General features: G+C 34.6%; 1 protein-coding gene and 4 non-coding genes across 5 annotated transcripts; 4 read left to right on the top strand and 1 right to left on the bottom strand.

Moving 5' to 3' along the window:
- Positions 1-15,275: 15,275 nt before the first annotated feature.
- On the top strand, positions 15,276-15,369 carry TRNAY-GUA (transfer RNA tyrosine (anticodon GUA)). Its single transcript has 2 exons — positions 15,276-15,312; positions 15,334-15,369. It is a non-coding gene; the product is annotated as a tRNA-Tyr (tRNA).
- Positions 15,370-19,627: 4,258 nt separating this feature from the next.
- Positions 19,628-19,722, top strand: TRNAY-GUA (transfer RNA tyrosine (anticodon GUA)). Its single transcript has 2 exons — positions 19,628-19,664; positions 19,687-19,722. It is a non-coding gene; the product is annotated as a tRNA-Tyr (tRNA).
- Positions 19,723-27,609: 7,887 nt separating this feature from the next.
- TRNAY-GUA (transfer RNA tyrosine (anticodon GUA)) lies at positions 27,610-27,704 on the top strand. Its single transcript has 2 exons — positions 27,610-27,646; positions 27,669-27,704. It is a non-coding gene; the product is annotated as a tRNA-Tyr (tRNA).
- A 77-nt stretch (positions 27,705-27,781) lies between these two features.
- TRNAS-UGA (transfer RNA serine (anticodon UGA)) lies at positions 27,782-27,863 on the top strand. The gene has a single exon. It is a non-coding gene; the product is annotated as a tRNA-Ser (tRNA).
- A 19,345-nt stretch (positions 27,864-47,208) lies between these two features.
- Positions 47,209-51,672, bottom strand: LOC131030641 (uncharacterized). The gene is made up of 5 exons (XM_057961544.2): positions 51,132-51,672; positions 49,312-49,836; positions 48,444-48,816; positions 47,992-48,069; positions 47,209-47,813 (listed from the first exon to the last, which is right to left on the bottom strand). Exons 1-5 carry the CDS (start codon positions 51,134-51,136, stop codon positions 47,763-47,765), a joined length of 1,032 nt encoding a protein of 343 aa, XP_057817527.1. The 5' UTR covers positions 51,137-51,672; the 3' UTR covers positions 47,209-47,762.
- Between the last annotated feature and the right edge of the window lie 20,417 nt (positions 51,673-72,089).

Here is a 72,089-nt window from a genome sequence, read left to right as displayed (position 1 = left end):
GCCTCTAGATTAAATTATTTCTAGAATCTCTCCTTTTAAGCATTGGATTGCATAGGAAGTCCTTATTGGAGAGAAATGGAGTTTGAAAGTAGCTTCAAGAGTTGTTGAAGCAAGAATTAATTCACAGAAGCACCTCAACATGTAGGTCATCTATTGTGATGGTAAGAAGAAAAAATGGTTATTAGAGACAATGTATAGATTATCATTCCTCAATATTATAGCCACTAAAAACCACATGCAAAATATTTCACAAAATTAGATTTAAAATTGGGTTACCATCAAATATGAATGGAGAACACATAGAAAACTATTTTCTAATCCAAGCAAGGTCTTTGTGATATACCAATGGAGATAGTGTATCTAGATGATATTCTAATTTCTAGTGCCACGTGGAAGAAACCCCTTATCCATTTAAGACAAGTTTTGACTCTTTTTTTATAGATAAACACATCTTGTGTGACATGAAGAAGTGTGGGTTTCAAAAAAATCATTGGAATATTTGGGGGAGGAAATAAGCTGAGAGTGGATACCACAAAGGTGGGTTCTATAAAAAATCATCCAACACCACCAAAGATTTTTATAGGTGATGTTCAACATATGCATAAGTTTACTTTTGATTTCTCATTTCTATCTTCTGCCTTATATTTAGTTGTAGCCATGGATGATAACTTTCAATTATGCACAAACTCTGTCTTTGTCCTAGTCCCCTGTAGACTCACTGGATTGCAAGAAGTCTTCTAAGAAATGAGGAAAGAAATCTAAAGAAAATTAATTACAGCAGGAGATAGATGCAGGTCTACAAACTACTTTGGATGGTAAATTCTCAATCCAGAAAAGGTCGAGGAGAGTATGTTGCTCTCCTCAAATATAAATGAAAGTGCTTTCCTGGAATGTTAGAGGCATTAATGCCCCTGACAAAAGAGCCCAAATCAAGTGTCAAATAGATTCTTGTGGGGCAGATATTATTTTGTTGTAGGAGACTAAAACTTCACAAGAATATTTTGAGGCAACTATTCACAAATGGTCTAAATTGAAATCCCTTCATGTTCCAACTCAAGGTGCATCTGGGGGGTTAGTAACACTTTGGAATCCAAAGTCGGTCTTAATTGAAATAATCGGGTGGAGTATGAATTGGAAATTACTAAACGTGCAGAACTTTGATCTCAAGTTTAAGTTGTTCAATATCCATGGCCCTACTTCTTCAAATGACAAGAGGAGATTATGGGACACTCTTATCGCTTCTATTCAGAGGTATACTAATGACAAAATCATCCTTGCGGGAGACTTCAATGCAATTGTTTCATTACAAGAAAAGAAAGGAGGCATATGCCTTCCTCACAAAACTGTGGATGATTTCAATTCTTTTATATTAGATAATGCATTAGAAGACATTCGGCCAGAACAGGGTTAGTTAACATGGAATAATAGGAGAAAAGATTTTTTATAGATTGCTAAAAGATTGGATAGATTCCTGGTTTCTCAGAACTGGTTCCGGGCAACCTTTGTATTGACTTCACAAATCTTGCCTCTTCTATTCTCTAATCACTATGAAATTTCTATTGACATATCAAAAAACTTTTCTCCCCCATGTCATAAGCTTTATTTCAAGTTTGAAAGAATGTGGTTCAGACACCCCCATTTTTACCTCTTCTTCACCAATGGTGGGTAAGTGCTCCTTTTCAAAGAGGTACTAAAATGTCAATTTTTCAAAAAAAAAATTGTTTCTCAAGAGCCAAATCAAAATATGGAATGCTCAAGTCTTGAAAAATATATTTTCCCAAAAGGAATAGGTAGCAAAGGAATTAGCATAAATTCATGAACACATCATTCAACATGGTCTTGACTCAAACACTTTTGAGAAATAGAAAAAGTTGCAGTCACATTGGGAAGAGTTAGTCAAAGAGAGGAATTTTATTGGAGACAAAAATCAAGGGAGTTATGGTTGAAAGAGGGAGATCGCAACACAAAATTCTTTCATTCTTCAACCCAAGCAAGAAGAGCATCACAAACCATTTTTTCAATTCAGGATGTTTGTTCAAGGGTCCAACTTACAAATCCTAAAGACATTCAAGCTGAGGGGGTTAATTTTTTTAAGAAATTATTAGCCTCAGATGGTGCCACTATAAAGCAATTCAAAATAAGGAAACTCAAATGCAATCTCAAAGGGCCTTCTCATTTTGTTGGTCTAATGCTTTACTGCCTAAATCAAGGAGTTTTGCTTGGCTTGTACTTTGTAATAGAGTTCTAACAAGTGACAGATTAGCTAAACTTCAAATTGTAGAGCCTTTCAAATGTGTCTTATGTGATGAAGATTTTGAAACAATCGATCATCTATTCATCCAATGTGAATTTGCTCAACATTGTTGGAAACACATGATGTCCAAATTGGGTTTCTTTTCACCTCTCCCCAATAATGTTTGGGACTTGTTCCAATCTTGGTCGGTATTATACAAACCCTCTTTCTTTGCAAGCATTTGGTGCATCATTCTTGCAACGGTTCTTTGGTCTATTTGGTGGGAACGTAACAAGATAATTTTTAGGAAAGTCATTAACTCCATCCAGCAGACTCAAATGATTATTGAGAGGTTCGTGTCAGAAACAGTAAATGCTTATGTTTTGCAGCTCTTTATTTACAGGATGGGATGTCTCTATTTTGAAAGCTTGGGAAAACATACTTATGCCCTTCAAAGGCAACATCCATCTTTTAGTTAAGGTGAAAACAAACAAAAATAATGTTAAATGGTTACCCCCATCTCATGGATTTTTTGAATTAAAATTTGACGGTGCTTCTAGAGGTAATTTGGGCATCTCTGGAGTAGGTATATGCATTAGGGATCATACAGGGAAGCTAAAAATAGAGAAGTCCATCTCTTTACCCCTAGACACAAATAACATGGCAGAATCATTGGCTCTCTTCCACGGCCTTCTTCAAGTCACACATTTGGTATAAATAATATTCATATAGAAGGGGACTCACTTCTAATCATTAATGCCTGCAGGGAACGAAAGTGTCTCAATTGGCATATAAAATATATTCTGCAAAAAGTTTGGAACTTGTTGGATAAATTTGAATCATTTCAACTATCCCATACTTATAGACAGGGTAATTACTTAGCAGATAAACTAGCAAACTTGGGTTGACAAAAAGTGGAAATTAAAATATTAGAAGGGGATCCGTCCATAAACAACTTCCCATATATTGCTAGTTTAGTGATCCGTGAAAGCAAGTGTGACTAAAAACCAAGGCCAGTTCATCCTCCCAGCAAGAGTTTGTACATGGAAATCTTCTCGAGCAGTAGGGAGAGATTGTTTGCCACATACAGGTAAACGGTTAAATGCAGAAAGTAAATGCACAGAACATAATGGAAATATATTAAATAACCAGTCTCTGTATTAATTCAACAGTCCATGTACATCAAGTGCTTATAACATTACATCTGACATGACTATCATCATGCTACTTCGAAGGAAAGGTACGCAATATATAATACTCGAAGGGGTGCAACCAACCGTCACATCCAACTGCCCTTCGGGACGACTAACTAACTGATTGTCGTAACTCATTATTACCAACGACAACATAAACATAATATGACAACATAACATAATGATTATTCCTAGCAACATCATCCCCCCCAAGAAAAGAAGTCCTCTCCGGATGATGTAATACAAAATAGAGATAACATTAAACAAAACCAAGGTAGAGAACTGCAAACACTAGTCGAACCTGGAACCCATACACATGTTGCGTCCTCACCTGAAAACCCTTGTTTGCTACCATCCAATGCTTAAGTGCCTCTTTGACATCACAGTTCTCTTGTGCCTAAACCAAGCTTGTCTACAAAACATGCTTTTTGGTCTCAGCCTCCACCAACTACTACTCAAATGATACTGTCTCCCTAGCCAATTTGTCCTCGATAGCCACCCACACTGCCCTCTCGGCATCCAACTCCTGGGTACGCTAGGCTACGTCTCATGCTAGTACGGCCTCCAACCTGGTGGTCAACTCCTCCCGAGCCCTCTCTGCATCCACCAAGGCAACCTCTCATCCAGCCAAGACATACTCCAAGTTCCTCAAGCGTACCATTCCTACCTAGAGGTGGCCACAACCCTCAAGCACAAAGGCTAGGAGGCACCTCAAATCCTCCATCACACTCCCCAAAGGCTGCTAACTGAACTGAATAACTCTCTGGTGTCTTACAATTGCGCGGATCCGCAACGCCTTCCCTCACCAATGCTTAGCTTCAAGCTTCCTTCTCACAGTATGGACAATCACAACACTTACCGTGACATCTCTAATGCCCTTTGCCCAACTCCAACAAGTGTATTGTAGCTCAAAAATAAACTGGGGGTTTGGGGGCAGTGCCCCCAGCAGAGTCAAGGGGCAGCACCCCCGCGGGGTCTGGGGCAGTGCCCCAGCGGGGTCGAGGGGTAGCGCCTCAGGTGCACTCCCTGTCGTAGTACAGGGTGGGGTCGAGGGGCAGCACCCCCGCTGCCAACACCAATTTACAACCTTCAGAACCATACAAAAGTCCATGGCGCACATCATTTCTGTGATATTATAAGATGCAAACATCCTTCTTCTCCACTCTAAATTTTCAGTGTCCTGGATCCAGACTCCATCAAATGATTTTTCAATCTGGTCGTCGTCATTTTTATTTTATTTTTGTTTCCTCTGTAATGTCCCCGATGGCACCCCAGCCATACAACCTCCTTACCGTACGGACAACTTCCCATGCGGTCAATATCCCTCCACCATACGATTGTGTTTGTTTGTGCGGTGTACTTGGCGTGCGGGTGTGTGCAATCTCCTTCCCTTGCGTTGTTTCCCTTCTTTATTTATTTTCCTCTGTTCGCCTCTTCGATTGTGCGGGTTAAAATAGCCACCACACGGTGACCCCGCGGTGCCACCGCGCGGTGGACACATGGTGCCACCGTACGGTGGGCACATGATACCACCGCACGGTGGACCCGTGGTGCCACCGCACGGTGACCCCATGGTGCCACCACACGGTGACCCCATGGTGCCACCGCACAGTGGGCCCGCGGTGCCACCGTACGGTGACCACGCGATGCCACCGCACGGTGGATGCATGGCCCCACCGTATGGTGCACTTTGCCTTTTCTTTTTTTGCAAGTCGTACGGTCACCTGGCGTACGAGTTTTTTTTTTTCAATTGTCCAGATTCGACTCGGGTTTCGTGCCTCCGAGATCGCCTTTTCTCGGTTTACCTCACTCGAGGGTCTCCCATTGTGGTCCTGTGCCTCTCAAGTCACCTGCCTGGCCTCTCGAGTCCCCTTCCATCCTCTCGAGTCCCCCTCGAGGCTCTCGGGTGGCCTTCCGGCCTCTCGGGTCCCCTGCGTGCTTCGCGTGGTAGGGTTTCAATTTGGACCCGTTGGTGGCAAGTCTATTTTCAATGGCCATCCAAAGACCTGGAACCACAAATTCTACAGGTACCACGACCTCCTTCCCGTACATAAGAAGAAGAAGAATAATAAAGATTTTGAAAGATGCGGCCTTCCACACAGGGTTCCAATCGTTGCCGACACAATTGATCTTCGGATTATCTACGTCACCGAGGTTTGGGGTGTCTCCCTTCCAATATTCTATGTATTCTAGCAGGTACACCTCCTCTGTTACTTGCCCTGGTTCCTCTACTTCGAGCCTGTAGCTCTGGAACATTTCATAATCCTCCATCTGCCAATGGAAGAGCTCATTCAATGACCCTGTCTCATCCTCGGAGCACTCTCCTAGTTTGAGAATCCCTTCGTCGTTGGGCTCCCTCCAGCCTCGTCCTTTGTTCCTCAGGTTGCCTTCTCCTTCACCCTCCGATTCTAAAGATGATGCCAGTTCCTCACTAACTAACTGTGTCCTGAGGTCTATAATAAACTTCCTTCCTCCATTCTTCATAGACAGAGTGTTCTTCTTCCAGTTGTGGGTGGCCTTGGCTGCCACTAGCCACCCTCTCCCTAAGATCACATCATACCCTTTTTTCTTTAGTGGGATTACCACGAAGTCCAATATGAAGGGTTGTGTCCCGATGGTAACTTGTTGGCCCATCAGTGTCCCAATGGGTTTGATTCCATGCTAATCTGCTTCGAGCAGATTGAATGTAGATGGCCACAGCGTTGGCTTCCACCAGGTTTCTTCTAGAAGAACATTCACTCCTGATCCACCATCGACGATGGTATCGGTTAGAATGGTGCCAAGGATACCCATCTCCACAATGGTCGGGTTCCTTCCAGTGTTAACTGCCAGCAGCATAGTGTCTATTGCAGACCCCCCAGGAACATTTGTGCGGTGGTTGGTATTGGTGCGTGGTTGGGAGAGATTATTCAACAACGCCGTTCGTAATTGAGGCATCGTCTGGAGGAGGTCGTGTACCTTCACAAGCACCTCCAGTTTTAATTTTAAAATTTGATTTAGTATAGCATCCTCCACCTCCGGTTGGCTGGAAGTACTCGTCGTACCCTTCACCTTCGCCCTTTCTCGTATCTCTTTCTCAATTTCTTCCCATGCTTCCCGTGCCCTTCGCTTCTCCATCTCCGGGTCTGGGCACATTGCGTGTCTAGCTTGGGTGCGGGTTACAGCCAGCACTTCCTCTTCTTTGGTTTCCTCAACATTGAGCAAGTTCACACCAAACTTCGGGCAGGTGGCATCTTCGTGGTCTCCCGGTCTGCACCATTTGCACAAATATTGTGTGGCCTCTCCCTTCAGGCAGTCTCGAGCGAAGTGGCCCCACTGGCTGCACACTCTACATTGTACCATCGATCGACCTTTGGAGTCGTATTGGATCCAGCTCCTTGTGTTGTTATTGTTGTTATTGTTGTTATTGTTGTTTCATCCTCCCCACCAGTTATCTCGGTAGCCTCCCGAGGTTGCATTGTTGTTCGCTTGTTGGCCCATACCCGCTGGTGTGGACGTTGTGGCCTGCTTTGTGAACAGTACCTGGTTCATTTGCATATTCTAGGTTTTCATGTTGTATGGGCACTCCTTGGTGGAGTGTCCCATCACTTGGCAAATCTCACAAAATGCCTTCTTCGAACAAGTACCCTTTGTGTGCCCCTCCTCTTTGCACTTAGTGCACCATATGTCCCCTTCGGTCCGACCGGTGCTTCTCATTGTTTTGAATTCCCTCCTCATTCACTCCATGTCTTTCTGGAGCGATTGCACCCGTTTGCCAGCCTCGTTGTCGCTGCTACTTTCCTGTGATGAGTCATCCTCCTCGGATGAGCTATCCTTCTTCTTTTTCTTTGATGTCTTGGTCTCGCTCTTGAGATCCATCGCTCTATTGTATTCATCTTCGTACGATGTAGGTGGAACGATTTTCATCTTCTTTCGGAGGGAATGCTTTAGTCCCTCCACGAACCATCACTTTTTCAACCCATTTGCTGGTTGACTCTCCAATTTTCCCAATTGTTCCTTCAGTCGCCGACTATAGGCTTGGACAGTCTCGTTCTTGTTCTGCTTCGTTCCATAGATCTCGGCGACTATTTTATTGTCATCTCTCAGGAGGCAGAACTGTATCCCAAACTCCTTCAGGTCGGGCCATGTGCCGACTTTGGCCTTGTCCATATCCGAGTACCATTCTATGGCCACTCCTCTCAAGGTTGCTGGGAATTGTGTTACCCATTCGTCTTGGTCGGTAACACCGTTCGCTAACCATATGGTTTCACACGTTCAACAATGGCGGATGGGATCTTCCTTCCCGTCGCCATTGAACTTCGGCAGTTTCTGTTTACTCCCCATCAAAGGGGGTCGTCTTCCTAGAGGTGGTTGTGGTTGTGTATGTGCCCCTGCGCTGCTCCCTTCGGTGTCGATGGTGTGTCCTGCGTGGGTGACTGGAGGTACGATGTTTTGCCTGCTAAGTGTGGCACCTATCATACGGTTATCCTCCCCTTCGTTGTCACCGACACCCACTCCTGGCTCCCTTTGGTGATCCTCACTTTGTGGTGTAAGGGATAAGTTTCTGAATCGATCCAGGGTCTCTTCGACTAGATCTCTCCTTAACCTTGTTTCCTCCATTAACTCTTCGTGGCTCTGCACCCTACAGTGTTCTGGCGACACGTAGAAATTTATGTCAGCTTTTGCACCCTCCGTGACACCTCCTCGGTTCCCCTCGGGCCACCCTTCGGCAAGTCGTCCTTTGGCAAGTTGCCTCAGCCTCCGTCTACATTCTACTTGTTGCTCCAGAATCAAGGCCCTCTGCACGACCTCCCACTCGTCCGTTTTTGCTTTTTTTTTTTTCTCTTTTTATTTAATACATTGGGCATAAATCACTTCCGTACATAGCAAGCACACGCCATGTACACAAAAAAAAAACTTTTATTATTTTTCCTTTCGGCCACAATTTATCTCAACATTGTGTCGGGATTATTACGGGGTTCAATTTCCCCTTCGCCGATTGTTCCGTGGGCGTGTCGTCGGCCTCTGGGTTCATCTCACCGACGAGTAGGCCCATCATGTCTGTACACCATCCGCTCTTTCCTTTCCCGAGTATGTCTAGGCAATGGCACCAAATGTTTGCCACATACGAGGAAATGGTTAAATGCAGAAAGTAAATGCACAGAACATAATGGAAATATATTAAATAACCAGTCTCTGTATTAATTCAACAATCCATGTACATCAAGTGCTTATAACATTACATCTGACACGACTATCAAGATGCCACTTCGAAGGAAAGGTACGCAATATATAATACCCGAAGGGGTGCGACCAACTGTCGCGTCCAATTGGCCTCAGGACGACTAACTAACTGACTGTCATAACTCATTATTACCGACGACAACATAAACATAATATGACAACATAACATAATGATTATTCCCGGCAACAGAGACTGAAGTTCAGGAGGGTGCTAGGAAGCATACTATGCTTGCAGGTAGATTTTGCATCCATTTTGTATTTATGGGTTATATTTCAGTTGTTTTATTATACTTGGTCTTATATAAATCAGCTTCATTTCAAGGCATGTTGTGACAAATATATCATTTGGTGGTCAAGATTCTTATTTGTATTCTATATAATCCTTTTATATATATATATATATATATATATATATACCAGGCTTGTAGCCTTTCGCAAAAAAAAAAAAAAAAACTTTCAATGGGATAAATTACATTGTTGGTGCATTTTTTAAAAATAAAAGATGTCGAACACATATAATTTTATTACATTGAAAAATCGTAGATGGAACACATACCATATTGATTAGAACAACATTTGCTAGAAACCATTCAAAAATATTAAAAATAAAAAAGCACAAAAAAATTGTAAAATAACAATAATCCTTAAATGCTTGCAGATGAGCTATCGCCTCTGTCATCTACCATTATATCAATAAGAAAATTAAGTAAAAGACAATGCAACACATAACACCAAAATAACTTGATTACATTAAAGACCTCTTTTGCTTCTCAAATTAATACACGGATTCTTCAATACCAAACTATATAATCATTGTGAAGGTTGAATTGCATGGCATGACAATAACATGCTACAATGAGAACTTTTAGATGTTGTAGAAGAAAATGTCACCAATCAATGTTGAACCCTCAAATATATCATATTATACTATTTCTTATCAAAAAATTTACTCAAAAGAGGATACTCTTGAACATACACATACAAACTCACTCTAAAAAAACTAGAATCTTGAACCAAATCCATACTATTAGACATGAAGATAGAAACTATAGTAGAGTATAGGAGAAAACTTGGAATTGAGGGTTCCAAATAAATCCTTTTATTCTTACATTTCTCCATCATCATCCTACCAAAATCAAGACTACAATGATATGGCTAAGCTAAGAAAAGACGAAAAAAAAGGATTTTTCGTTACTTTCTTAACCAAGATTGATGGTCAATGAATGCCCATTTAAAAGCCCAGTTGTTAAGAATGATCTCAAAATGCTAAAAAAACATAGATATGTTGCAGTAAATAATGAACATAGATGTTGTAATGTGTCATCGAAGATCTCTATCCTTTCTAAATAAATATTACATACTCTTTTGAAAGCAAGGATTAATCAATGGAAGCGAGGCAATGAAAATATGAAAACAATCCTCATAATTAGAAGGCAATCTAAAAATTTGTACCAAAGTGGCAACTTGCAATCATTGAACCAAATTATTTAGAAAAAAACTATTTCAATTTGGGTAAGAAAATATGTTTTCTTGATCCGTGTAGTCTTGTAGGATTTTTTTAGGGTGGGGTCCCATGGAAAGGGGCTTCCTAAAGAATAGAGCGGGTGTTGTAGAGATTTTTTAGGAATTTTAAAAATGGGTAGTCCCATGAAATTTGTAGTGCACTTGTGCTTAAAAATGTAAGCTCCTAAATTGAAGGAAGTTGGTGGTCCCATGAACAGTGTAATTCAGCTTAAAAATATAAAAATATAAACATAAATTCCTATTTCCCTCTAATTTTTTTGTTGGCGGTATTCGATAATTTTTTTGGTGGAAATTCAAATTATAATTGGCAAGTGGCATAAATTATCCCTAAGCTGTAGGGGCTAATTCTAGCCCCACCCCGTTTGCACTCACTCAAAAATGAAAATCTAAAAAGTAGGAGCTTCATTTTTTTAGGGGAAGATTCCAAATGATCTTGTAGCCAAAAAAAAAATACATGGGACCGCTTTTCCATAAAAATAAAACCCAAGCCCCCCCCCCCACGGGACCCCAACATTAGTGAAAAAATCTCATTAGCAGAAATAAAAAGAAATCATTGTGTCTCATCATTTTGATCAATAATCAAATTTTCCATATAGTTGTGGTTTTGTTTGCTTCCATGAAATAGTGATCGCATTTGAAGTAGTCAAAGCTATCTATTAATCGTCAAATACCAAAGTTTCTAATTATTCACTTTTCTATTTTTGATTCATTATTGTTATCTATAGGTATTATATTAAAAAAATATATCATTGCAAAATCAGTAAGATATAAGCTTTGATTTAGTGTTGTTATTTATAGATATTTTTTTAGTCAATAGAAATTTACCAACACTAGGCTTAGTCATATCTTTCTCCTAAAAAGACTATATTTCTCTTAAGGGCTCTTTCACAATTTCACTTAACCATTATAGAAAAAGGAGGAATTCATATTACAACAACTCTATCAATTTTGGGTTTATCAGAACTAATAAAGCCTCAAATTAGAAAAGGTTTTAGATGATACAATTATTTTAAGAAATTTGTGTTGCTTGTTGCAAGCTTAAGAACATTGGACATGACTACTTTTGATGGACCCCTCTCAATCTTGTAAATTACCTCTTCATATTTGGAGGTGGATTTTCTAAATTAAAATTGTGCCCTAACCAAAGATGCTAGATAACAAGGGAAGGGCTTAGCTGCTAAATACAAGCATAAGTGGGTTTACAATATCAAGAAGGTCAGCTATAAAATGATGAAAAATTGAATGGGAAGGTCCTTTCCAACCAAGTTTGTTGCAAAGCCATTTCTAGCATCTATTACTAAAATCCTAATTAAATAATAATTGATTTGAATCATCCTCCTCTTTCCCACGAAGAACACAATTAAAAGATAGGGAAATACTCATTTTTTCAATATCTACTTAGTTAATATTTTGTAATGGAGGGTAAGCAAAGAATAGGCTCTTTTTTTGAGAGAGATGTGCATTATTTTACCATAGGTTATAAGGCCAATTATTTGATGAAGAAACATAGAATATAGCCAGGTATACTTGTCTTTATAACTTATAGTTTATGAACTTTGAATCCATCTAGGAAAGCTCATCCTTCTTATTGGAAAAGAAAATGATTTTATGTGCCAAAGTATTGGAAAGTAAATCCTTTTGATATGAAGAAATAGAGAAATCATCAAAACTTTTCCATTTAGCTCTTGGCATTAAGTCACCATGTCTGAAACTCTAAATAATCTTTAACTTTTACCGTATCCTACTTTAAGAGCAAATTTTCTTTTAGTAAGTTTTGTCTTTGGTCTAAGAGATAATTTTCACTCCATGAGTCTTCTCAAAAGAGAGATTTCTCACCATTTTGGATAATCCATGATAGATGGGGAAGAGTTACTTGCAATTAGAGATAAATTTCCACATCTTAGAACTTCTTGGAGGATATACATTTTTAAAAATTATTTCCTTATCATGTGTATCTAGGTACTTCGCTTAATTATTCTACACCATTTTTAATATGATTTTGCATACATATTCTAGGCTAGTTGATTTCCAATGCCAATTTTTGGGCCTCAAATTGTGAATACTAGCTCCATTTGAAAATTTGGATTTACAAACCTTACCCCAAGATATTAGAGATTTTTTTTCTTAAGAGGGTTTTATTTCCACAAAAATACTTTAACCAACTTTTATAGGTCTAACATGATGCCTAAAGGAATTGTTTGAATTGACATCATATAGATTGGAATAACTTAAAGAATGAACTTAGTCATTGTAATTGTACTTCCTAAAGTTAGCCATTTTCCTTTCCAAGAGAATATTTTGTTTTTAATTGAAGAAATGACATTACTACACTTATAAAAATATAATGGGATCTTGAAATACTTCAAATATATTTTTTATTTGAAGCCCAAAATATTATATAAATCCACCTTTGAATGTTAGGAAGTGAATTTAGAAAGAAAGCTTTGATTTTGAAGAGTTTATCTTTTGACTTGATCCGATATATAATAAGTAGCGATTACTTTTTTAACATGATTTTAGCTCTAGAGTAGGTGGATTTTAAAAAATAGAATGATTTGATTAACAAACTTGAAGTACAATTTATTAGTTTTGCGACTCTTGGGATGTGCACTTCTACCCTTTTCTTTTTTCTATTTTCTACTTGAACTGATCTACTAATCGATTCCATCATTATTATAAATAAAAATAGGGATATCGCATCCCCTTGTCTTAATCCTTGATAGGATGTAAAGAACCTAGTTAGGTCCTATCATTAATTATTATTGAGAATTCAAGACTAGTTATAGAAGAATAGACCCATTTACACCAATCGTTTGGGAAGCCAAAGTTATTTAGAACAAGCAACAAGAAGTACTAACTAATTTTGGTGTATGCTTTCTTCATTTATAATTTAATAATTATTGTGGATAATTTTTATTTTTGGATAGAATTTAGTACTTCGTGTGCTACCAAAACACTTTTAATGGATTCTCTACTTAGCACAAACCCTCATTGCTTCTCAAATATAATAGAATACATAATATTTCTCAACCCAGTTGTTATGGCTTTAAAGAAAATTTTGTACAGATAATACTACTTAAAGATATTGTCAAAATCTATGGGATCAAGCCAATGAGTTAATTCTCCAATTTGAAATGCCTTATTTTACCTTTCTTTAGAAATAGATTCTTCAATGTAGTTCAAATCTCATTTGGTGTTTTGAAAGATTCAAGATGAAAATGAAGATCAAGAGAAACTAATAGCTCCATATTCCATAGGCTTTGTCTTTCTTCTCAAGCCATTTTCTCTTGTCTACAACACTTGTGGGTTCATGACCTATGCCAAAGTGATCGTCTATAACTTCAATTTGAATAATACAAACTTTGTTTGTAACTTCCACTCATAGTAATTATATAGAGTAAGGGGAGCAATTTTGGGCATATCAATGATGAAAATAAAAAAATAGGATAAAGGAACAACAATGAACCCATCACAATATAAGAAATTAACCCTTTTTGTTCAAGGAAATAAACCATTTTTATATACATTTTTAAAAGGATAAACTATAGTATAAGATTTGACTTCAAACTAAATACTATGTACTTGATAAGATATATAGAAAAAATGTATATATAGATCTAAGGAGCTCCTCAATAACTTTTTAGTGCTACAAGAATCATGAAAATCAAAGATCTAGGAGAAAAGTTGTGAGCTTAAAAGAAAAAAAATGATTATTTGACTTCAATAGTCGATAAAATGTACTAGCAACAAAATTTGAGAATGATACATGCACCATTGGAAAGTACACAAAATCAAATTTCTCACGATGTCGTATTTTCAACAATATGAGAGTTGATGAAATTTTATGGCTCCCCCTAGCATTGTTGGGATGGTGTAGTCAACCTAGGTGGCAATTATGTAGTAGATCTAGGTCGTCCCACTCCTAGGAGTGTTAAAACTGACTTGGTTGCTTGAATGGTGTTTGGCCTAGGAAACCAATGGTTGGTGGTGATAATGTGAGAAAAAGTGGTCACACTAGTCACCAAGCTTATCCCTTGTGGGCTAGTGAGAACTAGTGGCCAAGAAAAATTGTGATCAAGCACCAAAATTCTATGTTGAAATAACCTTCAAACATTTTAGTAAAAAAATTGTAGATTCAACCTCTGATTATTCTAAAATGACATCAACTGATGTCAATGATGCAAACATGTATGCAAACCATTGTAAAAGGCCTTGAAAAGATATTCACAATATTCCAAAATCTCTTAGTTAGAATTCTCTTTTACATTGTATTATTATTTCAAATATATATATATATATATATATATATATAATTTTGAATTATTTTATGTAACGTAAATATTATAATCCAATAGTTTTATCCCAAATTGAATTCACCAAACATAAAAAAGCTTTCTAACAAGAAGAATGTTAAGCGTGAGACAAAGAAAAAAAAAATCATATATTTCAATCTATTCTCTTCTATTTCCAAAACATCAATCATATCTTCATTAGATGGCAAGGGTAGAAATATTCTTAATCTTGCAAGTCATATGCTTTGTCCCTGCCTTGAAGAGCCCTCCATCTCAAAAGACAAATGCAACACCTTCACTAGAAATTATGGCCTTAAACAATTTAATATTATTATTATTATGAAATACGTGATCTACATCTTCATCAATTAATATCCATTAATCACATTCCTGCAAAAACCATCACATCCAATCTAATGAAGAGAAAAAAAGCTCAAAGACGAGAAAAAATCAAAACACTAAACAAAAGAAAAATGAACATCACAAAAAAGACTCAAAACAAAAGATAAAAACACACAACACTAAAATAGAAAAAATAAAAATAAATTTAAAAAAGAACTTTAAAAGCTTAAAAAACACATCACCAAACCAAAAGAAGAAAATGAACATCACAAAAAATTAAGACAAAAAATATAAGTGTCAAAAAAAAACATTTTTGACTTTGAGATGAGAGCTCTACACTCCCTCTCCTTATCGACAGTCTAACTAGGTAGATGACAGCCCTACATTTTTCTTGAGTTAGATATTATATTTCCATAGGCCTGTCAAAAACAATTTTAAAATTGATGACCAAGCAACACTCAGCAGATTCCGATCTTAGCTCAGTTGGTAGAGCGGAGGACTGTAGTGGGAAATAAAATCCTTAGAAATCCTTAGGTCGCTGGTTCGATTCCGGCAGATCGGATACATTTTACTTTTTTAAATTCGTTGTTTCCATATTATATATTATCATGTAAAGTATGCCACCATAATACCAACTGGGTTTATGTGGAGTTGGCTAAGAAGACAGATATGAAATCTGTTGAACTTGGTCGACCAGTGTTCAAATTTCAGTTTTAAACTTTTGAAGCAAATTGATTTTATAATTCAGTATTTTAAATTGGGGTTACAATATTTGACAAATGGTCATTCCATGTAAGGCAATCTGGACTGTGCTGTTACATCTCAATTATGTAACTTGTATTGAAAAAAGTGAGAATGGAAAACTTTTGAGCCCCACACGCAATTTGCAAATGATGAAAACAAATCCTCCCCACCTTTCAAATCACTCGTAAAATTTACTGTTATTGTCTTCCTTTTCTTATTTTCCATGTTTTTTTTTTCAACAAGAGTATTAATATATGAAAAGTCTCATCTTTGCAGGTGTAAGGTGTCATCAGTCGTTTTCTTTCTTGATTATTTGAACCTTCTCCAATATATGATATTCTCACAATCTTTTGGAGTTTTTATTCAAATTGTATTTGTGAATCTTATCTTCTTCTTTATTAAATAATTTTCACAATTATTGGACTCTTCTTAATCAATGTATTTTCGCAATTCTTTTGTTTTTCTTAGAGTCAAATTATTTATAAAAAAGAAGAAAGATGGTAGAAAGATATTTCAACGTTATTTAATTCAAATTCAAATTCAAATTAGAGAAATCAACTTTAACATCTTATTTATCAAAATAAAATCTAGATTGTTCAAACTTTAATTGTATACTCAATATATGTTTAGCCTTCAAATGCTCTTTATTTAAGATTTTATGAACCAAGCCATATTAAAGATATGAATATAAACATGTATATAAAGGGCATGCTAAGGAAATGTAGGGTTCTTTCAAGAGTTAAATATTATTTTTGTTAGGGATGTTTTCAAGAGTATTTATCTATGAATTTTTCTATGTAATTCATATAAATTAATTTCTACCATCATTAATTTCTTTAAGAAGTTGAAAAATTTAAATGGTTATCATAAATTTTCAAGTTTGAGAATGATGGTAACTTTATAATAAGATTGTTTGTTTAATCTGTGTAATTTGCATTCTTCTAAAGGTTTTCAAATAATTCATTTTTACTTTTTGAATGTTAGCTCTATATTGCATAAGATGAATCATTTCATCAAATGCACTACAAATATTTACCTATATATTTTAACTATATACTCTCAAATTAATGTAGAATTTCACATGACAAATTTTGCATATAATATTCTACTTGTTCTAATAAATGAGTATTAAAGAGGCATGCATGTTTTTGACAAACTAGAAAATAACATGCTTAAAGTCCAATGGGTGGCTTCTTGATTCAAGAGCCCATCATCATATGAGATCGTTTATGGGTGCGTTCTCTTCATATGAGCCTTGCATTTTTGCACACGTTTTGATGGGTAATAACACTCGCATGTGTGTTACTAGGAGTGGTCCTATTGAGGTTGGTGATGTCACAATCAATGATGTTCTTTGTGTCATTTTCTTATCTTCCAACCTCCTTTCCATCTACCAGATTAATCACAATGGGATATGCAAGATAGTTGAGTTCACCCTAATTAAGTGCTCATCAAACATTTGCATAGTAGAGAGATTATAGCAGTTGACAGTGTTGTGCATGCATCTCAATTATATGAGTTCTCAATTTTTTCTCCCATCGAGCCTGTTGTTCCATTGACTAATCCTAACTCTCATAAATCTAGAGTGGATTAGGTATCTTAGTAGAGATTTGGTCACTTGCACTTATGTGTGCTTCAATCATCCACAATGGTTCTTGATGCTTGTGATGAGCCTCCTCCTCTACCTCCTACTTCTTCAAAGATCTATTCATTTCAATAGGTTGATATTTCCCTTCCAGTTTCTGCTTTGTGGGGTAAGTAATTGCCAAACAATGTAGAGTTGTTTAATACATCACACACTCTAGACATTGGGGACATTCTTGAGGATCTCCACTTCCTCTTTGATGGCAACTTCAACATTCTTTTCATCTTATCTTCAGTGCCTTTAGAGGTTGTCCATCAGGTATCTTCATAGTTGATTGGACTTGCTTCAATTAATTTGGCATATTTTAATTCAGACATGTGGATAATTAAGCAATTTTAGATGGCACACATCATGAGGATTTTCCTCCCATCTCCTTTCATGGAGTTTCTTATGCCTTGGTCATTGTATTTATTTCTTCCCAAGGGAAGGAACATGGTTTGCCGCTCTTGGATCTTCATCAACTTTTATCCTTGAGCCTTCATCTTTGGCATTGGAGCTTCTCTTTTATGAGGGGGATACATTGTCTCTTCCTTTCTCTCATGTAGGAAAAATATTGATTGTACTTATGTGACTGATTTAGTACTTGGGGAGACATCTTGAGTCCTACATGCTTAGTCACATGTACAAATTTTCATTTCATTTTCTCTTTTGGAGAGGAGTTTTTTCCCATGTGGTTTTCTCGTTTTATCTAGTTGTGAGAGTTTGCGTTGGTTTTATACATGGGTACCTAATCAGGCCTTTGATGTTGGGACCCATTCATGCTTTCATCTTTGCATTCATTAGTAGCTCTTTAACTTATTCTAAAATTAATTTCATATTACTTTATTCACTTAATCTAAACTTATGTGTGTTTTTTTAATTAGATTAGGCCAATAATAGCTTAAGTTGCATATCATTTATTATGATTGTGACACTTGGTACTAGCTGATTTAATCTTTCTTTAGGGTTTGCATTTAGGATTTCATTCATCCTTTCTATAAATATTTATTCATTTTTTATTTTAATCTATCCAATTTTACTATAAGTTAATCTCAATATTAGATTATGTGTTGGATCAATCTATCTCAAGATTATATAGCATTAATCATGGCTTTTTTCTCTTTAGATGTGATAGTTGTTTTTTCTTGCAAGTGATTCATCGAGTTGTAGGGTTGAACAAACCAACTTCATCAAATGGATCATCATAAAATGCATGAGGGGTAATGACCACATATGAAGGTGAATAAGATGTATGACTAGTGATATGACAATTGCAATAACAAAAAATCTCATTGTTGATGCTAGGATAATCATCATAGATATATAATCTAAAATCAATATGTATGTTACTAAGATTAGGAGAAGGTTGTCATCATCATATATGTAGGTGCAACTAATCAATTCAAAGCACGCAAATCTATAAAAATAGGGGCTATAATGACATATAACAGATTTAGCAAAAAATATTGTAATTTTGTCTTGCACAAGGGAAGGAGGTCAAACTATATTATTTATGTCCATCCTACAAGGCGTATTACAATGAATATCCTTACTAAGTGTGTACTCATCACTACCACAATCCATATACCATCAATAGGATCACAGATAAAGGACATATGAGTATCAAATAGGCATGGAGAGAACTTATCAAATTTATGATGAAAGAGAAAGATTCCAAATAAAACTTTTCCCTAAACATAATTGAGACTAATCTAAATAAAATACAAATTTGTATAAGCATTAATTTTAGGTTAATTGATGAGAGTTGTAGATGTGATAATTTAGAATTAAAAATTATATTAAGAAAGTAAATGTGAAGTGGACGAGAATACTTAGTCCTAGACTCAAAAAAGAAGAATTGTGATAGTGCGTTGAAATATGGATATCTCAAGACTAAAAATGTTGAGTCTCTACTTGTACTTTACCTTAAATTTGTAACAATCTATTACTCTATCTGGAGAGGTCTAGGTCAGTTTCATGGACCTAAAATTTGAATTTTGTCTACACATTTGATTTGGTATCTAGTGTTTACTTTTGTTTACTAATTTCTCTTACTAGATAGTTTGTGCTACTCTAAAGACTAGTGATATTTTGAAATACTTTTCAAAAGTTATCAAATAACCATAATACTTATTCTCTTTAATCAATCACCAAAAATACTAATTTTCTAATCATACAAATGAATAAAGATAACAAGCTTCAAACTTACATATACTTAGATTTTTATTTTTTCTAAACCCATTAAAACTTATTATAAGAATAGAGAGAAAGTTATATATGAGAACATGGACAATCAAAAATTTCAACGGTTAGCATGGAAGATGTTGAGAGAGATAACAGCAATTATTTCCTAAGCAAGAACTCAACACATGGCGAAGTAGGCCCTTATAGATATTAGGTTTCCATAGACCTTTTAATTTAAATAAAATAACAAAGCAGCTACAATCAAGATCCGATCTTAGCTCAGTTGGTAGAGCGGAGGACTGTAGTGGGAATAAAAATCCCTAAGAAATCCTTAGGTCGCTGGTTCGATTCCGGCAGATCGGATACGTTTTACTTTTGGGTTGTTATCCATTCCCTTCTTTTTGTGGTTTCCTTATATCCCTTTTTCATTTGTAATTTAATAGATTATGCAGCACAATTGGCAACCGGATATTTTTTCTTAATAAGATAGATATTATAACTAAATAAAGTATGCAGCACAACTGGTAACCGGATTATTTTTTGATTAAATGGCTAATAAGATAGCTTGCCTATTTTTAATTGTGACCACAATCTTTGACAAATTGAAAATAAAATTTAGATGATTGAAATTTTATTTATTTGTATACTAGGTTTTATTCAAGATGATCATATTAAAGAGATATGCATGTTGAAAAACTAGAAAATAACATATTCAAAAAAAAGATTTGAGAAAAAAAATGAGCTTAGTACAACAATTATATATTACTTTCGTAAAATCAATTAAAAGAAAAAATATTGAAATTAGATAGAGCAATGATGTTATTTGTAGAGCAAACACTATGGGCATTATCCTACAAGTAATTATGCATGTAATAGGATACTATTTGTGTATCATGGCAAGGGCATACAAGTTAGCTACAGTAAAAAGTTAAAATTGGAAGAGCCTACAAATGTTATGCATTTCAAACAATTTTATACTTGGAGCATAAATGATTAGAGTTTATAAAATTAATTAAAATAGTAAAGAAAAAATGCATTCTCTATCGAAAACCATTTCTATGTCACCTTGAGCAAGTGCCATGACAAAAACTCACTTGTGGGCATAATGTGTAGCACTTAATATATCCATTATCTATAGGTAACCTCTACACTTGGAAGCATGTTCGATCCATTCATCCCATCCATTACATTTTGTTTCTTGTTCATATCATGATCATATTGCTTAATAATTAAATTAGAAGAAAAAAGATATAAAGTAGATACATCAATGATGGTAAAACACATGGGGTGTGATCCTACAAAGTAATTATGTATAATAGGATACTACTTATGTATGATGGCAAGGGCATGCAAGTTGGCTATAATGAAAGGTCAAAATTTGGAAGAGCCCATATATATTATTATGCATCTCAAGCACTTTCATAGTTGAAGCAAGAATGTTCACAAGATATCAAAAAATGTTAAAAAAAATATGAAAAAAATCAAATAGTAAAGACAAAAATCTTCCTTTGTACATGTGCAACAAGATGAGGATTCAAAAAGAGGCCACAACCACTTTTTGGTCTGTCTAAGACATAATACAAGCATATTATAATGGTTTCATGATATGGCTTGATGGTGACACGTAATTATACATAATAGGATACTACTCATGAATGTACAATGGAAAGGGAATAGAAGTTAGCCACACCAATAGGTTAGGAATTGGAAGAGTCCATAAATGTTATCATTTAAAGAACTTTCATACTTGAAATAACAAAGATCACAAATTATCATAAAAATTAAAAATTAAAAAAAAAAAATCAAAATCAAAATCAAAATAGTGAAGAGAAAGGTCACTTTCTAGTGAAAATAATTTGTCACCTTAAGCAAGTACCATGATGAAAACTCATTTGTGGGCTTCATGTGTGGCACCCGATATCCATTATCTATAGGTAACCTCTACACTTGGAGGCAAGATTGATCCATTCATCCCATCCATTACATTTTTTTTTCCCTATCATGACTATATTGCTTTACATAAATTAGAAGAAAAAGTATAAAAGGTAGATACAATAATGATGGTATTTATAAAGAAAACACTAGGAATGTGATCCTACAAAGTAATTATGCATAATAGGATACACATGTATCATGACAAGGGAACACAAGTTGGCTACACTAGAAGGTCAAGAATTGGAAAAGCCTGTAAATGCCATGCATCTCAAGAACTTTCATACTTGAATTAGGAATGTTCACAAGATATCAAAAATGCTAGAAAAGATATACATATGGATCCAACCTATGAACCATGATAAGGACTAGAAAAATTAGGGTCATGACCTTAGGGACCATGCAAGTGACCTCAAGACTGATGTAGGAATTTGAATAATAATAGTTGATAATGAATTTATAAACTATAGATCTGATTCTACAACCATGGATTTGACTTCCCCAAACCACACCACCATATTAGAAAAAGTGGTATTATCCTTCACCCATATCCAAATGAAATTTTTAAACATTTATTCTACATCATCATGGTCCCCCTAATGGTTGTGGAATCTTGATTTGATTTACCTATATTGATATTTAAATATAATATTTTTAGGTCTGGAGAAAGAAAAATATTTGTTTATACATAGGAGTCTACCTTAGTCAATCTCTTTGGGTGGTGTATCTCAATCTCAATAGCATATTACAAAGTTTAGGAGAGTGTGTATTCCATAAGGCACAATGTTTGAAGTTATGGGTAGTGGGAAAGTTTAGAAAGTTCCTATAGATAAATTTGTATAGTGTATGTTTTGTTTTAAGAAGTGACTCGGAGTATATAGGATGTAATTTTAGTAAGATTTCATGGAAAGGGGTAGGGAATGATCTACAATATTTTTGTCTATGAAAGAAAAGGGTGTAAACATATTGGTAATGGAAGAATAATAAGAGTGTTGTGGGAAATTATAAGAAATATAAAATATAGTCGATGATTTTAGGAACATTAATCTTCCAATAATTTAAAATGATCAAGACGGTACTCAAAATAGAGAAAGAGATAGAAATCAATAGAAGTTCAAATGAGGCAAAAATATATTTTTATAAAATTGAAATCAACTTAAAATTTTAAAAATATAAAAAGATCAAGAGAATTTATTTTGTATCTTTTAAAACTAGATCAAGTGCATGTAGACACTACTTCTATTGTACTAATGACCATGGTCATTATCATATTCACTCTAGTGTCTTGGTGGGCACTGATTTTTAGTGTTATGAAATGGAAATAAATTGATATAGAATTAGGATTGGGTAAGTATAAGCAAGAATGGAAGGGTTCTGAACTCAAAAATATGGTCAAATTTGTTTCCTCAAAAAAATCTAAGGAAATGGATGCTAAAATGATTGTGTAAACATATTGGACTGAGAATTCTGAATTATACAATTTTAGACTTTACAATAACACTCGTGTTTATTAGATGTGTCATGTTTTTGAATAATTGGCTTGTGAAATGCATAACATTTGGCTTGGTTATTTGACTAATTTTATATTTATCAATTATAAGATTATTTGTCCTAATTAGAATAATGGAGTCATCGTGGCCTTATAGGTGGTAGAATATTACTATTTGGATGTTATCTAATAGTTCTACTCTCATTGTAAAATGTTAAAAATATTAGCCTAATTGGTTTATATTTAACATAATTTTATTATATATAGTCTTCTAATTTTACATACTAATGTTATTGCATATGGTATCAGAACAATAACTTGAGAAGTTAGAGAAGTTTTGTGGATATTTTAGGAGATTTTTTAAGAATGCTTTTTAAAAATCATATTTATAGAGGTTCATTCTCTTATCAAAAATTTATAATTGATGTACATTCTTTACATCATTACAAATTATGTTTTGAGACTATTATGAAAAGTAGTCATAGTAAAGATCTTTTGTAATGTTCAATGAGATTTGTTTGCATAAAAATGACCCAACAAATATGTTTTTTAACACTTATTTCACCATAGAATTAGTTTAAAAATTCAAATCTATTTAAGTCACATTTTCCTTACTATATTTATTGATTCAAGTGATTCCTACATAATAGGACATAATTTTAAGGAAATTTCAAAAAAAAATGTGTGCATTCAATATTCACCCTTAGATCTACAAATCTATCACTTTTTAAGGTTCAACCTTACTTTTCGACCTCAAAGGAAATTATTGCCACAATGGATGGTGTTTTCAGTAGAGGAAAGGATAAGTATTGTATAACGATAATGAAGAATTCTTCCATGGATGATGAAGTTTAGGAGGGTGAATGTATTTCCTAATTCAAAATATCATACAAGATATTTAGATAAAAAAATTCAAGATTTGAGTAAAGATAAATTGCATAGAAATCAAGGAGGAGATACATCATATGGAAAAAATGTTTGGTCTAGATAATGTGTGTGTTTGTATTAAAATAACTCAAATAAATATATTGTTATCTAAGTTTAAAACATGACCAACTTTTATCAAAGAGATCCACAACTTTGGAGACACCTCTACATAAATTTTATCTCCTATAAGTAATATGAAGAAATTCTAGTTTTAATTTATGAAACTTTGTTTGCAAAATCAACATGTAAAAACTCAAAAGTAATGACCTAAAATGAATAGGTTTTTATTCATAAAACTACCATCTTATAATAAATGTGTTATTATGTCACATTATATGGATCCAAATCAATTAGCATTATTGGATTCAAGTGAAAGAAATTATTATAACATTGGTTGGCCAATTTTGTGAAGGATATTTTAGCACATTATGGTGCTATGACTTATTTAATAATTCTCCAAGATCTAAAAGGTGTGGAAAATCAAGGAGCATATTTTAAAAATAGATAAAACCAAACCTTGCATTTGAGGGTGAAATTTTTTTTTAAAGATTTTATAACACATTGATAATATTCTTATGAGGGTTAAAAGGACTACATTTAGCATGAGTTTTAATTATTTTAACCTTTCATTTATGTCTAATTATTTCATCATGACAAAAAGAGTAAATAATGTGTATTTACATATTGTAAGCATATAATCCATCAATTTTAAGGACCAAAGAACTTCAATACATTCTCTTACACATCCAAACATATTGATTCCTTAAAATGTATAAAAGAAAAAGGGAAAAATGGTTACACTTTATGTATGACAATGATTATAGTAAGGTATAAATGACTTAAAAAATTATAGTATCCTAAAGGAACACTCAAGGAGCAAGAGTGGTTCAATCTAGCAGATGTTTAAGATAATGTACTTATTGATATTTTTTCTGACCATTTTGTGTCACGGTTTTTCTATTATTAGAATTTCATAAACCATCGTAGTATAAACTTATTGTTATGTAACACTAAATGGATGCAAATCATTTGATATATTGCTGGTTTCAAGTGATAAAAAAAAATGTATATCATTAGTTAGTCAATTTTTGTGGAGGACATATTTGTGCATTATGATAAAAAATATTTTGTATAACCTATTTAGTAAATACTCCAAGCTCCAAAAAGAAGGAAAATTCAAGGTGCATATTCAAAAAATTAAATGTTGTGTTTAAGGGTGAGTAATGTTTTAGAGCATTTAATAACATGTGGGGCATTTTTTCGAGGAGGAGGCATTTTTCTAGGAGGATTAAAGGACAACATTTAACATGAGTTTTAAGAATATTTATCCTCCATGTATATTTAATTCTTTCATTAAGACAAAAAGAATAAAGAATGCATATTTAGTTGTTGTAAGCTTAGAAAGCACCAATTCCAAGGATTAAACCACTTCAATACAATACATTATCTTATACACCCAAACATATCAATGTCTTGGTAAAATTAAAAAAGGGAAAGGGGATTATACATTAATTATGGTAATTAAAATAGTAATGGGTATAAATGTGTAGCAAATAAAGTATTATATGCTAAAGGAATATTAGATGAGAAGTAGTTCAAACTAGAAGATGTTCAAGATGATGTACTTGTTGATATTATTATGAACACTTTTTATCATGAATACTGTATTATTATAATTCTTTAAACACTCCAAGTCATGAATCTTGTAAAGGAATAAAGTATAACAAAGACAACTAATTCAAGAAAGACATAAATTTCTTAACAAGTTGGTAGCATGTCTAAACTATTTTGTGTGACCAACATTGGAGTTTGCAGTCATGAATGTAGATGGAGCTTCACTTAGTTGTTTGATAAAATATCATTACATGATAATTGCAAGAAGTAATTGTTTGTTGTGTAACCCTCTATTTTTCATTCATGTGGGCATAATAGTTGGCATTTTAGGGTTCTAGTAACTTTATTTAGGCTTAAGAACCACATAATTGAATTTTTAGGATATTTTCATGTGATTATATTGAGGAAATAAATTTATATTTTTGTACTTACAAGAGAAGTATCCACACATAACTAGTGTGTACCAAATTCCAAAAAAACTAAAGGGTTGTTAAGAAATTGTAATACAATTCTTTCTCTATGATATCAATAGTTTCATACATTACAATAGTCATATCTAGGATCTCATGGAAAAATAGGATTTTGCATTATGCTTGATGAATATGCTCGGAACTAAATACTAATGCATATAGAGTTACAAATATTGGATTATGAAGTAATTCTTCAAACAAGGATTAAGAGGTTGATGACTAGGGGGGTTATGATTATGTCATCGAGTGGATGCTTTTTGTTAAAGGAAGATACTAATTGAGAAGATGAATGATCCTTTTAGAAAAATCCAAAGTTGGTTAGTATTGATGGTGATACTTGTTTGAATTGGGGCATGTTATTTCCTAATTCTATTAGGAACATCAAGTTATGTTGTGGTTGGATTTTAGAACACATAACCTTTACCTTGGTCATCTAATCATTTTTAGATTTAATAATTATAAAAATAGTTTACCTAAAAGGGATTACAAAGTCAACATAAACTAATTATGCTATTAATAAGAGGTAGCATTTGATTATTTGGTATCATGTTGAAGAAGCATGTTCTTATTGTAAAGGAGGTTTTCTTGTCAAAGTGGTGAAGTTCAATATTCAACATGTTGCTATTAATTTTACTTATATTACATGGACTTTTTTACTTGTTTTTCTTGTTTGCAAATATTTGATATTTAGTTCATGCATTGTATTTAATGTGAATTGGTTTTGTTCATTATTGATTTGATTTAATAATTTTATTACAAGTAAAATGGAACAAAAAAATTATCACTCTAAGCTCCATACCATATGTTTATACTCCAAAGCAAATAAAATCTATAGAAAAAAACTAAAGAATAACATATAACGTATAGCATAGAACCTTATTGTTATTCCCTACACCTCTAAAAAAATATCCATTTTTGTATTCAAACCATTATTCCAAGCCTTAAAACCTTGATATAACAAGTCTAATATAGTATGACTAGAATTTTCCATTAGATCCTTTATTTAGGTCTTAAGATCTTAGAATCATCAAGAATACACCATGACCTTTGTACCATTATATCACATGATAAACCTTAAACTAAGATCATTAGCAATATAATTCATGTCAAAATCTTAGGTCATGGTTAATAATAGGATAATTCGCAAAATAATGTATCTCATGACCACAATCACTATGATCAACACATGAAAAATGTTAATATAAGTGAAACTATAATTAGTAGAGGTGGGAAGATCAACATTATATTATGCAACGGGAGAGAAGCATTAACACAATGTTGTTTAGTGTATTCTACTTCCTTAACTTCGTAAAAATTATAATCCTTATATTTATTTCCTTCAACTTGTTAATGCCTTTACTAGAATGCATAGTATCATACTTAAACATCTTATTTAATTTCTAAAATTTATCTCTTTGAGATATCCTTTCATTTTTTTAGAAAGAAATGAAATTTAATTAAAATATAACCAACAAAATTATTGTAACCAAATCCTTTCCACAACCATACACATCTTTGTATCTTCAATATAACATTTTTTTTTAATTTCATCTACAATCTACCAAAATTCCTTTGTCTATGCTAGCATTAACAAATAAAATGGAAAAGGAGAAAAAGGAAAAAAAAAATCTACTTGATTTATGGCTTCATATATAGTAAGTCATCTTCAAAGGGAAAGTCTAGTTAGATATAGAACAATATTTGGTGAGAGACGAGGGTAGCAAGTCTTTTTAACGAATATATTGAAGTGATTGGACTTTGTTATAATCAAATAATACAAATTAGCTATAAATAAGTTATTTCAATTATGATTACAACCCGATCTTAGCTCAGTTGGTAGAGCGGAGGACTGTAGTAGGGCACAAAATCCTCTAGAAATCCTTAGGTCGCTGGTTCGATTCCGGCAGATCGGAATAAACAGTTTTATGTTTTTGAAGTTTTGTTAAACAAATGTATTGATTAATTTTAATTACCTATGTCTTTATCAGAAGTCGATATGTCCGAGTGGTTAAGGAGACAGACTTGAAATCTGTTGGGCTTCGCCCGCGCAGGTTCGAACCCTGCTGTCGACGCTTACTTGCTTTACTTAAAATTTTTTAAAACGTAAAGAAATAATAAATATTGTTTTCGTCCTTAAACGCACCTACTAGAGAAGATTTGAAGTCTCTAACCATCTACATAAGAGCTGCTTTATTGCTTTGTCTATCAATTAAATATGTATTTTTTTATCTTGATTTATGGACATCTTTGCAAACCCTGAGTTGTTAACCTTATATTTTGATATATTATTTTCTTCTATATTTTTTAAAATCTCTATTTATTATTTTCTTGTAATTAAAACTAACGTAATGGGTACGACGATAGTAATTTATATAATTATAAATGCGGTATAATGTTTATAATTGAATTTATGAATATTTTATCAAAATTAGGTTACATCGACCATGAAAAGTATGAAATGATTTAAAAGCATATACTGATACCAATGTTGTGCAACATTACAATAAAAGTAAAGGTATGTTTGTTCTTCTAGAGTATAAAAATCCTTGAAGAGTCAATGGTGAAAGAGATTAGGTTTGGAATTATGTACCTTATTTTGTTATAGATAGAGTTGTCTAATCGAACTTCTTTTTTCAAGGATATTGGATTTCAAGATGAGTTTTCATGATTACATTGTGTGTAAGTTTTTTACATAAATGTTTTGGATCATGCTCAATGATCCATCATCGGGATGATAGAGAGCTGGGAGTAAAATGACCAGTTGTAGATGAGACCTGGGTTAAGAAGAAGAGGGGGGAGAAGAGTTGACATGAGGTTCAAAGTACAAGAGAGACCCAATAAACAAAGGGAAAGAGATAAAAGAAAAGGTGAAAAAGAAGAACAAGTACTCAAAAGAAACATCAATATATTAAGATAAAAATAGAAAAAAACTTGCCAAAATTAATGAAATAAAATAAAATAAAAATATAAAGAAAGGAATTAAGTACAAGAGGTCTAGGTCTCAAGAAGAAAGACACTAAATGATAGGGAGGCTACCTAGTTTACCATCAATTAGGATTCTTCGATGGTTGCTTCTATCCCATTCTGGGTTCAAGTCTACCCCTCTAGACTTCTAAGGGCTTCCCTACCTTTTGTTTGCTTAACTCACCTTCCTCAAGCTCACAAAGTAAGTTTGCTCATTATATCCTTGCAGGGGTGAAGGACATGCTCATTCTTTCTCTCCTTGCTAAACCACCCATCTTGTTTGGTTAAGCAAACTTTTCTCTATTGGATTCACAATGTCACGGTTTCAGGCTTGTAGCCTTCTAGAACTTCTCCCAGTTCTCAGCAGATTCCTTCCCTGCAAGTTATCTTCATTACATTACTGAAACCTAGCCAAACAACTTCCAAGCTCGCCAAGGCTCAGTATGCAGAAATGGCGATTGCCATTTCCTGGTTTCCTCCTACTGTTATTTTACTCATACTATACATTTTTGGCTCTGCCTAAAGTGCTCCAATGGTTGCGTGGATCCCACGGTGGAGTTTCAAGATTGAGCCATATTTACAATATGGATTCAAAATAAAGAACAAACAACAACAAGGAAATTCGAGTTACATAACTGTAATGAAAAACTTAGCAAAACAATACAAAACAGTACTTCAGTGATCGAAACCAGAAAACAGACTTTGTATTTCTTTTTGTTTATCCAAATGATCCAACCCTTTACAAATGCTCATAGGGTCTTTTATACATTTTCCCTTCTGTTATGAACTTCTCCTATTGGACGAGATAAATCTTGTTAACAATGGTTTCCATTTGCAACTGTCTCATCAGTTCCATCAGATCATCAGTGTGACAACAAATCTCGGCTTCTGATGGTCGATGGCGACTTTCCACGTTCCGCACTTCCCTTCGGGTTGTCGGCATAACATTAAATCCTAGTTTTCGATGGCCGATGGTGACTTTCCGCGCTTCGCACTTCCTATCAGGTTTCGGCGTAACCTCAACATGGAGCCACCGATGTCCGATGACTATGTCCACCACTTGCACTTTTTCTATCGGGCGTCGGGATAACAAGAAATCCCTTCGTCCGATAGCCGATGCTTGTCTCTGCTCTCTGAGCGTTTCCATCGGGTCATTGGGGACCCGCCAAACGGGTTAACCCGATGGCCGATGCTCCACTTTGTGAAGTTCCATCGAGTGTCGGAATAACAAGAAATCCCTTCGTTTGATGCTCCTCCGCTTGTGCTTTGTCATCGAGTCGTCGGCGTAACATGGAAGCATTCCTCTCGATGACCGATGAACCTCCTCCGGTTCATCTACTTCTCTATCGGGCGTTGGCGTAGGTGAGAACCCTGCCAGTCGATACCCGATACAACCCGGTTCGTGCTTATGCTTTCCCATCAGGTCATTGGGGTAGCGTAAAACTACTCCGTCCGATACCCGATGACTATCTCTAAGGCGCTCTGCTCCGAATGCTAACTCATCGGGTCATCGGGGTAGTGCAAACCCGCTCCTTCCGATACCCGATAACTCCACTCCAACCACTGGTGACCGCATCAAGACAAGTCCTACCGATCGGGGTAGGTCTTAACGATAGGCAAAATTTCAAAAACTGCAAACAAAAAGGACTTAAAGCCAGTCCACAATATGTACATGCCAAAATTGGTTAAGGGCATTTCAACCCTTAGGTGCTCCTACACCACTAAATAAGTAATTGAAAATAAGAAAAGACATCTAACCAACTAATAAAGAAATGCAAGTAAAAAAGGAGAAGAAAAATAAATAAAAAGGCAAAGACAAAATAAGAAAACACAAAAACACTAAAATACAAAATACAACCAAAGTATAAATAAAGAAAAAAGAAAAAAGAAAAAGCAAAGAAACATGAAAAGTAGAAAGGAAAATAAGTGCCCAAATGAGTAAAGAAACAAATTTCTTATGAGCGTGTATGGATTGTGTTGCATCACTAATCATAATCATAATTAATGAGTGATCCTAGTTCAAATGTAAAGCTAAATGAAGTCGAAGCCTAATTCTTACCTAAAAGGTTTAATTGTCTAAACTTGGGAAGACAAATTAGCAAGGTTTTTTAGGAATCCATTCAATAAATACAAAACTTTTGAAACATATATTTTAATATACATATATATATGGTAAAATTGAGAGAATTAGAAATAGAAAGAACGGGATAAATATTTTCCAAAAGTGAAAAGCTTTAGAAATAATCTTAAATTATCTAACAATTGAATTTATCTTAATTTAATTAGGGACTTTGGCTTTACTATTGAGTTGGGTAATGTGGAGTCTCAAGCCTTGAAGAACTTGGAGGAATGGGAGCTTCGTGAGGAGATCTTCTGGAAACAGAAGGCTTGAGTTAACTGGCTTCAAGAGGGTGATCGTAATACTGCCTACTTTCACAAGTATGTCCAAGCTCGTCAACAGAAGAGTGTTATTTCTTCCTTGGTTAATTATGACAAAATTCAGCTGACCTCTTTTCAGGCAATGTCTCGTGAAGCTTCTCAGTATTATTCTAGCTTTTTTGGATGATGTGCCTCATGCTCATGTGGAACAAAATCAGATTCTCACCTATATCCCTCCCCTAGTTACCAATATGATGAATAAGTCTCTCAACCGTCTGGTGTCTTTGTTAGAATTAGAGGAAGTTGTTTTTGGAATGGCTAAAGGTAAAGCTCCTGGCCTTGATGGCTTTCCTATTGAATTTTTTTAAGAGTTTTGGAATATCATCAAATTGGATTTGCTTGTGGTTGTTCAAGAGTCTCATAGCAGCAAACAGATGCTTCAAGCCTTGAATTCTACCTTCTTGGTTCTTATCCCCAAAAAGGAGGGTACTACTCAGCTTGATTCATTTCATCCCATAGCTCTTTGCAATGTGGTATATAATATTATCACTAAATTGATTGCGGAAAGGCTTAAGATTTGGCTATCTTCTTTAATCTCTAATGAGCAGAGAGGTTTTGTAGCAGGCAGACAAATTTTGGATGGGGTTTTTATTGCTTCTGAGGCCCTTCATTCTATGGCAAAATCTAAGAAGAGATCTATGTTTATCAAACTTGATATAGCCAAAGCTTATGATAGGGTGAAGTGCCCTTTTTTGCATAATATTCTCCTGGCCTTTGGCTTTAACTTGGAGTGGGTCAGTTGGATTATGAGTTGTGTTACCTTTGCTTCTTTCTCAATTCTTATCAATGGAGAGTTGTCACAGTTATTTGGAGCTTCTAGAGGAGTAAGGCAGGGAGACCCTCTTTCGCCTTACTTATTTATCATTAAGGCTGAGGGCCTTGGCCATTTCATAAAGTCTTGGGTTTCTCAAGATTTGATCTGAAGTTGGGATTGGGGTGTTGGAATTCCTAAGCTTTCGCACCTTCAGTTTGTGGACAATACTTCTCTTATTGTCTTGCATGCATTCAAGAGGCGGAGTCTATCAGAAATTTGTTGGATGTTTATTTAGCTGTGTCAGGACAGCAGGTTAATGAGAACAAGTTGGGAATCTTCTTTTTCAATACCCCTGCTCCTATTCAAAGAAGAATTGCCAATATTCTTAGCTTCCAAATTGGTCGGCTTAGACCTTTTTGGCGGGATTTGTTGGATAAGTTGCGTCGGAAGGTCAATCATTAGACTCATTGGTGGCTTTCTACTGCTGCCTGTGTTACTCTCCTTCAATTTGTGATTCAATCTCTTCCAGATTATCGAGGTTTTGTGCAGGCTACTCCTAGGTATTTTCTCATGGAATTTGATGCCTTATCTCATCAATTCCTTTGGAGTGGTAACTTGCATACTTTGAAGTGGAGCTTGGTGAAGTGGGAATATGTCTGTCGGTCAAAGAGTGAGGGTGGTCTTGGCCTCTTATCTGCAATCTTGCATAGTCAGGTTCTTACAGCTAAGTTATATTGGAGGTGGTGTACTACTCAGCATTATGTGTGGGCTCGTATCCTTACACATAAATATTTAGGTTCAATTAATAGTTGGAATGTTCCTTGATGCCAAATGGAGGGTAGGGATTCTATGATTTGGCATACCTTGAAAACTGGGGCTTAACTTATTAAAAATGGATTTTTTTTAATTTGTAATAAAGGCTATGAGGCTCTTTTCTGGCTAGATTCTTGGGATGGTCACCCCCTCATGATTCTTGGGATGGTCACCCCCTCATTCTTTCATTTTATCCTCATTTGTAACCTCTTTATGATATCTTCGTGGTTGTTGGTTGGACTACGGTTGGACATTACAAAACTATTTATAATTTTGGGTCAACTATCGGTTATAGATGGAAGAATATCAGTGAGTGGCCGCTTGGAGGTCTCGAGGATTCTCGTCAGGAATTGGCTCATATTCTGGCCTCCTATGAGTGCAATTCCTTGACCGGTCCAAATATTTTAGCTTGGGGTAAATATTCTTTTGGGAAGTATTTTGTTGCCAGGGGATATTTGCAGTTGGTCCATCAAATCTATGGGGGTGAAGAGGTGCCTTGGTGGAAGCATGTGTGGAATAGATTTTCTTGGCCAAAATGCAACTTCTTTTTATGGTTGGTGGTTCAGAACCGATGCCTTACTTGGGATAATTTGTGTAAGAGGAGTTTTTGTGGGCCTTCTATGTGTGTTCTTTGTTGTAATAGTGAAGAAATTGTCTCTCATCTTTTCTTTCAGTACTCTTTCTCTCAGCGGCTTTGGAACTTTTGGTGGGATTGCTGGAAGCGCCCTTGTTGGCATGTTTCTTCCCTTGCTGAATTTTGGGCTCATTAGGGTCAGACTTCTTTCCAAACCCCGTTTCTGTAGGTTTCCTAGTCTTTAGGGCCCTCCTTTATTATCTGGCACATTTGGTTGGAGAGAAATTGTCAGATTTTCCAAGATGTTAGGTTAGTTGTTCAGCATGTGTGGTGGAAAATTCTTCATTCTCTTCGGGAGACTGTTTTGGCTAAGTGCGACCTGGTTGGAGGCTTGGCTCCTAGGGAGGTTGATATTTGTAACCATTTTAGTTTTCCTCTTTAGGAGAATTTCCCTACTTCTAATATGTCGAGGGCTAGACAGCTTTTTAGAAATAGGTGTCGTCACCCTTTGCGGAAGATTTCTAGAGAGGGACATTGGAACCCTCATCCGTTGGGCATTTTCAAAATCAATATGGATGGTTCTTCAAGAGGTAACCTAGGGCATGCTGGTATTTGTGGTGTGGGACCTAACAGTTCTGGTCAGGTTCAGTTCCTTTTTCTATCTAAAAGGGTTTTAATATGAACAATTATATGGAGGCCCTGACCATTTTGATGGCGGTGGAGCGTTGTTGTTCTCTTCAGTGGCAGCAGATTGTTATTGAATCTGACTCCCAGATTGTGGTGACTTTATTGAACCAGCAGAACCTTGATGGTGTTAGTTGGCAGCTTCATATGATTATTCGTTAGATTCTTTTATTTTGTGATTTCTTTGAATCAATTACTTTCTCTTATATTCCCCGAGAATGGAAGGGTGTGGCTGACTGTCTTGCCAAATGGGGGCTTCTAAATTTATGGAGGATTGGTCTATAGAAGATAGGAGACAACTCTCTCTAGAGTTATCTTAGATATTGGATCAACTTGTTGAACATGATAAGTCTTTTTAGTTTCTCTTTTTTGAGCGGTTAGCCTTCTTTTATTGTAATTCTTGTCTGTTTTGAATAAATTTACCCCCTTGTTATTGGTAATTTATCATAATTTAATAAGACTTTATTGTAGTTACATTATTACTATCAGTCAACAGTTAAATTTCATTCTCAATTTTCCATCAACCAGTTCAAATAGATAAGCTTCTCCAACTCATTGAAAAAAGAAAAGCATAAATTAAGAAACAATATAATTAATTAATTAATTAATCAAGCAATGTTGTATTTTAGAAGAAGAAAAAACAGAAATTTATGTGTATATCAAATCTTTGTTCAAATTTACACTATTTAAAATTATTAGCTAGAAGCATTTCCAAATCAACTTGAAATACACAAATTTGTGAACCTCTTTGATGAAAAGAAAAACAATGATAACATAATAATTCCATCCAAAATCAAATTCATGTTTATAAATAAAATCTTGCCTCACACTTCAATAAAAAATCTAAAATGATTATAAATGAATATTTCCTCATATTGCAATAAAAAAATTGAAATTGTTTAAATAAATACCTTTCATAATCAAACTAAAATTTAAAATATAAAAAAATGAAATTATTATTCAAAAATGGATTTAAAATATGTAAATCTTAACCACAAATTATTCAAATATCCTTGGTTGTGTTGGAAAAATTATTTACGACTTGGGATTAAGCAATAAACATTTTCTAATAGAAATGGTGAAATAATATAAATGTTGATCATAATGTACTTCAAGATTTGGCAGGAAATGAGGCTTATGGAGGTGCAAGTGGTCCAACATCCTCTCTTTTTATGTATTGTGGTTTGTATTTTTAAATCCACCATCAGTATGCACATGAATTATTGTCTAGAATTGGCCTTTACAAACATATGGTATGCATAGGATGCAGTGGCTCAACTTAGTTAGCCAGAATGAATATTTATTAACTAATCTTCCTAGAGAATATAAACATCAAACTACATGAAGAACCTTTTCCGATAACCTAATTTTTTGATAATCAATGAAAATGAAGAGTGCAAAATTTCTGGCAAACTACATACAATTTATACGACGTGAGATTACACAGTCTAATTCTGAAAGTGTGAGATTACAAGCTATGGATTGTGGAAATCTAATATAGTTAATTTATATGTCGTGAGACAACATTCTGACGAAGGTACCCCCACCAAAGATAGCTTATTGACTAATAATTTGGATCAATAATTTATTGTGTTTATAAATGAAATTAATAAGTTTATTTTATGGATTTTAAGGTTAAATATGTTTATTATATTTATAAAATTTAGATGTGCTTTTATAATTGTAGTTATTGTATCTATTCACTTTGTTAACTTTTTTAGATTAATTAATGTATTTAGAATTGCATTGCAATATCATAAAATTATTTAAAGAGGGAATTTGCTTAAACAAATAAAGATTCAAAGTCGTCTCTAATCCACTCAAAGATCTCTTTAATTCATTTCTTAATTTCTCAAAGCTTGTAATTAATTCATCACATACATACATACAAATATTTTTTCACAAATGACCACAATATCTTAAAGAGATACATGATCATAAAATAAACTTATTAGGAACTTCCTAAAAGAGTTGTGCTATGTTTTTTAATTGTGCTAGTAGATCTTAGATTCAAGCATCAATATGAACTAGTTGGCATAAGTTTTCCACATTTCATGATATATTTATAATACGCTTCTGGAAAAAACTGTGTGTTTTATGTGTTAATGTTTGCACTCCATCATCAGGAAGAGGAAAAGTGAAAAGAAGGATTGCAAACTTAGACTAAAAAGAGCATGAGAGAGTGGACCGGAGAACAAGGTGAAAGGGTAAGTAGGGTGGTTGAAGGGAGCTCAAGGAGTCAAGAACAAAATTGAAACAAAGAAGGGAGTTAATAAAAGTATAAAAATAAGAAGGCAAAAAGCAAATAGACAATCAACAAAAAAAGACTACGAAAGAAGCAAAATAAGAAAATGAAAGAGTGAAAAAACAAAAAGAAAGAGAAATTAAAATTGAACTACAAAATAATAAACAAATTAAAGCAAACATAAAAGAAAAAATTAAAAAAATTAAAAACTACAAAATAAAAAGAGAAAGAAATAAAGACAAAAAAGAGGTACCCAAAAATACAACAAACATATATATACATATACATATGTGTGTGTACACACACATATATATTTGGTTTTGTAGTTTCATTTATAAATTTTATTATTTGTTTAACACACACACATTTGTTTGTTGTGTTTTTGGGTGCCCCTTTTTTCTCTCTTTTTATCATGTAGTTTTTAAGTTTTTCCTATTTTTTCTTCTATTTTTGCTTTCGTTTATTTATTATTTTTTGGTTCAATTTTTTATTTTCTATATTTATTTCTCTTTTTTTTCTTTTTTCACTCTTTCGTTTTCTTATTTTGTTTCTTTGATATTCTTTTTTGTTGATTGTCGGTTTGCTTTTTGCCTTCTTATTTTTATACTTTTATTAACTCCCTTCTTTGTTTCAATTGTATTCTTGTCTCCCCTCTCCCTTCAACCACCCTACTCACCAGATTTGACCTCATTCTCTGGTCCACTCCCTCATACTCTCTTTAGTCGAAGTTTGTAATCCCTCTTTTCACCTTTCCTTTTCCTGGTGATGGATTGTTGAGTGCAATCCAAAACGTTTACACATAAAACACATTTTTTTCTAGCAGCATATTGTAAATAAATCAATATGAACTATTAAATTATCAAATAATTTAAGAAGAAACAAGTTTGATTTTTCTTTAATAGATTTATTGTGAAGAACATAAAAAAAATTCTCATGATTATAATTGATAAATATAATGAAAAAGCTAAAACTTACATGTTTACATATTTCAATGGTATTATAAAGGATCATGGTCTAAATACACTATAGGTCAAGATAGGTGATATAGATTAACTATAGTGTGAAGCTAGAAAAAGCTCAATTTTATAACAATGTAATTGATGGGTGAAATGAAGTAGTTCATGGGTTGCCTATAATTTCTCTATCTAGATGTTTGTGCTAAGGATGTCTTCTAAAAAAATATTGCTATAAGGCTTTAAAAAGGGAAAGGCATGGTGGCAAGGATATTCCAATAGTTTATTTTGGTTTGTGCATTATAAATCAATCATATCTTACAAGATCGAGGTACAAGTTGACCTTGTTTATATATACTTGTTTTTATTCTTAAAAAAGGAATATGTATTTTCATTTATTGAGTAAGGGTTATGGTGAAAAACAAACTTAGGTATAGAGTCAAATTCTTGATATTAAGTCATGGAGTTGAGTGTATAGAACATGCTTTGAAAGAGTATTGTTCTAAAAATGTGATGTGTGACAATGTTTATTTTTCTATATTAACCAACATTTCATTAAATCTAGATTTATTTTACTCCATTATGCATTACAAAATAGTTGGTATTTGAATTTAAGCTACTTAATATTTGATTCCAATATGTTGATTAGGTCTCAATAATGATATTATCATATTCTAATAAAGATATTGTTAGATTCTAACAATGTTATTATTAGAATCTAAGAATGTTAGTTGTGGAATTTAGTAATATTATTATTGAATTTTTTACATTTAGTAATATAATTTAGTAACACTTTTATTCTATATTCAAATGTTCAAGAAAATAGAATTTATTCATAGATACATTACATCATCTCAATTAGTATAATTTTGCATTAAAATATCCTATATATAACTACATTTGTCTCAATGTCTCTTGAAATAAGTGACCTAATCTGAAAGGAAATATTGACAAATACATGTCAACAAGTTAAAATATGTCAATAATAATTATTTTGAGTGATCTAAAATGGGGTATTAAAAATTTTCCCACAAGATGACCTCATTCCTATATCTATTACTCTAATTTGATATCCTTCATCTTGGAAATAAAATTGCTCAAGATTCTTCCCCCTTCTAAACTAGACTACAAAAGTGGTTTTTTCCCTTGGAAAAAAACTACACTTGAGGCCTTGTTTCGCAACTTAAAATCTATTTTATCACTTCTTAAAGTTGACAATTTTAAATAGTTATCCATTAGTCAACTTACATGCTAAATTTCTAAAATCAGGCACCTAGGGTTGTTTATCTAAAGACAAACCCTATGACATCAATGATCATCAAAAGTCATCAAAAAATTATTCAAAGATCAAGAATCAATTTGGATCACAAAGCATTAGCAAATAACACCAATTACATTTTTATGTCACAAAGACTATGCTTGGCATGTGCATTGTGTGTCTTATGTGCCTTTGATCATTGTAAAACTAGTATTTAAGGGTTTGAATCACCATCACAAATGTTTCATACTTTCCTAAACTTAGCAAAATTCCTAAGGTGCTTCTTAACACCACATTTATCTCAAATATAAATAGAAATGAAGGCAAGCAACACTAAGAACATTTCTTCAAAGGATGAAATTATTTGTAGACAAGGCATCCATACACTATATCATGAACACCACCTAATCCAAGCCCAAATCTACATCTGTAGTCTAATAAACATAAATCTACTTGTAAAATTCAAATTTTAATCATCACACAATATAAACTAAAATTATATCATCAATATTTATAAACTTTTAAAATAAAATAAAAATACAACTAAACTCCTTCCAACTACTTTTATTTATCATATATATTATTAATTTAAAGTCCAACTCATCATTTATTAAAAAGATTGTATAATTCTACATTTTATAATGGCTTTTTGAAACATTGAAGTTGTAATGTTTATATATAAAAAGACAATATTAATGTGTCAAAAGAGTTTATCATTTGTGTTTAGACTTAAATTTAAATTTTAAAAGTGAGATTTATTTTGTTTTTTATATTAAAAGCAGCCAAAAAACAAGGAGGCTGACCCACTGGAACAACAAGGAAAACAGTGGCAGAACCACTGTTTGCATAATAACAGCAGAGTTACAACCCTTTACCTCTATCAAAAACTATGTTCATTCTATGTAAGTTTAGCAGATATAAAGCAATTTTAAACAAAGTTTTAGACATATACCACGCAGGGCAATAAACATAAAAGTTCAAATAAAAACATAGGCTAATGCTATCCACCCGCAGGCTGCTAAGAGTAGACAAAAAACTAGCCTTCCACAGCATAGAGACAAATCATTTCTTTTTCCCGTGGCTCCTCTTGGGGAGGAGTTTTCTTGCCCATTCCTTGGTGAGGAATTTGAACAAGGCCTTGTAGTCCTCGTCGTCCTTGTCTTTACCTTTGGAATCACTTTCCTGCATAAGACACGGAGTGGTAGTCGAACAGCGCATCACATTCAATGCGAATTTAAACACTTCATGCATTTTAGTTTCCACCGCCTCTAGTCTGTTGGTGATATCCTCCACATTATCAGATAGGGCCTCCACTTTTTTCCCTAGTTCCGCCAGGTTGTTGTCGTCCTCCTCTTTTATGCTACTCGCCTCCTCCACAACCATCAAATTTTCAAGCCTGAGAGTCAGGGAGGGGGAATTTGCAGGCTCCAGACTCTTAGAAATTATGGGGCTTTCGGAGGCATGGGTGGAACTGACAGAGTGGGGGGTCAGGTTAGGGTGGAACAAAACCACATTGTTAGTTGGGCTTGAGTTCCCAGTGTCATGCAAGGAGGAGGGGTCTCTCAGAGGTTTTTTCGAGGGTTTAGAGGCCAGTTTGCTTGAGCGGCGAGGGGTGTTGGCCTCTTCAATGATTTCTATGTCAAAATCAATCTCATGGATTCTGACTTTCTTGGGGGTTTTGACCTCTTCAGAGGAGTGCTTTTTATTTTTCTTGCTGCAAGAGCCAATTTTCGGGAGCCGAGGGGGGCTAGCATTATGTTTAGCGGTAGGGTAGGCCGAAGGACTAGTATTAGTCACATTCTGGATGAAGATAGAATGAGGCGGGCAGAGGGCGAGGTGGACGTTGTAAAGGCGAAGGATGAGGCCCTGGTGAAGGATGGGGAAATCTTTACCCTTTTTCTTGGCCTCGGCAATATCTTTGACATTAGCATCCAAAGAATGCAGCAAGAAAAACGAAATGGAAATATAGTCCTTATTTCTCATATGGTTAAGGAAAGGGAGATGGTAGTAATAGAAGATTCCATACCTTCCCTCCAGCGTGAAGTATTTCATCACAATGTAACAAACCTCATCCCATGGAGAAGGGAGCTCCTCCCGATTGAAGTCGCTTGCCCTCTTCACTAGGTTTTCGCCTTCACGGAAGAATTGGTTCAGGCTAGTGGTATCCGCAATACGACTCTTCTTTTTCCATTTTCTCCCCTCCATAGAAAGACCCGTCGCCTGTGCAATAACTTCTTCATTAATTTCGAAAGAGATGCCCCCCATGGTAACTCTTTTGTCTTCCAAGGAATTCACAAATTGCTTGGAGAGTCTTTCATCATTCCCCTTCATGCTTTCCATGAATTTATCAATGTCGCCTTCCGAACAAACGAACCACACCGTCGGCTTGGCTTTAAAATCATCAACTTTATCGGGTTCCAGTCTGAGCCTGTCCCCCCCCCCCCACATTTTTGTTTCTTCCAGTTTAACAGAGTAAATGTGAGACCTGCTAGCAGAATCATAAAGCCGAAACTAAAGAAAAGTTGTCATAAAATATGCACCGAACTTGAGATAAAAGAACGCAATAATCGGTGTGATTATTATCTCTTATGTCCGAGTAGATATCAAAATTAGGAAATCTACTAGAAACGTGCGGACCTGAAATCCAGCCAGTATGATTTGACCTATCCCTTCTATCGCCTTTATCATCGCCACTTGGCTCCGTCCGGGTAATAATTAGGGAAAAATCATTCCCGATATCAGTACTGTCATCATAAACACATCCCTTCTGAGGGTGGTGACAAGGCCCGTCGTGGCTACATGGCAGCCTAGGCCCATGATGGGCAGGATTTCTGTCCCAATTTAAAATTTGAAAATTGGCTCTCTTCATCTGAAAAAGGTTATACAAATTCCTCATTAGACTTGGGTTTTTTCCCTCTCCAAGATCACCTTGGTGGTTACTAGCAGCAAACTGGGGTCCCTCCAACATCGTAAGCCATTCTACAGCCTTCCCACCGCCGCCATGGAGTCAGCAGTTGCATTCCCTTCTCTAAAGACATGTCGGATGGTGAAGCCATCCAGTTTAGCCAGAAGGATCCAGATTAGTGAGATTTATTTTGTTATTTATAGAAGTTATTAAAAAATAATGGAAATGTAAAGAAATCTTCATGATAGGAGTATATAAATAAGTTTTTTTTTTCATATTATTTCTTGATTTATGAAAGCGTAAAAGAAAAATATGTTAGAAGAATATTTTTTAATTTAATATTTCTTCAAATAATCATTTCATCTATCAATTATGCAAAATCTATTATATTTATAAAAGATAAAGTTGATTGTTAATTGTACAGTTTTACTTTACATTTCCAATGACTATAAATTATAACATATTTAAAATTTATTATGCAAACGTATCAAAGATTTGAAAGCATTTAAAGTAAAAAGTGCACTGCAAGAAAAACAAAAGCAAGTCTAATGCAAATTTTTGGAAAGATTTGAAAAGGTTTAAAGCAAAAGTGTAGTACAAAGTTATTTTTCCACATTCTATATGAGACCCCAAAACTGATGGTGTAGACAAATATGTCGTGAAGCAACACCATTACTTGTTGCGTTTATCAAGCTCAAATATGTTGATCAATGCTTATAAGCATTATGTTTTTAAATGTATGTTTTGGAGAGGTGTAGTGTTTTCTTCTCTTATAGCAATATCTCTTTGGCTTATGCCCTTTGTTTCTCATCCAGAGATTTTTGGTTTTTGAATTTCAAGAACATTTTTATTATTTTGCTAATTGTTTGCAAAATAGATTTTTTATTTTATGTTTTATTGGATTTGTTGTACACTTGATCTTCATATTGATTTTTTAAAGAAAAGATTATTTTTTCAACTTCAATTTTTTTTTTAAACAATTATCTATCAATATACTTTACTTGGATTTTTAAAAATATAGATATCTCTTATATTTATTTTTTAAATCATTTGATATTTTGATGTGATCTTATTGAGCAAACAAAATGACACTGTCAAAAGTATCCATCTATAGGCATACGGTTTCATAGAGAGGAAAGCATTGGATTCTATTGCCAATTTCATACAATACCATCATACCTCGTCTTGTCACTTGGCTGATACAAGGAGCTAAAAAGGGACGTATAGATGAGGAACTAAATCTGTCTAGGAAATAGAGTAGAATAGGAAAGGCTTTTCCTTGTCAAAGAATAGCAATTTGTCTCCGTTTGAGGTTGCTTTCTCACCCACTTAAAATGTGCTGTGGGAACTGTGCTTACCTTTTATCATTTCCACTGGGCTATTCATCATAATTGTTTATGTTGTTTTTAATGCTAGCAAGAGTAAAGGCCAAGAGGGCCACACATTTTGGTGTTTGGTGGGTAAGGTGAAACAATGGCTGCCACTTACAATTTTAAGTTGAAATTTCAAATTATAGGGGTTGAAAGTATGGAAAAAGGAATTAAAAATAGTTATTCAGATAATTTAGGAGAATTATTAAATGTAAAATTAGTTGAGACAACATTTAATATGAGTACATTTTTCAAAATAATAAAGTGGGATTCGGATTTAAATTATGTGGGTTAAAGTGAATAAAAAATCTGATAAGTCTTAGTGAACACTTGAATATTTATTGTTCTGTTATTAGTAGAATTTGCCTTGAAATTGATCTCAATCATACACATGACTTCAATTTGTAACTGCAGAAACATCTTGTACACTTTTTTATATTTGGGTTCCACATGTTTCAATTTTGTGGAATCCTCTATTCAATTTTCACATCAAATATCTATTTTAAAGGTAATTATGTGCTCACAGATTTTACAGTAGATAAAGAAAAAATATTTTTATAGATAAAGACTAGTTTATGGAAATGTGTGCAAATAAAATCAGACTGCATTCAAATTGATTGGCAACTTTTGTGCAAAAATATAACACTTATATACCAGTCATTATATTAAAGACAAACCAATCAACAATGATTCCAAAAAAATACAAAAATACAAAATATACACCTTATACCCTTATACCATAATAGATCCTAAATCCACATCCTTAAATATCTTTCATCTACATTACTGGATTATCATGCATACCCGATAAAGAAAGATTATTTAAAATTTAAGTAGAAAACCCTTCTTAATTACATTTGATGATCCTAAATTATCTTTTTATTTTATTGGTAATTTGTTGGGCCCACTCCGCAATCTTCTGACAAAGAAGATTAGTCAGAATGAATCGCCCTAAGAAAAGTAATTTTGTCAGCCCTCACAATATCCACAACCATTAGATATGATGCCCTAAGCAAATATAACTTTGCCATTAACTTAAAAGCGAAGTTTCAAAACTCTGGAGATTTCACAAACTTTGGGAAAACTCGACAAAACTTTATATAAATTAAACAGAAAAAACTGCTGAGTACTGGATGAATTTTGAAACCTTGGGTTGAAGTACCCCACAAGCCAAATCAATTAAAGATCCAAACTTTAAATTGGGTTCGACCATGTATTGACTCTTATGTAAGGTCAAGTTCGGTTCCTTGCAATAATCGATGTTTTATCTATGTTGGCAGTCAAAACCCTTTTCGCGACATGGGACTAGATTTGCAAAAATTAGAGCTGAAATGAAACTTGCTAAATCTTCTGGTGTGGATTCAAATCCACACATAATTAATTCTGGGTTTCAAGCATTTTACCGATCTTCATTCACCTACAGGTAACGCCAGTTCGCACCTCCAGTATTTATTTTCGCCGCTGGATGGGGAAACTTTTTTAATTTATACCCCAGATTACACGTGAACCCGACGACCACAGAAGGATTTGAACTCGGTCAAGCTGATCCTTGTGCTTTTGAAATAGGTAAACTTCTTATCGCTTTAACTTCCTTGGCAAGGGGAGTGCCGAAATCAACTTCTATTCAGGAGAAATTCCTCCCACATATCTTAGTTGACAAATGCCCTAATCCTCGAATGGAATATTCTGCCAAACTTTTGAATACTTCTTAAACGTGCCTACTTGGAGGCATATTCGTAAAAAGAATCGACATCATTTGGGTATCTAATTGCTATAAGGAAAGTGAATAATATGATCGATTTAAAAAAGGCCATTGGTTAAAGCACTGCATGTACAGCATTTGACAATGCTTCACTTGCACGGTTAAGATGTATTCATAAGCAGATCCACATCTCATTATTTGGGAATTCTGGTCTTGTCCTATGTAATACCCAGCAAGAAAAATACCACATCTCATTGTTTACAAATTCTGATATTGTTCTCTGCAACACCCAGCAAGAAAAAAACCGCATCTAAATGTGCTTTGATTCTACCTAAAAGCGTCTCAGTTGTTGAAAGTGAATTTCCACTAATTACTGGTAGTGTCTAGCTCCTCTCATTAAGGCCGTCAGGTTCATATAGAAATATTTGATAAGCCCTAACTGCTTGCAGAACATCAGCTCAGTATTGGCAGGTGCAAGTGTCAAAAAAAAAAAAAAAAATTGTCTACTGCACAGAAATTGTATTACTTTTGAGTACTCTTCCCATTGTTGACTGATGCCTTCATTGAGGGCCATGTGCCTATCTGTTGTGAATCACTCCATTGTTAAGTCCAAAGCTCCTGTCATCCAATATAATGTCTTCATGCTCTCCACATGCTTTAGTGCCTCTCTGTAGTGGACTTGCCATGTAATCTCTATATTGTTGAATGCAAAGCTCCAGTCATCCAACATAAAGTCTTCATGCCCTCATTGTGCTCTCTGACTACCTACAGTTGACTGGCTACCTGGAAACCAATTGAACATGAATATTAGTTCTGAGCCTTCAATAGCACCCAAGAAGTCAACTGCAGATAGCAAAAAAATATTAAAAGAATATGGTGACCTCCATTGCAGCAGTTATTAAACGCATATACTTGGCCAATCAGTTTCACTCCCAAATTTGCACCCCATCTGGTCTTACATGAGCCTCAGTGCAAAGAAATACATATCCAAAAATAGCCAGCTAAAAGAATTTACTCATCCTGATAACAGATCAATGGGCATGATCAAAAAACATTGATGCTAAAAAATTCTATACAGTTGAATCCAGAAGCACTAACCAGTGACCAACCAATAATGACTGCAAGTCAAAAGCAAAAGAGTAGCCAAGATTCAGAGTCACTCTCAGGTAGTTCACCCGTCTCCCCTACTCACTGCTAGCAAACAGAACTTTACACCATAAAGCCACTTGAGTAGTCGATTTGCCCTTGAACCACAAAATAATATTCAGAACCTTCATCCTTGGTTGATAGTGTGACTAAAAACGACAAATTTTATTGCACTTCATACAATAATAAAACTCTAGTAATTAGATTGGTTTACAAAAAATTACCAAGACTGGAATTATCTTTTCTGTATAGCCTCGAAATAATTAACCAATAATTTATAGAATTCCAGAGCTATTGACAGTTAACGACAATGATAAAGTTAGACCTACAGTTTATTCACAAGTTTGCGGCTACATGGTAGATAGTGATTGATTGAACCTGGGACATAGCAGTCAAGATGCACTTGGTATTTCAGCAAGAGACAACATTATGTACTTCCATGGTGCGGTAAAAAATCAAAATAATCAGCTTTCAATTCTCTTTTGAATAAACAGAAAATTGAATATCAGTTATCTGCCTGAATCAAATTCCATACCTGTTAAAAATCACTGCCAGTCACAAACACAAACATGGCAAATAACCAACATTTAGCTACATAGTAGATAGTGACTGATTGAATCTGGGATATAGCAGTCAAGATGCACTTGGTATTTCAGCAAGAGAGAGAACATTATGTACTTCCATGGTGGACTAAAAAAATCAAAATAATCAGCTTTCAATTCTCTGTTTGAATAACCAAAAAATTGAAATCAGTTATCTGCCTGAATCAAATTCCATACTAGTTAAAAATCACTGCCAGTCGCAAACACAAACATCCACAAGCATTTGGGTCTGTTTTAGAAAGGAAACAAAGTTAACAAGGCTTTCATTTCACATGGCAAATAACCAACATTTCGAAAGAGGTATAACATTCGGCAAGTTGCAACCTTATCCATGCATTTGCATGAATAACAAAAAAACACGGTGCTCCCATGTAACATGCAACTTAAACAATTCTTCTTAGCAGGTGCTGCTGAGAAAATAGTTTCATGCAGTTTTTGCAAGTGTTGGATTTCTTGAGATAAACTTCAAATCAATTTGGAGGGAAATTAAAACAGTTTTCACCACATGCAGTATGCCATGTGACAAGAAACAAATTCAGCAGACCCTGGAAAACTTCTTCCTAAGCATTCCTTGCTCCGCAATTGAGAAGAGGATTCTGCTTTTTTATAGGTCACTTGGAACCACCTAGAGCAAAAGCATAGTAGTGTTAGCCACTTCACAGAACCACTGTCTCGGATCAAAAATGCTTGGACAAATTTAATAGAATGGATCTACTAACCCAACCACCTGCAAAATATTTTGCAATTTGTACAATTGAAGTTTTAGTGGTTTGATCAAAAACGTATCTAGATTGTTCTAACCGGGAAACTCAAAAGGAAACTTTTTCAGGAGTTGTAATAGAGTAATTTCAATCTATGGGGAACCAATTGCAATAATTTCTGGACAAATAATAGAGCCTTAGAGAATATCCATTTTGTATCATGCATATGAGACAGAATTTAGGTAACAATAATCCTCATCCAGAACGAATTTCTGTATTAAGATAACAAAGATATAGACAAGTGCCATGCCCCAAAAAGTACAATTTGCTTTAAATCAAAGAATTTTATTCAGAAGCTCTACAGTTTGAGAAGTAAATACAAGAAGCCTTTTCAAATCCCTGAAAGGAATGCTTGATTCTACAGACCCGCCTTTAAAACTGGGGTAGAAAGGCTAATGCCTGCATGGCTAACACTGTTTCTGTTTCTTTCTAATTGGCCAAATTGAGATCTATACAAGAGTGAGTCCATGAATTTAGACCCAACCCTGAATATTGAGTAAAAGGAGAACCAGAACTCTTTTCATCCTAGTTGATACTGACTAATGGGGAGCAGACAGCAACATTCTTTTCCAAGCATTACACAATCAATCTGCCTGCAGTTTGATGGGGTGTGACTAAAAGGCTCTGATGGTCGCTGTATAAAAATCATGCCAAGATGGCTGAGTCATCGAACAATTCATCCAAAGTGTCACCTCATCTGAATCAATGTAGCTCTTAACACCATCATCTGCAATTGTACATCATCTGGACATTCAACAACTCATCCAAAGCAGCAACCATTGGTCTTTATGGACAGAGTCTTCAATCTGAATCACTATCTAAACTTTCCATGGCCTTTAGCCCCCTTGGTTTCTGCAGAAAATACAATAGTACGGTTATTTCCATCCCTTCATTATAATTCAGCAAAATATTGAGGCATAACAAAGAAAGCTTAAAGAATATATTATATATATGAGATGATAATCACTGTGGTTGACAAATAAGCCTACTAAAAGAAACCCTAAAATCAGAAGGATCAAAGAGAAAGTACCTTCTTTACACATTTCTTTTCTCGGACTTCATAGCGTGCTTTGGTTAAATCAGACAACCAATTTCCTGGAAAGCAATACTGTACAGAAAAATGATAGAGAAATTAGGTTGAAATCACACTCCACTTTGTGCATTCCATAGTATAAAATTCATAACTAAATCATTAAAAAGAGCCCTAATACACCTTTGCAAATGGTTATACATTTAGTATTTACAATAAACTGTTCTAGATCCATTCTCTATATTGTTGCAATTCTCTCAAAAACAAGTCGTGGAAATTGTCATAGATTCCTATACTTCTCTTGAACGCCTCAAAAAGGTAACATGCCAATGACATCTATTTCATATTTCCCTAGTTTACCTTAACTTTCCCTTGTTCTGAGCAAATCGTAAAAGAATAGGAAGCAACATGAAATAGAAGTAAACTTTATCAGAGAAGGCCTCCCCATTTACCTGTAATAGCTTCTCAACATTCTTTGCCCTCTTTTTAGGTCTCTGTGGAAGTTTGCTTCCCTTCATAGCAAAAAAATCATCTTCTTTCTCTTTCCGTGAGAGTGAGATATAAATCCTAGGCCATTCAAACATCTCCAGGTTCACCTTCTCTGTATGAGCAAAGGCCTCTGTTTCAGACGGTGTAGACTCGCCAGCCATGCCAACAGCAAGTCCACAGTTCATTTGTAGAGATCCAGGAACAACTTTTTCTATTTTGTCTGGAGATTTTGGGGCATGCATATCAGCCCTCCGGTTGAAGACACGACTGTCACTTGAAAATCCATTGATTCCCAGATTTACACAGTTTCCCGACGGAGATGGGTCTTCTGAATTTCTGTAAATCACCAAACAAAATGACAATTTCAAAATAAATTAGCACTGGATTTAAACGGCCATGATCATCCAGAGGCCTAAATTCAAACAAATGTGCTGACTATGTCCGCAAACAGTTCCATACATGAGAATCCCACCATATGTGAACCTGGACATGAATGGAACTGCATATGGCCACCAGACGGCTGAGACTATCCAAGGTAGAAATTGCAGGTGCAGACTGAGACTATCGGAGGGAGAAGCAAACTAACTGCAACACATGGGATCAACTGGCATGGTGCAATTTTCTACCCCAATAATCACTCCCTGGCCAGATTTGCATACACAGAGCTGTATGCGGCTAGATTCCAGCACATTCATAGCATTTTAGTCTCCTGGATAGTCATTGCCCTAATCAAATAGCTATGTCCACTGCCCTAATTAAGTAGCTTTGAAACAGATTTGAAACCAAACCAAAAACATATAAAAGGCTATATACAAGATCATAACCACTGACCTGTGAATAAAAGCAGAAGTAGAAGGGTCGTGGACAGGAGTACAGGGCCGCAACGGTGTGCTTCGTGAATGAACTGCCGATGGGTTTTGGGCAGATGCAGAGGGCTTTTCATTTCTACCACTTCGCCTATCAATGCGAATCATCTTCCTTTCCTTCACAGACGTTTCGTCGACGACGTTTCTGTTGTAATCAGCTCTATAACCACGGGACCTCTTGTTTTGACCCCATTGTAAGAGCAGATCCCCTGTTCCTTCAAAGACCCGCTTCTTTGAAACCTGAATTTCTTGGCTAGACTTCCCGTCTTCGCTTACTTGGTCTGAAGGGGAATTTAAACATTCTAGCTCTTTGTGGGTATTCCCGTTGTGTCCTGCAGATGAGCCTCCCTTGAGTCTTACTGATTTCCCTTCCAAAAAATCACCGCCATTCAAAATCCTTCCGTTTTCGTGAGTCTCTTCCTTCTTGCAAATCATTTTGGGCTTCTTTCCATTACTCGCCGGCATACAAGCCGGACTAGCTGTTTGATATCTGCAAACGCAAATCCAGAGCATTAGATCATTTCCCATCATATTTTCAATAAACTTCGATAGCATAGAATTAATCACAGTAAACACAAAATTCCACTTAAAATAAAGGCATTTCCACGGCTTTTCTCAAAATAAAAGATCCAACCCTCAGAATCTCTTGCTTCTATTTTCGGATTTTACAGACCAGGTAGTTTCAAAATCAAATACATGCAAACGAAACGTAAAGCGCACTGTACAAACAGTCCCATCACATTTTATCCATGGCAGCCAATTCTCAATGACAAACGTAATAAAAAACTTCAAAGAAAACAAGCATGAGTCTGTTATTCCAAGCCTCTGCGCAAAAACTCGGATAAAACACAGTTCAGAACGATTTTTCTTATTATTTCATTCCGGATTTCAACGAGAAGGCTAAAACATTAAGAACAAGTGAATCGATTCATCCAAGGACAAAAAGAATCGATTTAAACATGTATTTCAAGGATTTAAACAGCTTCGACGCCATGACTAATATTTCCCTAAATAGTAAGCAGAAAAAGCGCAGATCCTAGGCGTCAACTAAAAGCCTATTTACAGATCAGTACATGGTTTTCCGCGGCCCCTATAATCTTCGCTATTAATCACAATACAGCATCTAACGGCAAAAGCTCTCGTTGTCAAACAACAAACAGAACAGTTCCTGCAATTTAAACGTCATTCAATGTTGAAAAATTTAACGGCGAAGATTGCTGATGAAGAATTTGTAGAGTACACGCTTACAAGTCGTCTCAGTTCGAATCTCCTGCAAGTCCTAAACCAGAATACGTTTAAATTACTCAAACTGCAAAAAATATTACGATTTCTCTACAGTTTCACTACAAAATTTGTGAGGCTTTTTCTACAAGCAAGAGAAATCACAGAAGCATACAAAATAAAACAAAAAATAGCGCCTCACAGACGATCGTTAGAAAACAAGTCCTGCTACGAGCTCTGAGCTATGAAATACACGCAATACACCGAATCAGCCAACATAGTAAGCCTAAAACGCAGTAAAATTACGCCATCTACCTCTAAAATTCAGAGAGCCTCAAAAATTGCAGAATATAGCAAGATTAGTCCAGGACGTTTCGCTATCAGAACAATTTAAAAATCACAAAACATATGAAGATTAACAGCACATTTTTTCCACAGCAATCAAAATACGCAGGATTTATTACAATTAATAGCTTTTTTCTGCCCGGATCCCTCCGAAGATCCTTCAAACACACCAATTTAAGGGCATTTGACAGGGAGAAGAAGATGATGATGATTACAGACCTCATGGCCAAAGCTGAAATGATCCAATCATCCAACAACCCACCAAATCCTCTGCGATTTTACCAATCCTTCACAGAAAAAACATAAGCAGAATTCCACAAAAAGAAAACCCAAATGTCGTAAACAAGCAAAATCTCAGAGCAGGCCCTCCAAAAATGTCGATAGCCGCTAGAAGCCACGGTGGTTTTGGGTGCAGTAAAAACCACTTGCAGAGCCAAATTTTGAGCCTTCTCACCTCAAAAGGCCTGCAAATTCAAACATAAAACTGCCTCTACCATTAGGATTCGCAGGCAGAAATGGCTCTATGGCGAAATTTTTCCAGCGAACAGAACACTAGTAGGAGAGAAGAAGATTTAACGAATGAAATGAAATGAAATGGGAGGCTTTGCTTATTGGATTTTAACTGCTGTTTGTTGAACATACTGTTATGTAATTTTACGTTTATGATATAGAAGATGCAAGTGCTTAACTTTAGGGTTATGTGAAAACAAGGATGTTGGGTGAGCCTATTGTTTTTCGGGAATACAATACATCTTCTATGGAGGTCATCCCAATGGGGATTGGGTGGGTTTTACATAGCCCCAGCAACTACGCTATTAAATTTTGTTTGAAAAAATTACCTATAAATGGATAATGTTCACCCTATGAGAATATGATGTCTTATAAGGCCTCCTATTGCTTTAGGGATATGAAAGGGGTTGAAGTAGTGTATTTGTGAAAAATAAAATAAAATTTAATGCATATTTTGTATATAGTTGGGTTTATATGATTAATCTTGTAGGTATATAATAATATGTTTTATCTTTTATTTTTATATTTATATGCATGTAGTTTTAGTTTTGTTGGTGTATCTATTTGATTATGGTCATTATTCCAATCTTGATCCATAATCATATTTTCCAATTGGTGTATCTATTTGATTATTGTCATTATTCCAATTTTGATCTAGAATCCTATCCTCTTGAATGTTAATTCAACCTATTTGTTTGACCTAGTTCATGTCCATAGCTACAAATTTGTCATCGCAATCATGATCTTGATCCACCTAAATGCAAAATCAAAGTGAAATATTTTAGTCAATTCAACTCCTTTTACACTTTGGTCCTAAGATAACTATACACAAATTTTGTTCATGCCTATAAAGACATCAACATGCATTCATTTACGCATAGATAGAATCATCAATTATCACAAGAACAATCATTCATATTTGTACTTGAATTCTGGAATCAAGAAGAAATTTATGCATATCGAATTGCATTCATCTTAGGCCATGTGAATCGCCTAGCACTTAATTCTAGAATTAATGTGCATTTTTCAAGTATGTTATCTATCAAGATATTTTAAAATACTGCTAATGTTATGAGGTAACCCAAAGAGTGCACAAAAGAGGATATCATTGTCTAAGAGTCTCTTTACTCAAGAAACTATAAGGTAGAAACCAAATATTGTCATAGATCAAGATAGCAAGTATAAAAAGAGTTCATAGTGGTGAACTAGATCCATAATAATGAACTCAACCCAACACAAAGTAAAGAAGAAGAATATTATTTTGAACCACATACACATCGACTTAGGTCATTTCTAGATTTTGAGGTATATATATATCCCATTGTCTTCATCATTAACTCTAATTCTTTAGTGATAAATCTAAGCAATATCTCTCCTCATTTATTGCTATTTATGACATGGTTGTACTGTATATTTGATATTTGCCTAATTTGATCCGCTCCACTTGAACGACTCATTAAGTCTAGGTTGATTTGTGTTTAACTGCTTTTTTTTAATTAATTAACCTAGATTATCCCAAAAGGAACATTTTATTTTTCTTTTCCTTTTGTGAGCTTGACAAACTTATCCAACCTAAACTATTATTTAGGTTTTCAAATTTGTCATTTGTTTTTTATTTATCATTTCTATATTTGCTTTGCCTTTTTGTCATTGTGTCTCGTTGATTTATTTCTTCTTTCTAAGGTTGGTGATTGATTTTTGTTGCATGTCATAGTGTCATCTCAAGACATCATTGTCATTACTAAGAGTTTTTATTTTTAGCACACTTTCATTTATAATGTACCTCTAATTTCATTTTTGTCCTTATTTATTTAGGTTTTTAATATGTATTGTATTATCCTTCTATACTTAGGGTTTAAGGTTTCATAGTAAAACCTAGTGTTCTCATAATCCCACCCTAGAGTTATATTATACCACGACACATTATATGGTTTCTTCCTTGGTTGCTTTGCATGCATATGTCTCAAATTTTAATAAATTTTTAGCTTTCAATGCATGATATCCTTCTATATTAGTATAGTTAAGATGATTTTTTGCGAAGATAAGGATGCTTTTTCTAGAGAAAGTGTTATTTTATTGTGCTTCGTTACCATCTTCTTTCATGGAATTAATTAAAGTTTTACTATTTTTTTATAAACATAGATATGATAAGATATATTTAGATGTCCTTCCTTTAGACATATCTCTAAATCCAAATATACCAATTAAAATGGCTTACTTTACTAATAGACCAAATTCATTTATGTTTATAAGACATACACATCAAAGGTTAACTGTACCTAATCCTCTTCCTATGTATCAATCTAAATGTCAAATGAAGGAATGTGGCATCATCCACCAAAAGTAAAACACTCAAGCTAATATTTATTTACAAAATTACACATCACATTTTCATAAAAAAAATAATGAAAAAAGCTTTCAAACAAATTTTCACCTCAATATATCGCAGACGAATGTGGAAAATTTATTATTAAGAGATATCTAGTGAGCAATAGATCTAGTGTAAGCATTTGTGCTAAAGATTGTTTGGGATAATTAAGCATAAACATCTTGAGGATATAGTTCCATCGAATCTTACTATTAGAGCCTTTGACAATAAACCTAGAATATATTTAAGCATTATTATTTTCCCGATACAAGCTAATCCTTGTAATACCTTGTTTTATCTTATGCCTTGTCAATTGAATTATAATATGCTTATTTGGTGCCATATATTACATACTTTGAAAGTGGCACCCTCTACTTGGCATTAATGTGTCAAATTGTGGCGTGAGAGGAAACTTTGTTGTATTGACATAGATCCAAAACCATTTGATGATTGTGATAAAGTTGATACATCTAACAATTTTTTTTATATAAAACAAACCCATGACCAAAATCCATAGACTTTTATAGGATAATGATTGAAAACCACTAGATTTTACTCCTTACGGTTTTGATTGTTAGAAATTTGAAGTTGATGAGTAACCGAGATATTTTTATGAGAGATAAGATATAAAATGACAAATGAAATAACATAACTACAAACCTATGATTCCAAGAGAGGTGCAAATGTCAAGATGAAACGATTGCATTAGGATCTCAAAGAAAAGTTGCATAAGAATAACTGCATGCATCAATGTATATGAATGCTAATCTATGCGAGAGAAACATAATGTATGCAAATGAATAAAAATACAAGCTAGATAGTGAATTTATATAAAACTAGGGAGAGGATGGAGGTGGCAAATCCAACCAATAGAGAGTGACCACCAAGTAGTATAAAATAAGAAAAAAATTATCCTCCCCTTTAGGATGGTGACACCTCAATACTTTATCTCCTAATTATTAATTAATTAAACTCATTTTATTGACCTAATGAAGCTTAATAAAGGTGTACAAAAACCTATGACTAAGGGAAAATAAATATCCCACTAAGAAAATAAAAAACTACACTAACACACCCCTTAAGCATAACTTAGGTGGGTGAAAAGATGATGGGTCCTAGCAAACAAGATCGTGTTAGGTACGCACATACATAGAAAATCCCCCAAAGAAGAAGAAGCCCCATCCTCAGCAAGGAAGTACACCCTCCCCCATAATTGGGAGAGAAATGAAGTGGAAGGACTATAAAGACCCCCCACAATGTAAACCCAATACCAATGGTAGATGCTCAAAACTAGATGTATAATATGGTTCATAATTGTCAAACAACATTCCTCCCCTTGGGAAGAAACAAAACTAAAGATTTATGCATGATATCTTCCCATTCCTAAAAGGGAGATGAGGGAAGATATATTATGTGTGATATCTTTAAAAACTACTCAAATGCCTCCATGTCGATGTCTAAATTTGTCACAATCAAATCAAACATTCTAGGACACTCTAATGAGGATGACTTTCCAAAACCTCCTAGAGACTAATGTAGAACACAGTCCAAAGAATTAATTATCTCCTTTGAAGAAAAAGATGTATCCTCTAAATGTTGCTCCAAAGTATCCATACTCATCTCAAACTATGATGAATGATCATGTAGTGGATGAATAAGAGGTTGAAGTGTTCCCTCGTAACAACCAAGAAGAATCAACTCCATCAAAGATAGGATGAATTCAATCAATACTATATCACAATTTTTTAATATGAGATTATAAAAATAATTCTATAGTACTTATCAAGAATTATTCCAAAAGGTTGTATTTGAAAGACTATGTATGTCCTATTGTAAAGAATCATTGGAATATTTTGAAGGAGAAACTCTAAACTTTGAAGTAGCAATAGTAGGTGGAGGAGATTGAATACAAGGTTAAACTAGATCACTTGTGAGTCCAAAATTCTCCTCAAAGTCAAAGTCAACATCAAAAGTGTGATTGTCATCCAAAGGATCAAAGCCATCATCAAGAAAAAAGTTTGAAAAGGTGTATAATTGAGATGCATGATCAACAACCGTTGTAGCAATACTCTCTTTGTCGTCCAAATCAATAATGATTACTAATTCAAGAGTGAATTCCACGGTCTTTTTTACTCCACCATGAGTAATCTAATAGATGGAAGGAAGATTATTAGACAAATGAGGTAGCATGATACATTATTGAATGTTTCATTGTTGATATCAACATATCCCTTCCCAATTACATTCATATATCTATTGTTGACCATCAAAATAGGTGGCATAACTGGCTCAAAAGAAAAGAGCATGAACCTTAAAGAAACCATAGGATGAGAAGCTCCTCAATCTAGAAGTCATTTCCCTAATCCAAGATGTTAGATTCAATGATAGTCCCAAAGACACTGAGAGGGGGGGGAGGGGGTGAATCAGTGTCTAACCGGTTAATTGAATATTTGAACTTATTTATAACTTTGCAACCCAAAACAGTGTACCAGTAAACAAGAATTAATGCGGTAAACACAAATAACAGAGACAACATAGAAACACACCATAACACAAAAATATTTTAACGAGGAAACTTGGTGTGGGAAAAACCTCAGTGGGATTTGTGACCCACAATATTTACTCACTGGCCAATGAATAAATACTACTTACAATAAGGGCCTGCACATGCAGGAAGGCCAATTGCCTGGAGCACACTACTCAAAAGAGTCTCACTGACTACAATATGGATAATTAAATCCAATACAATGTACTGCTCAAAATAGCATCTCAAATGCCTGGTTCAGTATCGGTTTAAGCTCAATTAGATACCTTAACCAAAACCTTCATTGTCCACTATATCACCTCATACAATAATTTCCTATTCATTACATTATTTCACTATTATCTCCTTCAAAATGACCTATGAGATCTCATACATATATGAGTTTATACAATATACCAAGTCGACTTACAAATAGTTAATTATATTTACAAAACAATTCACATAAACAAAACTTTATCCCATGTCGGCTTGAGTGTCGGTATACTTCATTTCCAGTGTAATCTAGATGTCGGTGTCAGGGCCTGTCAGTGTATGATATATGTGATGTCGGTGCATGTGTAGAAACCTATTGCCGGTTGGTTGCCAGTTGGTTGCCATCAATGACAACATCAACTATTCTCATTAGAGTGTAGAATGCCAACAATCTCCCCCTTTGGCATTGATGGCAACACTCATGAGAAAAATCCAAAACTGCTATCCAAAAATGAAATCCAAAAAGAATTGTGTTCCCCCTGAGCAAGTGATCTCCTCTGTGCATTTATTTTCTCCATACTACTCCTTATTTTTCTCTATACTACTACTCCCCCTTTGACATCAATGAAAAAGGATGTCAAAAAGAATCAAAGAATACAAAAATGCTACCTCATCGCCTGTAACCGGTTTCAGAATCTTCCTCAAGTTGTTAGGCTTTTGCAAATAGAGGACCAAGCTCTGATACCAATTGTTAGATTCAATGATAGTCCCAAAGACACTGAGGGGGGGGGGGGGTGAATCAATCTCTAACCGGTTAATTGAATATTTAAACTTATTTTTAACTTTGCAACCCAAAACAGTGCATCGGTAAACAAGAATTAATGTAGTAAACACAAATAATAGAGACAACATAGAAACACACCATAACACAATATATTTTAAAGAGGAAACCCAGTGTGGGAAAAACCTTGGTGGGATTTGTGACCCACAATATTTACTCACTGGCCAATGAAGAAATACTACTTACAATAAGGGCCTGCACATGCAGGAAGGCCAACTGCCTGGAGCGCACTACTCAAAAGAATCTCACTGACTACAATATGGATAATTAAATCCAATACAATGTACTGCTCAAAATAGCATCTCAAATGCCTAGTTTAGTATTGGTTTAGGCTCAATTAGATACCTTAACCAAAACCTTCGATGTCCACTATATCACCTCATACAATAATTTCCTATTCATTACATTCTTTCACTATTTTCTCCTTCAAAATGACCTATGAGATCTCATACATATATGAGTCTATACAATATACCAAGTCGGCTTACAAATAGTTAATTACATTTACAAAACAATTCACATAAACAAAACTTTATCCCATGTCGGCCTGAGTGCCGGTATACTTCATTTCTGGTGTAATCTGGATGCCGGTGAAAGTGCCTGCCAATGCCGGCGCCTGCTGGTGTATGATATCTCAGATGTTGGTGCATGTGTAGAAACATGTTGCCGGTTGATTGCCAGTTGGTTGCCATTAATGACAACATCAACTATTCTCATTAGAGTGTAGAATGCCAACACAAGATATATAGAAGCACAAAGATATGTTCCTTTATTTTTTTCTAATGTAAAAGCATAACTAGCATGACCTTTTTCCTTTCTCTTGGAAGATTCTTGGTTTGATTAAGATAGAGATTAAGTAATCCCTTTGTTTCTCTTCTCAAGAAGATTTGTGAAGTGGTCAATCTTTTTCTTCATAAAACTATGTTCATCGTGACCAAGTTTCATACAATAAGCACAATCAATTTTCTCCTTAGATTTTCCTTTATTTGAAGAAGCTTTAGTGGAATTAGAAGCCAATGAAGGTTCATCTCAACATTTTCTTCTTGGTTCTTGTGTTTCTTAGTTTGTTCATCATTATCTTTTTTATCTTTAGTGCTTTAATTTGTAGCCAAGGCATGAGACTGCTAGAAGATTTTGTATTGCCCATTTGAACCAACTTGTCCTATCCTCTTGTGATTCCATTAGCAAACACATTAAGACAAGGCATTGTGTAGGAAGCTCCTAAGGAATTTTCAATAACATAAAACATAGAAACAAAGATTGAATAGTCTAGACCAAGTTTAGAGAGGATACCTAAGATATAAAAATTATTATCTTTCTCAATTCCACATTGTTTCAACTACGATATCATGGATTTTAGTTTAGTGAAGAATTCTTATGTAGTATAAAAACTTAAAGGAATTAAACCTATGATCTTATTCACAAATTGTTGATCTCTCAATTCATCTTATTTACCAAAGGATTTTGTAGTGTTGTCCAAACTTCATCTGGTGTAGAAAGAGATTCAATATGAAAGAAAAAATTTAGATATATAAACATACATAGTTCCAAATGCTTCATGACACTTATTAAACCATTTTGGGTTTTCTGCACATTAATTGTCGGTTCAGTTTCTAGAGTCATTGTTACCCTATGCAATCCATACTTTTTCAAGTAGATTGACATTTTACTTTTCCAATCAAAATAGTTGTAGGGTGTTAAAATATGTGTTTGATCCTTTTTAAATACAAAAGAGTATTATTTGTGAGTGAATGAGAAGAGAAAAAAAAGTATGAAAGAGATACCAAGAGATGCACCCCCCGCACACCCCCCCCCTTTTCACTTGTCACAAAAATCTCCCCCAACCTCCCCCCTTCCCAATTATTTTACAATGACGACACTTTATGATTAGTGTGTTAACATGGATTTTACCAGTTTACAATGCTCACTAAGCCCATAAATGGCCAAAAGGTAAATTTTGATACAGGAAAACATAACCCAATAGCTATGTAGTGCTCTGTAATACCTTTCCAATGTCTATTTGTATTCTAAAAAGTGGAGCATTGGGACAAAAGTTATAACCTTTTGATGAAAAAATCAAGTACCAAATTCAACCTACAAAATCTGGAAAAAAAAAAAGGAATTTTTTTATCAAGATTTGCATGGATGGAAAGAAGTCATCAACAATTTGTTTGCCAAACTCTGACAACTGAGGCAAAGTTAGTGCATTTTTTTTTAAAAGACCAATTTGTCCTATAAAGAAGGCTTTGGTGGCCCTTGAATGACCCTTGGGTGGTTGTATCAGTGGAGGAGGACAATCAACAAGATGGGTGGTGATTGATAAGTTAGGTCATCAATTGGCATTTAACAGATTGTTGGTGTTAGAGTAATCTTTTATTAGCTAATTATTATTTATTTAATTATTAGTCTATTATTCTCTATGCTTAAGCTAAACTTAGGAATCTTATAATTCTTTAGGGTTTTCTCCTTTAGGGTTTTGAGTATCCTTTTATAAGGATTATCTCTTATATTTTCATAACAACTATAATTATTGAATTGCATTCTTGTTGCACAATCAATATGACTCCTCTTTTCTGGATCTCTGAATTTTGGCCTCCATAGTTTTTTGCTTCTCTCTTTCTATGACAGGTTTGCATGCAGGTGATCTTTGGGAGCTGTAGAGTTGATTTTTCCTCAACTCCATTATGGTATCAGAGCTCCAGATCTACATGCCCCTGTTCTCTTCATGAGAGTTTTTGGGCCTTGTTCTTTAGATTTGTGTATTCGGGGGTTTGTGTAGTTGTTTTTTTCATTTCTAGGGGTAGCTATTTTTGGTACATTTTGGTGTCAAAAGGACCTCAAATTTGGATTCAGAAGGTTGATTCCATGAATTTTGATATATAATTTGCCTATTTTCGGTGACAGGGGCATCTGAGACATGATTTTTTATTGGCATGTTTTTTGAGGTACAAAAATTCGTACAGTTGTACTTGCAAATGCGTCAGAAAAATTTTCATCAAAAAAAAAACTCTTTTTATGCCCCAAAAGAGGGGTTTTTTCTTTTGGTCGTAACAAAGGCGCTTTTTCAAAAACCTTATATCGTCGGAAAGCTCTATCCAGATTTGAAGGTTCGAACTTTTGATTTTACTTTTTTGATGGCGTTTTTTTCTATCAAAGCCAGAGGTTCCTTTTTGCACTCTGGGAGACATAACTTGAGCATTCGAAGTCCATTTTTCAAAAACTTTATATTATTGGAAATCTTGTTATGTGTTCTTTCCATTCATATGAGTTTTCTTTCTAGATTCTGCTCCAGGTATATTTTATTCAGTTTTTTGCTTTTCAGCACTCTGGTGAATATCTTGGATGTTTCAGGTCCTGGGATCTCTTTCTTTGAGTAAGATGTCTCGTCTTTGGCTATTCTTTTTGTTTCCAATCTTTTGTCTCTTCTGATCATTGTAGCATTTTATTTATGCAAACGCATTGAGATAAAGTGCCATCATGCATTGTATACTTGGGATCTTTCACATCTTGTGCCTTATTGTACATGCACTACTTATAAAGTGCCATGGGGGGTTGATGTTTGCCTTTGTTTTCCATTTACCTTTGTCACGTGAGTTTTCCTTCCACGACATTAGCCTCATGATGTGTGTCAAGTGAGTGTTCCTTTCATGACACTATGTACTTTCTCTGCACCTTTGATGTTCCTAGTTCTTCGTGCTGCAGTTCTTGTTGGCCGTCATTTTTAGTGTACCTGTCCCTCTCATTTTTCAAAATTATGGGGAGGTTTGTCCTGTTGTTCTAGTTCTTCCTTGGTTCGATTGATCAACTCTTCAGGCTATGGTGTTTCATGCCATTTGTATCTCTGAGTTCAGTTGTTTGCCTTTGTTTGCCATCTGATTCGAGTAGTGTCATTTGAGGGCACTCATGCAGATTACAGTCTTCTCTACCTGATCATGTTCTATTTCAGTGGAGGTTCTTCAGATCAGCAGTTACTCTTTGACAGTGTTTGCAGCTATTTCATGCTTCAGTGGTGTTCTTCATTCTCTTCTTTTTGTTCCTATCTTCTAGAACACTCTTGTTTGGAGGCTTCTTAGTCCTTCACTTGAGCTTTCATCTCTTCTTGGAGAGGAGTTTTGTTCCCACAGGATTTTCTCCTTTTTCTCCACTTTACAGAGATTTTATTGTACTTGGGTACCTCATCAGGCCTATTTGTTGGGACCCATTATTGCTTTCATGCATTTTTTACATGATTTTTTAGTCCTTAGTTGTTTTTTAACTACTCCCTAAGTTCATCTTAAGAGGGGGTGTTAGAGTAATCTTTTATTAGCTAATAATTATTTATTTAATTATTCATCTATTATACTCTATACTTAAGCTAAACTTAGGAATCTTATAATTCTCTAGGGTTTTCTCCTTTAGGGTTTCGAGTATCCTTTTATAAGGATTCTCTCTTTGTATTTTCATAACAAATGTAATTATTGAATTGCATTCTTGTTGCACAATCAATATGACTCCTCTTTTCTGGATCTCTAAATTCTGGCCTCCATAGTTTTTTGCTTCTCTCTTTCTCTGACAGGTTTGCATGCAGGTGATCTTTGGGAGCTGTATAGTTGATTTTTCCTCAATTCCAATAGTTGGCATGGTTAGTGATTTAACCATTAATATCTTAGCCCACAATAGAAATTTGAGGAGTATTAGCTATGTTTAGCCATGTTATTTAAATCCCCTATGCTTATGTGTTGGCATTAGTGCCTAACACTAAGCACTAGGTGTTGAGCATAATATATATTTTCTATTTTTTATTTTTTAGATTGGTAATCAACCATACAAACCTAAGACTATGATGTGTACAACCTCTTATACAAAACTTTATTGCCTCAAAAGAATATCAAATCCAAAATTGAAAAAATTTATAGCCAGAATTTGTTTATTCAGTTTCTTAAGAGTAATGACAAGGTTTGTTTGAGTTGAAAATGCCTCAATAAAAAGTTGTTCACTAGATCTAAGCTTCAAATTGTTTGCTAATGTGTCATATGGTAGCCAAATTAAGTGAAATAAAAGCCAACGCTAACTTTCTCAAGCCTATTGATTGTAATGGAATACTAAAAAATGTTGGTACTATAGAAAAAATAAGCAAAATAGATGCAATCAACAAGTCTCACCAAAACATTTGATGAAATTATTGATAAAATTCAGAAAAGATTCCTTTGGTCTAGGGTTGAGGAAAAGAAAAAAATCCCTCTAGTTGCTTGGGAGAATGTCTGCAAGCCAAGGAGATATGGTGGACTAGGAATTAGAAGCATTAAAACCTTTAATAATGCTCTTTTGGCTAAACATGTCTAGAGGTCTTATGACTGTAGAAGGGAATGGAACACTTTATGGCACAATAAATATCTCTCTAATGTTCATTCTTTGTAGGATTTTTTGAGTTCTTCTCATATCCCCATTACATCTCATCTTTGGAACAATATCCTCAAGGCTAGGGATGTGGCTAGCTAGAGAGCCTATTGGAAGCTGGGGAATGGCAGAAGAATTCAGTTTTGGGATGATTGCTGGATTGGGAATCACTCGCTTATTTTTTATCCTACTTTGGGATCTTTAAAGGATCTTTGTGTTGCTTATTTTGGCTTAATGGTGGCTGACTATTGGAAGGAGGGTAAGTGGGTGAATCTTCCTGTTATTAATCCTTCTTTCACTCATTAGCAGCTTTCCCTAAATTCTTTTGGTTTGGAGGAAGGTGTGGAAGATGAACTTAATTGGAAATTTAATCCCAATGGGAAGTTTTATGTTGCTTTTGTAGATGATTGTAATGAACCCCATGTGTTCTAGTGTTCTAAGGTGTGGATCAAGGACCTTTCTCCTAAGGTCAATATGTTTTTTTGGCTCATCTTTCTTAATAAAATCTTAACTACTGGCAGTCTTGTTAAGAGAGGCTTTTCTATCCCAAACAGATGCTACTTGTGTATGAGGAAGGTTGAATCTGTTGATCATTTTTTTTTACACTACTCTTACACTTCTGAGATTTGGTCTCTGGTGCTTCAGAAATGGGATCTTTGCTGGACTCTCTCGGGGGTTGTTAAGGAGTTTGTTCACCAATGGAACCCGCCTTCAAGAAATCCTTTCATAAAGAAGTTGTGTTCCTTCGTGTTTCCTCACATGGCGTGGTGTTTATGGAAAAAACATAATAATCATATCTTCAGGAATATCCATCTCCCTCCTGATATTGTCTTCAAGAAAATTTTTAGAGCCATCTTTGATAATCTCTCGACTGTTAGCTCCAATGTTCTCTCTCATAGTGGAATCCTTAAGGAGTATGAAGCCAATGTTGTCAAGGATTGGGATTTTGGTCATCATGTGGTAATACCTAAGGTCAACCCTAGGGACAACATTAGTTGGAACTTTCCACCCCAAGGATGGGTGAAAATCAATTTCGATGGTGCGGCTAGAGGGAACCCTAGTCAAGCTGGCTGTGGAGTGGTGATACGGGATCACTATGGCAACTTCATTTTTGTTATTGCTCTCCCTCTTGGTAAACAGACTAATAATATTGGAGAAGCTATAAGATCTTATCACAGTTTAAAACTTGCTAAACAGAACAACTTTAAGTCTGTCTGGGTCAAGGGGGACTCAAAGAATATTATCAACTACCTAGAGGGCAAATCTGCTCTGGCTTGGAATGTTGATATTTGGATGAAAAAGACTAAATATATTATTAAAACATTTGATAGATGCATTATTGTCCATGTATACAAACAAGCCAATGTGGATGCCGACTTCCTTGCCAATAGGGGAGTGACGTGTAAAGCCCACCTTAGTTGGACCCATGGTGATAGGCTGGACTCGGAATTCGCTATGCATTTGTTCCACGAGCAAAGTCAGGGGAGTAAATTTAATGATAACCTGTGCCATAATGAGTTTGATTGTTTCTAGAATTACTGATACTTTCCTTTTTGAGAGAGGTGGCTAGAGAGGACATGAGAACCAATGCAAACTTATTTCGCATGCTTTGTGGGCGATTTTAAACATTTTCTGGAGTCTTACTTTAACTCTGAAAATTTTTGCAGAGAGTGTAACATAGAGCAAGATAAAATGGGTGGTGCGAGAAAAAGAATTGAGTCGCTTAGCTGTATGCAGTTGAAGAATGAAAAGAAGCTATGACAGATTTTGGAGAAAGGGGGGTTTACTACCTACATTGAGAGGTTACAAGGGCAAAATCAGGATGTCATGAACTATTTTGCTCAAAACTAGAAGGATGGAATGATTGTTCTCCATGGTTGGAAGGTCCTAGTTGATGAAGCCCTTATTGCACAGGTCACTAGGTTATCTATGGAGGGTATGAAGTATTACATAGACAAAGTGTATACAGAGCAAGTTGTGCAAAATTTCCCCAAGAAGGAGGCAGAGTGGGCCAAAATTGTTAAAAAGATGGCCAGCTACTATGACATTGCGGTCATTAAGTATTTCTAGCAGAAGCTTCTCAAGGATATTATGAATTACCTTGCTTTGGATGGTCGTTATACCAGGGTGTATGGTCACCACTTTGTTATTTTGAATCATTTCCGCCATGGTGTGAAAATGTCTTTCCCTTTCTATATCATGTCAACTCTTAGGGCTAATTTTAGTGACCACCACAAGAACCCTTCCATGTTTCCCATCTTGCACGAAGGCCTGCTGGTCCTTATTGATGCCCATTTTCGTTCTCTTCCTCCCCCTAATGATTATATCCATATTGTTTCTAAGAATGATGAGACTAGTGTGGGTGACTCTAATAATGAAGCCTCTGGGTCTGGGTCTGAAGAGATTTCCCCTCCCGTGAAAAAAGCTAAAATTGAAATACCTTCGAGTTCAAAACCTAAGGTGAGGAAGGGTATCAAAGGGCAAAAGAACATTGTTATGTCCTCCCCCTCAACTTTTGCTGTGAATGGCTCCCCCTCTTCTAGGGAGAAGGCAAAAGATGATAAGGACCTTGATTTCCCTAATGTCTCGGCCTCTCCTCCTTCCTATAAGAAGACTGGTAATGTGGGTGCAGTTGGTATTGCAGACCTTCATCCCAAAAGTGACGAGCTTAACGATAAGAGGGAGGATTATGAAAATGTGTTGGGTATGGCTCGTGAACATGTTATTGATACTTTCAGCTTGTTCAAGTGGATGTTTCATGAACTTAAGGAGATAAGGATCAACCAAAGAGCACTGGGAAGCAAAATGGAAGCTTTCCTTGTTGGTTCTACTCATGATAATCTGAATAATGAAGGGAATTGGACTAAGGCTGAGAAGAAGTCAGTCATGGACTGTATCAAAAATATGAGGGAAGGGGTTGATCAACTGAAGAAAAGGCTGGAGGAACGCATTACCCACATTGAGGAAGGCTATAACAAGATCCAGGACACCCTCAAGTCTATTATGGTAAGCAGTCACAAAATTGTCAAATAGTCTGAAATGTTATGAATACCATGGTGAGTAGTCTGGAACAACCGGATAGGGTTGTTGTTATTATTGGGGATGATGCTGAAGCGACTCAAGGTGGTGAAGGACCTTGCAAAAGGACCTGTGGGAACATGAAGAAAAAGGTGACTATTTAGAATATGGATCACAAAGCTATGAAGGTTGTTGCTGATACCATGAATGCCCTTGAGGCTGAGGTCATTGAGGCCCTCAAAAGCATAATGTAATTGGGTCATTTTCTATTTTCTGATTACTGGATCTGTCTGAGTCTGGGTTTAGTCTTTTTGCTGTCTTTTTGTGCCCGGTTGGGCTTTTGTTGTCGCTTTGGCTGCTGTTTCTTATGCTTATCCTTGCAGGCCATTTTATTTTGGATGTTTTTATTTGATTCTATACCTCTTAGAATCATTTTGTAAAGGGTTTCAGGGCCCCTTCAAAACCTGTTTTTGCCTTAATCCAAAGCAAGTCTCACCCAAAACACACATGCAAATATAGGATTAATAGATCTTCATAATTACTTTATGATTCTTGAGATCATACAAAAATGCAAGAAAAAAGCATATGAAAATTTACAAGATCATACTAAAAAATCCAATCTTTTAATCAGAAATTCAAGTACTCAAAGCTCTCAAAACCAAAGCATGGATACCATGTTACAAATTTAAAATAGATGAATTAGCAATATATTTATTTGAGAGAAATAAGCTATAAAATTATAAATGAAATAACACAACTACAAACCCTGATTCAAAGATGTGTGCAAATTTTGAGACATCTAAAAGATTGTATTAGGATCTCAGAGAAAAGCTACAAAATAATGACTACATACATCAATATACATGAATTCTAATTTATAAAAGAGAATCCCAATGTCTACAAAAGAATGCAAAAGAAGAATATGTAAGCTAGGTAGCGAGTTTATATAGAAATAGGGAGAGGGTGGAGGTGACAAATCCAACCAATAAGGAGTGATGACCAAGTTGTCTAATCTGAGAAAGCTTAATTAAAGTGTAGAAAAACCTATAAGGAAAAATAAATATCCCATTAGAAAAATACAAATCTACACTATCATTGGTGGCTATAGTGTGCATCCTAAAGCATGGTTTTCCATATTTACATATAAATCCATTTATCTATAAAAAATTACCTAAATCACATACAGTCTTCAGAGAGACATGCAAGTGTGGAAATGATCCTAGTACTAATATACCAAGTAAATCACCATTACCTATTAAGAAATCGTTCAAAAATTCTATTGTTTTAGATACAATTAATTGAAGATGTTTAGATGTAGAGGAACTAGACTAGATAAAATAAATAAGGATATAAATGGCTTGTTCAACCTATAGAAGCTAAGGAAGACCATGGTATAAGCTATCAAACAAATAAAATTACTTGATAAAGACCATGATATAAGTTATCAAACTAATAAAATTACTTGAAAGATGAAAGAACAAAAAAGGGAAAAGAAAGAAACCCATATTGTGCCTACTATAAAACCTAATGAGGCTTTGTGTTCTTTTTTATCGTGATCCTAATTATGGATTCCATTTTGGATCATTGATTGATCTATCTTACCAAGATTCTATTACACCATTATGATTCATTGATTATTGTAGATTAGATGTGCAATATTATTATTCATTATATATTTTGCATCCACACATACATTTAAATGAATCAAAACAAAAAGAAGAACCAAGTAAGTCTTATGGATAATGTTATATATTATCCATGTTGATAAAACATGCACACTTGAGCTTATATTTCATAGGATATACATTAATATATCTATTTTGGACTATGATGATACCTATTGACATATAATACATACTAATGACCATAATGATTCGTAATGTTTATTTGATCATAATGGCATATTTTTGGACCACACATGATCTAATTTTCACTAGTTCTACATCATTTGTGACATGTTCCATCTAGATTTATTACTTTTTTGCTCTATAATTTTCCATTATATACTTTAGTTTTAGATATTATCATCTGATCCTTTACTTCCTTGCCATTATATTGGTGCCACAATGTCTTCCCTATCCTAATCCTTGGTATTTGTTATGTTACCTTTCCCATTTGGGGGCACCTCACTTTGAATATGTACTTTTATGATTATATCTATTGGAATGAGTCATATTATTGGTCATTAGACAAAGTTATCAGGTTATGATATATGATCATCATAATTTAACTCTGAGATTGATCTATCATGTTATTTGGGACCACATAAGTGGAATCGTATTACCCCCAAAATTATTGTTGATTTATTTTTATTCATGGATCACTTATTCTATGATCTTGTCTTGTGTTACCATCCTAATCTATCTTACTTTCTAGAGATTTTTATTATTATTTATCTATTTTAATAACATTACTACATTGATCCTACATTAGGGGGTTCATTTCTTCCCTTTTAATACATTAGATATTTATTGACACAACTTACTATTAGCTCACCTTACATGTTCTTATAGCTATGACTTAACACACTTCTATCATGATCTTATATTGATATTATTCTCACATCGGATATACACCCTTGTTAAGTGCTTTGCTGAAAATCTGGTGAAATGGGGATGATCTCATGGAGTGTGGGCTCTAATATCTCAAGATCAACCTCCAGAGAGGGTTGGTTCCCTTGCTACTCACCTAGACTAAATGAAAGTATTGTTTCTTATTGAAAAAAAATGGAAGAAATGGATATGATATGAACTTATACTATTGAGGCAACACACCAAAATGCTTTAAGACATATATTGTTGTTTTGTGACACATAGTTGTTCAATTTAATCAACTTAGTTCTACACAACTCCTATATTTCTACACACCAATGCATTAGTGTTTTGCAAGAAGGTTTGTGTTTTTACAAATGTTTTCACAACTCGTTCACTTTTTTTATAATCATTACACAACTTACAACTTGAAAAAAACGTATTTTTCTATCTAAAGGTGTTGAAAGAGACAAATATTAAAGGAAACAATTATAGATCACAAAAATATCCATCAATTAATACCTTGCACACACAATAAAACAACCACAAGGAAGGAAAAATCACTAAGATTTTATTGATTAAAGGTATTTAGCATCAATACAAGTATAGAAATAACTAAGTTTTATTGAAAATGAAATATGATATGTTATTTTAATCACAAAACCTACAAAAAATGAGTTATAGTATGTTTTTGACTAGAGAGAACATTTTTTTTTTATCAGTAAAAGGCCGAAGCCAGAATATTTTATTAAATTATAAACATATTACATTCTCCGCTCAGTGCGGGTGTCGGTAGGAAAGAGAGGAGAAGAGAAAACCTCCAGCCTTGCTCGTGACTTTAAGTCCAGATCAACGATTCTAAAACAATTTAAATTATATTATTCTTCTTCAACCTTTCATCCTCTGTTGAGCAGACTAGTCCAAATGCTTTTCACTCCTGACTATTGAAATGAAAGTATCCCATCGCAGGGATGCATTTTGCAGCATATTACCTCCAATCTATAAGGACTTTCCTCCTTTATCTTTATACACAGGCTTCTAGCTAGTATTGTCACCTGCAAAATCAAATCTCAACACAACCCTGTAGTATACCACTTCATAATTTGTTAGTCTAAAAGACATATTTCATATAAAATAGCATTATCTTCACTTTCCACTATTTCTAATACAACCTAGGCATATTTTATATTAAGACAACAAGGAATTCTCTTTAATATTGACTGCAAGACAAAAGATTACCCAGATTACAATAACCTTGTGACAGGTGGCCTTGCCCCATCCCCATTACATGAAGACACCTTTTTCGTCATAGATCAAATGGATCAATTATACCATAGATGGACTAAAAGGAAAGAATACGCTACTCCCCTAAAGAATCATAATTCATAATTATTTCCCAGAGAAGTTCCAGTCACATTAAGATTTTGCATACAAAAGATTTTCATTCCTTTCTACAAACTATATATTTAGCTTAATATATCTATTTATCTGTATGAGTATATTTTACTATATGAAGACTTTGAGTCCCAGAATTCCTACAAGTGTGGAACATAAGAGTGTTAAAGACTAGAGAGAACATTTTTTAAATTTATAATACATAGACAAAATGCAATAACTAAATCCCCTCTACCCCTAGGTGTACCTCTTCTTTATCCCTTCATGGGAGAGAAAGTACCTAGATAAGATTTTAGGAACTATTGATGACCTTCATCTCTCATGAGATAATTGCGAGTTGATATCCTTGCTCGAATACTAAAAAACCAGTAGGTGGCATTAGATAAATTTAAATCCTTGACTTTTCCACCTCACCTCTCTTGAATGCTCAAATTTCTACTATAGGTGACATTGACTAATTAAAAGTTTCCAAACTACTCCCTAGATGCTTGAAATTGTTGCCATTACTCCATCATGACCATAAACCTTCTCAAAACTACCATAGCATGAAAATATAACATGTGTTTTATGAGTTTTGAAGTGGAAAGTGTCTCCTTAAGGTATATACATAATCTATCCCTTCATTATAGATCTTAAAACTCACGAGCATTACTTCAAACCAAATACTTATTTCCTCTTTTAAAACTATATATTTGTTCACACATGATAAATCGCCTCTCCACATGGATGTTTTTATTATGAATTTGTCATCAAACTCTCAATAACACAATCCTCTCTTGGTGAGTGTTAGATAACATTACCAGTTTCTATCAACACTATAAAATACTAGGCATGGACTTTCACTATATTGCGTTCCTTTCTCAATCATTGCATCTTTTGATTACAAGTTTCTTTGTTGCATAAGTCTTCTAAACTATTATTTGATCTATTATCATCATCTTAGGCAAAGCATTGGCATATCGACAAGGTCTTCTTGTCTAGTAACTTCTATTGATCATTATAAGACTTTTATTTGAAACATTAGGTTTCAATGACTCTTCCTCTATACATTATTATTCACATACCTTATTCATCTCATGTAGGGATTTTCATTTGGAATGATATCCACTTAAACTTTTTTTGATCAAAATTCTTCCAACTGTCAACAATAATACAACAACAATATGCTTTGATACCAATTTTATAGTCAGATACAACAATGAAATCTTAGAGCCAATTTTACATTAAAGCTTCATATGATATGACAAATTGAATAACTTATGCAAGTTAATTTCTCATGACTCTCAGATCGCATGGGAGTGCAAGGGTAGAGGATACTATTAGATTTCTCCTATGGGACTCTCTATGACACTTCACACTAGACCTAATATTAAGACTCTAACATCTGATGCCTCAAATGAGCTCACAAAGCCTCTATTTATAGCATTTGGAGGCCAAGAGGTAAATGGAAATTACTAGTAGATGTGAGTTGTGGTTTTGGATTACTAGTAGATGTAGGTGGTAGATGGAGGTACTGGTAGATGTGAGTGGTAGATGAAATTATATGTAGATGTGAGTGGTAGATAAGAAAAGTAGATGAAATTTTTGGAAGATAGTGAAAGTAAAGTGGTAGGTAGTGGTACATACTTTGGAATCTTGTCATAGTAGAGTATGTACTTTGGGATTTGTAAGCTCATGTAGGCCTTTCTTTTATTTAATAATTTCTAATATTTTCTTAAAGATCTATTACTTACTATTTTATTTACTATCACTTTTGTTATACCAAAAAAGTGATAACAATCCACTTAACACTCATAAGTGGCTACAAGGATCTTACTTTTTTCCATAGGTTTGCATCTTGTTATCAGAGCTTACCATAGCTGACATCATGGTTTTTTTAGACAGGGTTGCATGTTGTTGTTAGATCTTAACGTGGTTGGCATCGAGACATAAACAAACCCTCCAGCTAGTTATGTGCAAGGCATAATGTTATTAAGCTTAAGCACATATTTATTTGTATTGCAAGGAGGAATATCAAACCAAATGGCCGACAGTGTCAGTCCTTGCTTTATTTATAACACTTATTATATACTATTATTATTTTGTATATTTTAATTAAAATAAATCTCATTATGATAATGTATCATCATCTCAGGTCCAATGTCTAGTCGGACCACCATTCTAGAATGTGCCATCGTCCAATATCAAGAATGAGATGAAGTCCTGACAAGTTGAAGACATTGTCAAATTCCATTACATACTTATACTTGTAAGTATGTTTCAATATTTTTTGCAAAAGTGTTCCTATCTCTGGATGTTACCGATTGCCTTTGATTTGGCATTACATACAAAATCCATGACATAGTTCCTTAGAAACCAAATACATTTCAAAAAACAATAGCTAGAAGACCAAAATCACAGA

Source organism: Cryptomeria japonica, chromosome 3 (assembly GCF_030272615.1).
Source record: "Cryptomeria japonica chromosome 3, Sugi_1.0, whole genome shotgun sequence".
Classification (NCBI taxonomy): Eukaryota; Viridiplantae; Streptophyta; class Pinopsida; order Cupressales; family Cupressaceae; genus Cryptomeria; species Cryptomeria japonica.
Note: the sequence above shows the minus strand (reverse complement) of the source record. Positions and strands in the feature narration are given on the sequence as shown.

Excerpts from the sequence above, each read along its gene's own strand:
- LOC131030641 (XM_057961544.2), bottom strand. Across the intron at positions 48,070-48,443 it reads ATGTTGAGAAGCTATTACAG|TATTGCTTTCCAGGAAATTG; the intron begins GTAAATGGGGAG and ends TTTTCTGTACAG. Across the intron at positions 47,814-47,991 it reads AAAAGAAATGTGTAAAGAAG|AAACCAAGGGGGCTAAAGGC; the intron begins GTACTTTCTCTT and ends TATTTTCTGCAG.